General features: G+C 41.5%; 1 long non-coding RNA gene across 2 annotated transcripts; it reads right to left on the bottom strand.

Annotated features, from left to right (window-relative positions):
* Positions 1 to 30,006: 30,006 nt before the first annotated feature.
* LOC134296687 (uncharacterized) lies at positions 30,007 to 47,201 on the bottom strand. 2 transcript variants are annotated; one of them, XR_010003510.1, is made up of 4 exons: positions 46,920 to 47,201; positions 45,058 to 45,118; positions 33,597 to 33,947; positions 30,007 to 32,950 (listed from the first exon to the last, which is right to left on the bottom strand). It is a non-coding gene; the product is annotated as an uncharacterized LOC134296687 (long non-coding RNA). The 2 variants fall into 2 exon arrangements; XR_010003511.1 differs by lacking the exons at positions 45,058 to 45,118; positions 46,920 to 47,201 and adding an exon at positions 39,832 to 40,353.
* Between the last annotated feature and the right edge of the window lie 24,888 nt (positions 47,202 to 72,089).

Here is a 72,089-nt window from a genome sequence, read left to right as displayed (position 1 = left end):
GCTGCCGTGCAGTGAAGATCATATCCACTGTTCCTCTGGAGGGGCAGAAGCCATTCTGGGATTCCAGGAGGATGTCTTGTGAGATAGGTAGAAGGCAGTTTGTGAGGATTCTTGCAAGGATTTTCCCAGTGGAGGTTAGAAGGAAGATACTGAGATAGTTTCCACAGTCTGTTCTTTTCCACCTTTTGAAAAGAGTGATGATGTTGTCTGCTGGGATTTTCTTGGTCGGCCACAATTTTTCAATGAGCTGGTGGAGTTGTTGTGTCAGCTCAGGTCCACCCTCTTTAAAAATTCAGCAGGAATCCCATCAGGTTCACGGGTTTTGTTATTTTTAGTTGGCTGATAGTTTTACTGACTTCCTCCAAACTAATCACTGCTGCAAACTCATCCCTGGTTTGTTGTTGCAGGATGTGAAAGAGAACCTCATCAGCCACATTGGAGCTGTGGTTAAGGAGGTTATGGGAGTGTGCTTTCCAATGTAGTGCAATTGAGTTTTTATCCCTCAGAAGTTTGGTTCCATCTGATGAACGTAGAGGGTATATGTCATGTTTATGTCATGTTTTCTTGGGCCATAGATGACCTTTGTGGCCTTAAAGAATCCCCATGTATTATGGACATCTGCAAAGTGTTGAATTTCTTGTGCCTTTTTGTCCACCAGATGTTCTTGAATTCTCTGGTCCTTCTTTTGCACTAGCATATATCTTTTTCTTAGCAGCACAGTTAGTGTTTTTCTGCCATATTTGGAAGCCTTTCCTTTTTATCAATTAACTGTTGTATCTCATTATCGTTTTCATCAAACCAGTCTTCATGTTTCTTAGTTTGGTATCCAATCATTTCTTTACAGGCTGTGATGATTGAGGTCTTCAGTTTATTCTGATGTTCCTCAACATTTTTGGGGTGTTTGATGGGATTCTTGAGTGTTGTTTGGAGAAGGGCTTGTTTGAAGGACTCTTGAAGGGCTTGGGTGTTCATTTTAGGCCTTTCTTCCTTGGAGTCTGCATTTGGGGGGATCTTGATGGCCATCATGGATAGGATTAGCCTGTGGTCTGATCAGCAGTCATCAGCATCTATCATGGCTTTTGTTAGGAGCACATCATAGTAGTCTAAGATGTGCCAATGCTTTGACTGGGGGTGCTTCTATTGTTTCTTAGGCTTGTTTTTCTGGCAAAATAGTGTGTTTGTTATGACAAAGTTGTGTTCTGCACCTTTGGTGAGAAGCAGGATGCCATTCGGATTGCTATTTCCAACCCCATCTTTCCCTATGGTCCCTGGCCATAGGTCGAAGTCTTTCCAACACTCACATTAAAGTCACCTAGGAGGATGATTTTGTCAGTAAAAAAATTACCTTAATGTCTTCATCAGTATCTAGTGTTGGTGCATAGACACTTATGATAGTTGCCTGCCAGGTTTTGGCAAGATTAATTTGGAGGGTTGAGAGTCATTTGTTAATGTAATTAGTGTTTCAGACAGATGTTTCACCAGGTCATTCCTGATAGCAAAGTTGACTGTGTATTCTTCATTCTTATTCAGGCAGTCCCTCCCAGAAGAATGTGTAGCCTCCTTTTTCTTCCTTCAGCTGTCCCTCTCCTGCTCTCCGGGTCTCCTGAAGTGCTGCTATATCAATGTTAAAGCGGCCCAGCTCTCTTGCAATAATAGCAGCCCTGCATTCAGGCCATTCACTGTCTGTGTTGTCCAGCAGTGTCTGTACATCCCATGTTCCAAAGTTAATTTTTCTTTTTTGTCTGTAAGGTGGTGACCTCTCTAGACACGGCAGTCTGGTCAAGGATAAGAGAGGCAGACTATGTTTAGGGCACCTTTTCTAGCCCTCTCCCCATGTAGGGTGAGCAGAATTGATCTTAAAAAGGGCTGCTCAGTCATGGATACAGCTGCCGAACTACTCAACTGCCTTGGACCTTGAGGTAGGATGACTGAATCCATATCCAGCACCCATGTGCCTGTCTGTGACTAGGGGCTTCCAGATTTCAGTCTTGCCCACACTGCCACTTGCTGATTGCCATGGGACTTTTGCTGGTTTGGTTTTATTTTTCTTGGAAGAAACCTGTGCGTGAGTTTTTTTTTTATGTGTGGAGGTCAGTGCACAGCCGATCAACACACAGTTTTCACAGAGTAAGGGTCCCAACCAGTGGCATGGTTAACATGACGGTGGTGGCGTCTCATCTGTTGCAGCCTTTTTCTGCTTTCACAGCCATAGTAACATGTTGTCATCTTGGGGGAGGGTTGAAGCCACTTTGACCATAGGTCAAAGTAGACTGGTTAGCCTCTGGTTAGCCTTCCAGTTTATTAGCTGGACCTGGGATCAATCCTGACTTCCAGGGATTTCCTTCAGGGGCTATAGTGTTTTCATTCAAAGGGCTATTGACTGAGGAGACCAAATGCTCCAAATATCCCTGCACCAAATTGCTCCCCCCATTTAGATTTGTTTATTACTAAAAATCAGTTAAATAAGCAACAGTCCATCAAATTGTGCTTATTTTATCACATCTTTTGTGTCTGGCTCTTTTTGCTTGGGTTGGGCAGCAAAAATATTTTGACCGGAATAGAGATGAGTATAGATTTTTGTGCTTGTGTAGACAACCCCTCGGTCGTTGACATTAATTTTCTACAATAGCTAATAACAATTATAGAAAAATATACAGGAGTGATATGTTTTATAGCTTATATCTTATAACATAAAAATTATAAATGCACATAACATAAAATGTGTGAGAACATTTGTAAGAGGGAGACTAGCTTTTACTAGCATGTAGAATGGCCAGTCCCAAATATGTCTCAAGATCTTATGTTCACGTTCTGCTCTCTTCATTCTTTCTTCTCTTTAATTTCCCTAATTTGTACTAAAGGGTTGAATATTGGTCTTCTTGCGCCTCTCTACTTTCTTCTGCTGTTTTTCACTGCAGAAATAGAAATCATTGCAGTAGTCATAATCAGATGAGATGCTGAGAAGTGCAAATCAAGTAGTTGGATGATTGGATGCCTGCCCATCTTCTGCTTGCTGGTTGTGTTTGATGCTTTCAGAAATTAGCAAAGACCATTTTAAATAAGAGGAAAGATGTTTATTGAAGGAATATATCTGGAGACCGAGAGCAAAGATGGGAATGCTGCAGCCAGTTACTTGATTAAGAGAGACAGGGTTTTGGACTGCAGGGTCTCTTTCATACTAAACAATTACACCTTTTGGATACTACTTTAATTGCTATGGATACATCTTGCAGAATCCTGGGAGTTGTGGTATGCTCGGTCTAGAGTTGTCTGGCAGAGAATTCTCAAATGAGGGAGTGATGTCATTCTTAAGAGTATCAACTGGACAGTAACCCTAGTTAAATGTGTTTATAACACTGTCAGCTGCCCCCAGTCACTCACCATATAGGCACATAGCCTATAGGCCTATGAGCCTATAGGCCACTCATCCTATAGGCACATGCAGCCCCTTATGCAGTTGTATTCTTCTTTAATTACTTTCCTGGGAGATACCTATAACGTTTTCCAAATATCAACAAAAGGCTGAGAATGAGTCCAGGGATTTCCATTAGCTGTAACAGAAGATTTTCAACAATGTCCATTTTTATTTTAGGGGACAAAGACAGAGAAGGAGAGAGAAAGAAAGGAGGAGAACATGAAATGTACATATGACATGGAACAAACTCCCCCCATTTCAAGAGCTAGAATTATATCAGGTTTCAAAGTTGATGTCATAGACAGAACGCCAGTGAGTAAAGCAAAACTCAGTTTATTGAGGTTACAAAACTAAAAATGCCCGTAGGAGACAAAAAACAGGGCAAACACTTGACTTCAGTGTGATAGGTAACAAAAACAACTCAGATTGAGCTTAAACAACTCAAAGGGGAAAAACCGGGTTAAACAGAAGTATAATCCGGATTAAATCAAAAGTGCTTACTTTAGCCTGGCAAACAATGCAAACAAAGGAGGATCAACAGGAGTCAGAATGTAAACAACAGACTGGTAGCAGATTCCTCTCTGCTACTCAGAAACAGCAGGAGACTAAACCAGGCTTGTTTATTCCTCCCTGCAGCGAAGGAAAACGTGGTCGTAGTCAAGATTCAATTTAAGGTTCAACAGCCAACGATATCCAGGTCCAGGCTCAGCAGTCAGGGAAACGGCAGTCAGCAGGGTCCCATTCCGGTCCAGAGGTCAATAGCCAAACGTAGCCGTCTAGGAATCCAAAGGTCTCACCGATAAGCAGCAGAAGGGATAATCCAGAATCGAAGTCAGTCAGTCCAGCGTCAATCCAGTGTGAGTAGGTATTGCCCGTCAAAAAGACGACGGAGGTCCAAGCTATTGAGATTAAACACAAGTTGCACAGAGAAAAACCCTGCACAGTTCCTCCCGCCGTCGATGCCCAGTGTCCTTGGTAAACTTACGTATCATAGAATCATAGAATCATAGAATAGCAGAGTTGGAAGAGACCACATGGGCCATCTAGTCCAACCCCCTGCTAAGAAGCAGGAAATCGCATTCAAAGCACCCCCGACAGATGGCCATCCAGCCTCTGCTTAAAAGCCTCCAAGGAAGGAGCCTCCACCGCGGCCCCGGGGAGAGAGTTCCACTGTCGAACAGCTCTCACAGTGAGGAAGTTCTTCCTGATGTTCAAGTGGAATCTCCTTTCCTGTAGTTTGAAGCCATTGTTCCGTGTCCTAGTCTGCAGGGCAGCAGAAAACAAGCTTGCTCCCTCTTCCCTATGACTTCCCTTCACGTATTTGTACATGGCTATCATGTCTCCTCTCAGCCTTCTCTTCTGCAGGCTAAACATGCCCAGCTCTTTAAGCCGCTCCTCATAGGGCTTGTTCTCCAGACCCTTAATCATTTTAGTCGCCCTCCTCTGGACGCTTTCCAGCTTGTCAACATCTCCAGCAACGAATCACACCCGTCTTCAGGAAGTTCCCCAACAAAAGCCCAAGCGTCCGTCCAGATTACCTTGCCCAACGCAATTAGACATTGATCCCAAACCCCAATTTATCCCAGTTCAAGCTCATCATCGCTGTCAGCTGCCATCGCAATTCCAGGCGCCCCAAACTCATCATCCTCATCAGAGCTAAAGCACCTTTGACTACGCCCCACAGCATCCCCAGCTGTGGATCCCGCTCCATCCCTCCAGCCAGTCCATGGGTCTGATCCTGCAACCCGCCACTCACCTCCCATGCTTTCATTGCCTGTTTCCCCAACACCCAAATCCTCCCTCACACGAGTCCATTCCATGTCATCCTCCTCCGAGCTGGCCATCTCTTCCTCCAAACCCTCAGAAAAACCCTCAAATGAGTCCTCATCTGTCGGGTCTGTAAACAAATCCCGGAGCCGTTTTTGTTCACGCTCCTCGAAAGAGTCTGACTCTCGAGGAGTCTTATACCCCCTTCTTCTATTATCGGAGCCCGAAGGCTCAACCATAACAGTTGACAAAGTAATCTAGTCCCGAAAAATGAATACGAAAACAGACTCCTACAGTCAATGCTATTTTTACCCAAAATATATAGAAAAAGAATGTTTTTTGACAGTCTTCCTTTCTTGGTGGCCTAATTTCCTTTCCTCGTTGTTTTAATCTCTTTTCATACTGCTTGTATTATCACTATTTTAATTTAAATTTGGTTCTTACCCCTTTGATCTGTTAATTTGTGGCGGTTTTTTTGTCTGCTTTCTTCTGAGCTCCCTCTTCTATAGCTCGCCTATTCCTAGCTTTCACCCTGTCTGCTCTCTTTGTCACCACTCCTTTCATCTCGGTGTCTTCTTAGTCACCCTAGTTTCTCTTGTCTTCAGTTGACCTTGTTTCCCTGCTCCCAGTATTTCCCGTCACCATATAAAAATGCCCTCATGACCAGAAATGTCATTTCTAATTTATTTTTCATTTCTGTTCTTATTTTATTAACTCTTCCCTAATTCCCTTTTGCAACTAACACACTTATCTTGTTTCTCTTTCAGATGCTTAACTCAGTCAATTCTAAATGGTATGGGCTACCTAAGTTCAAATATAGTCAGGGTAAGAAGGATAGGAAATCAAGTGCATTTTCCGGATAAGGAACACCAGTAATTGAATTGTTCCATAGCTACTAGGTCACACCAAAGAATAGAGAGTACCAGTTTTTTTTAACTAAAAGTAGGTGTTGCTAAATAATCATATTATATACACAACACTGGCATGAGGCTTTATCACATAAGGCAGGTAAAACTGCATTGCATTGGGACCATAAGCTTTGGTGATGGCCCCTATATCACAAGATGCCATGTATGTCCCACTGTCAGTTTGTCTCCCCACCCTATTATTCCCCCGTCTCTAGGTTTTAATGGGTAAAAACTCCTAATAGCTTCTAATGGTCTCATCAGCTATCTTAGTGAAACAGGTCCCTTGGGCAAAATTCTCCTTTCTCCCTTTCCCCTCATCTTCACTATTTCCAAGGTGACTGTTTTACCTTTTTATGCGTCTTTGCCTGGTTTTTGTTTATAATACTAAAATTGTACAATTGTTCTAAAAGGAAAAAAGAAAAGAAAAGCAGAAACATAAGGTTATGAGTGTGTTTACTTACTCTGCTTGAAAGATGATGGGTGTGCTATCTTGTTGATATTCTTGAATCTTCTATGGCTGTGGTCATCCTGAACACATCAGGAAGCTGAGAGACAACTGTCTAACACCACAGTCTACAGAATCCTTTCCAAATATTCCATATTTCCTAAATGTTCTAAAGAGCACTGGGATTTACATACACTTGAAATATTTTGATATGCAGTAAAATGACACATTCACAGAGATAAACTAATACTATTAAGCTATTATTGATTCAACTCTTATTCAGACAGACATGATGTAAGCATCAAAGGCAGGCATGCTAAGGCAAAGGGCTATGCCATTAAAACCAATTGTAGACATTGCTTCTGTTGCAATTCTGTTTAATCACTGAGAAATATGACCTTCTTTTTTAGGTCAAGTGAGAGTTGAGGGAAATGACTTGGTGAAGCAGGAGACAACTCTTAAAATGGCATTGAAAGCCTTTTATTATATATTATTGTGAAGTGCCTCAAGACACTGCGTTACTTCAGACAGAAAGTGCCAATTGAAATTGCTCTCTCATCTCCTAATCATGGATTTTAACTTTTTCTTTAGTCCCACTAAAAGAAATGGGGCCAGACTCTCCTGTACACTGCAGATAAAAAACACAGAGAAGAAAAAAGAATCCTACCCCCAGGATATGAATACAACTAGTTGACTTACACAAGGATGTTTATCATGTAGGGACCACCAAAATATACTTCTCTGCCTTCATGTTCTGTTTGACATGGAATGTATGAAGCATCTTTTCACACTGCATAGTTCTAGTGCTATGTCCATGTCAACATTAAAACACAAACAAACCCATACTCACTCTGAATTTGGCACTGAATTTGGCAACCTTTCACCAGGTTAAGCCAGATCAGCCTCATATGGCATTTGGCTGCTACAGGGCTGATCCCAAGTGGAAGTTGGTATAAGCTTTCATAGACTATGGGCTTGACTATACAGGTCAAAAACTCCATACACACTGTTAATGCACTGCTGGTAATCTTTACAACATGGGACTTTATCACACACACACACACACACACACACACACACATGCCATTTTGCCAGCAAGCATGGTGAAATGGCAGTCATGTAGGGTAGCTCTGTCACCCCGTGTGCTGCTCTAACAAGGTACTGCTTTCCCCATCACATGGGGCAAGTGTCACCCAACTGGAGCAGAAGTGTGCTGGCTTCCACACCAGTAGGGGGCGGGGCCTCTTCTGGAACATTGTGTGATGGGCTGCATGCTCATTCATCTCTCAACTGACTGGCAAGCATCCTGGGATGCAGAAATTGGTAAGTGTGATAAGGTCATGTTGTTGTTGTTGTTGTTATTGTTGTTGTTGTTACTATTATTATTATTGTATTTTATATACCACTCTTCTCCCCCAGGGGGACCCAAAGAGGTCTTACACAATGGCAGAATTAGATGCCACATATAATACAAAATGTAGTAAAACTAAACAGTCATAAAGCACAATTAAAAGCCGATAACCATATCCAATTAAAATAATAAAAATTGTGTGACCGTTACAACAGGGGCAGTAGAATTGAGCCAAAAGTCAGAGCCAGTCTGTGTTCAACTTCATATTAATCCAAAAAATCCATCAGGTCATATCAACCCATATCCTAGGATGGACCAAAGGCTTGATCCCACATCCAGGTTTTCAGCTGCTTCCCAAAAGACATGAGTGAGGGGGCTTCCCTAATCTCCCTTGGCAATGAGTTCCACAGTCATAGAGCCACCACTGAAAAAGCCCTGTTTCTCGTCCCCACCAACCACACCTGTGACGGAGGTGGGACCAAGAGCAGGACCTCACTCAAAGATCTTAATCTATGGGATGGCTCGTAGGGGGAGATATGTTTGGAGAGGTAAATTGGACCAATGATTTACAGTGATTTCTGGTGAGTATTGTTTGGCACCCATTTGGTGTAGTGCAGGGTCTTGTGGGGTTTTGAGGTCCAAGGGAGGAAGGCTCGACAGCAGTACATGTTAAAAAGACCTTGGAGTCCTTGTGGACAACAAGTTAAACATCAGCCTACAATGTGATGCAGCAGCGATAAAAGCCAATGGGATTTTGGCCTGCATACATAGGGGTATAGCGTCTAGATCCAGGGAAGTCATGCTACCCCTCTATTCTGCCTTGGTCAGGCCACACCTGGAATACTGTGTCCAGTTCTGGGCACCACAGTTGAAGGGAGATGTTGACAAGCTGGAAAGCGTCCAGAGGAGGGCAACTAAAATGATCAAGGGTCTGGAGAACAAACCCTATGAGGAGAGGCTTAAATAGCTAGGTATGTTTAGCCTGCAGAAGAGAAGGCTGAGAGGAGACATGATAGCCATATACAAATATGTGAGGGGAAGTCATAGGGAGGAGGGAGCAAGCTTGTTTTCTTCTGCCCTGGAGACTAGGATGCGGAACGATGGCTTCAAACTACAGGAAAGGAGATTCCACCTGAACATCAGGAAGAACTTCCTTACTGTGAGAGCTGTTCGGCAGAGGAACTCTCTGCCCCGGAGTGTGGTGGAGGCTCCTCCTTTGGAAGCTTTTAAGCAGAGGCTGGATGGCCACCTGTTGGGGGTGCTTTGAATGAGATTTTCCTGCTTCTTGCAGGGGGTTGGACTGGATGGCCTATGAGGTGTCTTCCAACTCTACAATTCTATGATTCTAGGTGATTCAGGAAATGAGGCTTTCTTTGAGGTCAATCTGCGAGCCAGGCTCTAGTTTGTAGAGTTCTATAGTTTGGGCAGGAGTCTCTTGGGTTACCTTTCAGTTATGGCTAGCTAAGGAGCAATCTAAATATTTGGATTGTCCTTGGGACTAAGGTGTTTTGGCCACAGTAAAATTGAAGAGGTTGATACCTGGCCTCAGCTGGACCCACATGAGGTTGTTGCCTGCTTCATTGCGAGAAGAATGCATCTTAAGCAGGTTCAATCAAAAACGTGGCCTTTATTTAACCCAATTTTCTGCATCTGGTCTTGTTATTCCATGGTTGGTTATCAATAGTTGCAACTGCAAAAATAACTACCCGGATAATGTGGAAGTAATGCTGTGACATATCATTTTTATAAGGAATTTTTCAAAGTGTGGTAAGTTAACACAGAACTGCTTTTAATCTGAAGTATTTTTCATTGGTCTAATACAGAACTAAGCAGAAGCTGTAAAATCATCCTAAGACTTCTGTTTGATAAGTAATTCCCAAATATGACAAATACAGGAGTGCTTTGGTAGCTGTGACATCTCAATGAAGGGCAGTTGGCTATGAGTAGGGTTACAATTTATTTGCATATCTCAAAATTGCACAGAAAATCACAAAGCCAAATTTATAGTCAGGGAAATTATGATGTCAAAGGTGAAATGCCAAAACCTAATAAAGAATGTGCAAAATTAGAAATCTGTAACATACCTTTCAGAATATCTGATTACTATTTTTATTTGAATTATTTGTAAAATATATCCATTATGCAGGAACACTGACAAATTCTGCTGACAAACTTTCCACATATTTATACTTAAATATCTTTCCTTGCCTCCTTTTCTGATCCAAATGATTCCACCAATGTATGTCAGTTCTTATATGATCTATTGAGTATTGCAGAACAAAGCAAAGCTCTCAAACTGCATATTTAAAAATACTAGATGATCATCTAATTGTTAGTAACAGATTGTCCCAATATAACCGATAAAAGTTAATATGCAATACTACGTTATCATTCAAGGGAATTAATGGATTTCTGTGGATCATTGGCTGGAAAAAAATCAACAAATTGTGATGGATGGGTGTAATATTTTCTTTGGAATGACATAATTAAATCTTTTCTTGATTTTGTTGAGGAAAATAGCCAGGAGGTTTTAGTTTGTAATATCATGGTGGGATTATCTAAGATAAGGCCATCAATCCACATTGAGTGATGCTTTTCTATTATTCTTGGCTAATACTTCTCTGTTGTTGTTGTTTTAGCATACAGCAAAAATTCAGTTGCTGAATCTCAATTTTAAAACAGTCAAGTTTCATATGATAAAATTAAGATTAGTTAACACAACTACAAACAAACTTTGCAAGTGATTGATGGGCTCAGGCAGCATAGACTGAAAAGCCTCTGATGGCCTCAGAGTTAACTGTAACTTTTGTAGCATGTATTTCCTTGGATGACCTCAAGCACCCCACCCCCAAGGCCTAGATTGGGTTGTGACCAGCACATCTATCTTTTTATTATTTTAACAAAGAAGAGATAACATTACCTTGGAAAACTTCCAGTATTAATCACTCCTAACTCTCAGACAAAATAATGGTTGTTATTGTTGGAGTAAAACTGAATGAAGACCCTAGGAGAGAGCATCTGATTTTAGTGTGGGTATACTGAATTCTCCCTTGGCCTCTACCTTCTAAATAAAACATCTGCCTAATGAAAACACTACTCTGATAGCAAAAATGAAGCTACAGTAGAGTCTTACTTATCCAACATAAACGGGCCAGCAGAACGTTGGATAAGCAAATATGTTGGATAATGAGGGATTAAGGAAAAGCCTATTAAAATCAAATTAGATTATGATTTTACAAATTAAGTACCAAAACATCATGTTATGCAACAAATTTGACAGAAAAAGTAGTTCAATACGCAGTAATGCTATGTAGTAATTACTGTATTTACGAATTTAGCACCAAAATATCACAATGTATTGAAAACATTGACTACAAAAATGCGTTGGATAATCCAGAATGTTGGATAAGCAAGTGTTGGATAAGTGAGACTCTACTGTACCTATATCCACATTGTTGTTGTTGTTATTGTTGTTGTTGTTGTTGTTGTTGCTGTTGTTGTTGTTGTGTGCCTTCACCTTGCTTCCAACTCTAAGGCAAATTCACTACTCTCTCTCCAAACTTCAATGCACACAAAGAAAGCAAGAATAATAATAATAATAATAATAATAATAATAATAATAATAATAATAATAATAATAATAACTTTATTTTTATACCCCGCCCCATCTCCCCGAAGGGACTCGGGGCGGCTTACATGGGGCCAGGCCCGATAAAACAAACAAAACAGTAACAAGAAGAGATATTAAAACATTCACAAAGCCAATATATTATTTGAAAAACAGGAGCACCACCCCTCCAGAAAGTGCCAATTATAGCATACTTTTAAAATAACATAGAGGGTTTTGTCCTGCTGTGTTTTGTAGTTCATGTATGTTTTAACACAAACATTGGGACCCATTAAATCTGCAACCTTTTGCTCTACCAAGAGTAGTATGTTTCAAGAGGAAATCTCATAACCAGAGCCCATGTTCTGGGACTGCTTGAGGTCTGTAGGCTACATCACAAAGGCATTTGCTTGGTAGTCTGCAGCACTGCATTAGTGAAGACTATCAGAACTTTCACACATGGCATAAACTCTGAATAATAAATAGCCTTGGTAATTATTCCTAATAAACAGGAAAAAGTGAGGGAAAGGGTGTTACTGTATTTATTCCAAGTGATAAAATCCTTTAAATTGCTTGTTAGGATAGAGGGCTATATTATGAAAAGAAAAGAAAATCTTGCTATGTGCACTAAAGCATTGGCAGTAATAATCCATCAGCATTGCAATGAACCTTTGCATTTATCCTAGATCTTTTATAAGGCTTGGAGAAACTGGGGCTGGTGATGGTAACACAACAGAACAAATTGGGAAATGTATTCTGATGCCACAGATCGAATGATGTCGCCGATGCCATAGAGTAGAGATGAGGAAAGTATAGTACATCCGGCCTGGAAAACTGTTTTTGAGGTCCCTAGTGGAGCACCAAAATGACTGAAAAAACAGCAACCTTAAATGTCATCTAGTCTGGGGGTGGTTTCACTATTTTCCTCTCCTCTGGACTTCTTAAAGGGGCCGGGCTGTGGTGCAGCTGGTTAGTAGCCAGCTGCAATAAATCACTATGACCAAGAGGTCATGAGTTCGAAGCAGCCCATGTCGGAGTGAGCACCCAGCCATTAAAAAATAGCCCTGCTCATTGTTGACCTAAGCAACCCGAAAGATAGTTGCATCTATCAAGTAGGAAATTTAGGTACAACTTATGCGGGGAGGCTAATTTAACTAATTTACAACACCATAAAAATCGTCCAGCAGGCTTTGGAATGAGGAAGTATGTATTAAGAACTTGGTGTCACATTGGATGATGAAGCAGCTGCTCCCCCTGTGGCCAGAATCAAGCATATCCTCAGTAAGCTGGAAGCTGGAGAATGTTAAATTGCCTCTATGTCTCTGTCTCTATGTTCATATGGCATTGAATATTGCCATGTATGTGTATATTGTGATCCGCCCTGAGTCCCCTTTGGGGTGAGAAGGACAAAATATAAATACTGTAAATAAATAAATAAATAAATAAAATTCTGTAGAGTTCCCTTTCTTGTTGGGACATTTGAGAAACAGCTCTCTAGCAAAGCAATTAAGTTGGAAAGACAACTTGAAGCTTAACAATGACACACAATCATGCTCACTCACACAGGGTTTATCAGAGAAAAGGTACTCTGTAAAATAAACTAGGCAATTTGCCAGTCTCTAGCAATTGTACATTCTTGCCATAGAGTTTACAGTCTTGAATAACAAAGGATTGCTTTCTGTTATCCCATATGGCAACTAAAACTGAAAGGGCTTAAGATAAGGGAGAGAAGATTTCAGCCGAACACTAAGGCAATCGGTAAACTTTAATTGCTGTCACAAATGTAAATGTTACACATAAGATTACAGCACAAATTAGTTACAGAGCTGAAACACAAGAACCAGCCTCCTTGGTGAATTGGCGGGCAGCAGGGCAATCCCAGCGGTCCACGTCATGTTTTGTCCTCTGCGATGCTTCCCCATCACTCGTGGAGAAGAGTCATTGAGCGGTTTCTCCCCACACTGGTCCTTTTGGTTCTTATGGAACACAGGAAACCTCCCATGTTCTGGGTACTGCATCATAGGATGCTTGCACCACAGTTGCTGTATAGAGCCCTGCCGGAAGTGACAGTGTGTCGTGTGATGGGCAGTGCAGGGCTCTGTACAACATCTCTGCTGCAAACGTCCTACGATGCTGCACCCAGAACATGGGAAGTTTCCCACCATGTGATGACGTCATAGGAGAAATTGTAACAAAGAACCTGGTTTCCCAGAGCACTCTAGCAGCAACATGTGTGCAAGAATCTTGCCACTATGGAATGGGATACATGTTCTGTTTAGAGATCATGGATTGCCTTTTAAATATTCTATAAAGTGTTGGATTCACATTGGACAAAGAAATAGATAATTAATAGGCTTGCTCAAATAATTCGATTTCCCCGTTTGTCGTTAGTAATTCGTTAGTTTTGTAACTTGTGAAGCAATATTCGACCTAGATTGTCCACTCATGTGGATCCCGCGGTTTCGAACCGTGATAGGCCCTTTTTTTACTATCGTCTTTTTTTTTCGTTAGGAAAACAAGGTTTTGCAAATCACCCAAACTTGTTTAAGTGCACTGGGGCAACCTAGATATTGTTTCCACCTTGTGGCCAATCAGAGAGCACGTTTAATCCAGGGGAGGGGCTTGTACGTCCTGAATGAAAAGAGCGTGCAAGGGAGCCTCGTGGCTCATTTGGCTCAGGATCTGCAGAGAGAGGGTGGTTGGGACTGAGATTCCAGGCAGGCAGGCAAGATTGCTTCCTTCCTTGGCTGAGCTAAAGAAGACCGGGAGAAAGGGTGGGTGGGTGAGGAGGAAAACGGGTGGGTGGGTGTTTGGGTTAGGGTGTTTTTTCAATGGGCCTGTGGCCTTTTTTCCCCACCAGCTTGGCGTTTGCCATTTGCCCACCAGCCCTGCAATTTTTCTGCTGCGCCATATTGCCTGGTGTGGGGTGGGCTTTCGTTTGATTAGGAAACTTTTCTTTGCATAGGCATTAAAGTGACTTGCAAATAGAAGAAATCAAATATTCCAATTTTCAGTTTGCAAAGTCTGACAAAACTCCCCATAATCCACCAAAAAACAACTTGGGGAAAAGGGAGGGTTTTTCCCTCTTTCCTTTCAGTGTGCTGCAAATCTCTTTCTCCTATCAACGCTAGCAAAGTCTGGCAAAAGGTTGCAAGTCCCATAATCCTCGACCCAGTTCGACCCAGAACACATTGCCAAACAAGAAACAACACATCTTTCCCCCCAGTTACATAATACCTTCCTCCCTTCTGAAAGCTGAAAACACTCCCGTTATCATGAAGCGTTCAGCTGAATGCGGGTCTGGTGGAGCAAGTCCTGCTAGTGGTCAAGCTACAGCCCGGACACTGTGGGGGACCAAAAAAGTTAGGGTGGATCCCATCCGTCTGGAACACGCAACGATGGGAGTGGGTGGGCTTGATGATGAAGCTGGCTGTTCGACTGTTGAAAGTTCACAGCCCTCCACCCAGAGCCAGTTGTCGGTTGGAGCTGAGACAAGTGGACGAACAATGGAACATGGAGGTGTTGCCGTCCTGGAAGTACAGTTGGTGGATAGTGAGGATCTTGTTAACCCCACCCCTCCACCCGCTACTGACAGTGAGGAGGAGGTAGAGGAGGTAGTACCATCAAATCATAGACTTTCTCATGCCGCTGTTATGGTGCCCACGACTCCTACCTCCCTGGGCGTCGGCACAGTGGCTATGGGGAGGCCAAGGTCATATATTTGGGACCATTTTAATGTCCACACTCAGCGTGCCACTTTGGCAGTTTGTAGACACTGTGGGGCAAATATCAGCAGAGGCAGAGACCCGAGACATCTTGCGACCTCGGGGTTGAGCTCTCACATGAAGTGGCACCATCCCTCGATATCGGTAGGAGGGGGAGCTGCAAGCCCTTGCAGTGGCAGCATTAGCACACAAAGTTCTCCTGGTGTAGAAGGTGGAAGGCAGACACAGACACCTTGGAGGATTGGGGCCTGCCATTAGCCAGGAAGAGAACGGGGGAAACATTACCCACACCCCACCAGATAACCCAAAGTGTGGGAGAGATGATGGCCCTTGATCACCATCCCTTCCGCATGGTTGAACAAGATGGCTTCGTTCGCCTTATGAAACGCCTGTGCCCCCGCTACAAAATCCCCTCCCGTCACACCTTTTCCCGAAAAGTTATTTCCGGATTGTACGAGGGCTGCAAGGAACGCATTATCCAGATGTTGCGGAGCGCCATGGGAGGACACATCCATTTTACCTCTGATATTTGGTCAAGCTTGGGAGGAGGCCATTCCTACCTCTCTCTCACGGCACATTGGTGGGAGAAGGAAGGCAGTATGGATACATCCCATCGTTGGGCACTCCTCGCTTTGGAGGTAGTTGATCCTGATCACAAGGCAGAGACCATCTGCAGCTATCTGGGAAACATGATGGGGGAGTGGATGCGGTGCAGGCCAGAAGAAATGAGGAGGGGGTTCATGGTGACTGACGCTGGTAAAAATATGATCAAAGCGGTTGAAAGTGCAGGGTTTTTGAATGTCACCTGCATGGCCCACTTGCTTCACAATACCATCAAGGAAGGTTTAAAGAGCCCGGAAGAGCAGCCGGCCAGCACCGCAAACATCGCCCTGCTGATCGAGCGCTGTAGAAAGATTGCAGGCTACTTCCACAGGAGCATCAAGGCAGCCCGGCAGCTGAGAGAGAGAGACAGAGCCTTGAAGGGCTCCCGCAGCACAAGCTGCTCCAAGATGTCTCTACCCGGAGAAATTCAACCTATAAGATGCTGGCATGCATGGTCGAGCAGCAGAAGGCGGTACACGGCATCTCCCTTTTCTTAGTTGCACCTGTTAGCAAGCTTGTTCCAAGTAAGCAAGAGTGGGACACCATCTCTCAGCTGGTAGACGTCCTAAAGCCATTCAAAGATGCCACAGAGACCCTTTCGGAATCAAAAGCCCTTCTTAGCCAGGCGGTGCCCCTTGTCTTGGGGCTAAGGAGGCAGCTAGAAATGCTTGGGGCCGGTCGAACACTGGACTTCCTGGCTGGACCGCTGACACCGCCGGTCCAGGAGGTGGTGAGGAGGTTGTCCTTTGCTGTACGGAAACGCCTAGAGCCACTTCTTTCCAGCAAGGTCCATATGCTGGCGGCCTTGTGTGATCCACGGCTAAAGTACACTGTCTGCCGAAAAGACTTTACTGTATGGAAGGCCCAACTAGTTAACCTTGTGAGGGAGGTCTTTGCTGCCAGGGTGGGGGAAACGGGCACAGTGGCCCCTCTACCGGAAATGCCTGCCACCCCCAGCACTAGCGCAAGTGGCGAGAGTGATAGTCCCGGGGAGCCGGCAGGGGGTTGCCGTAGGGTTACGGATCTCCAGCCACGACAAGGAAACGCTTTCTTTGCAGAGACGGTGGCCATACTAGCCCGCTCGGAAGATTCCTCTTTGCTAGCTTCTGTGCAAAAGGTAGACTCGGCCGAATGCTCGGTCAACAGGTACTTTGAGGAGCCTCCTGAGATAATTTCTTGTGATCCATTGGCCTATTGGGCTTCACGTGATCACATGTGGCCGGATCTGTCGCACGTAGCCCGCCAGTTTCTCAGCTGTCCGCCCACCAGCGTGCAGAGCGAAAGGGTCTTCAACCTAGCGGGAGATGTAGTCACACCCCACCGCAGCTTGCTGGACCCTCAAACAGTTGAGAAACTGGTCTTCCTGAAGGCCAACCTTCCCGTGTTGAATTTCCCCGATTTGGATTTTGACACTGATGCCTCCTAGAACAACAGTACTCCTCCTTTAAGCTGTTCTGCTTCTGATTAACTTTGGCCAATTTTTTTTTTGGGGGGGGTTGCCCCTTTGGCCTATGTCCAACAACTCCTCTATCCTCCTATGCTTTCCTTCCTCTCATCCCTTCTGTTCTCGTCTTAATCATCACACACCATTGCCCACTTTCGTTTTTGGGTAAATCAATCTCTAGGGGCCGTCCCCTGCAGTTGCTCTAGGTTTTGTCTCCCTTAATAATGATTCTGGCTGGGAAGAAGGATATTCAGGGGGAACTTAGTCTATTAAAGCCAAGGTAGGAAATGCATCCGCTTTGAGTTCAGAACGGATTAAATCCAAATCTCTACCCTTTTTAAAAAAAAAAAAATTCGGGAAAGAGTCATATTGTAAGGTCTTATCCAGATCCTCACTGTTACTGTACAGAAAGAACATTGTTATAATCGATGTGGATCCTTCGGTAAGAAATTCAGTAAAGGAATACGGTACAGTCTCACTTTACAGAGATAACGGTCCATCAGAATCTTTGTCGAGGTGAGATTGATGAGAAGCTAGCATCCAATTTGAAAATCATGATTTTACGAATGATAAACTAAAATATGATGTATTGCTACTTCTTGGTAGAAAAAAGGAGTTCAATAACACGCACCGATGTAAAGTTGTTTTTAAACAGTAGCACCGCAATATCACTACATATTGAAAACATTAGCAACAGGTAACGGCTTTGATATAGTATCACTGAGTCTTGGATGATGGAGACTACAGTACTGTTGGGTTGCATCTCTACCTCAAAGTCAACAATGGACTACCTCAAAATCAACAACGGACTACCTCACCTTGATAACTCGGAAGTGTCTGAGATTGTGACATGCAAATCAACCTTTTCTTTGGGTCAATTGAGCAGCATTATCCTATCCAATCGACTTGGGGATGGTGAAGATTTAGCATAGAGTGAAGCAGTAGGAGATGTCGCGAAAACATAAAACTTTGTGGAAGCGACGCAAAGGGGAGGAAAGGGAAAGCAAACAAGAGAAATTGTGAGGTCAGGGGGCCCAATTTTTTCTGCATTCCTGGTCGCAATGGGCAATAAACTGTCTGCTAAGGCCTTGGAGTGCTGGAGTGGTTTAACTGCCTTTTTGTCTGGCAGTAAAGCCTCTTCAGTTTAATCGAGTGGCGGTATAATTATTTTTCTTTCCCACGTAGGGGTGGGATGACACTCGGGCTGTTATGTCAGCCATTACGGAGACCTTCCGGTAGTGCGGGGCTTCTCTGAGAGAAGTAACATGACAGAATTCTGCCGCAGGGCAGAGGCTAAGATCGCAAAAGCAGAAAACTTTGTGGGTGGGCCGGGCCAGTCTCTCAGGGATGCGTGCCGGCCAACTGTGGCCGGCGCAGGGTGGGGTCTTTGCTGCTGAGATAGACATAGAGGTTCGGATCCCCACGGGGATTTTTTCTTTCTGCTTTTTGCTGCCTCTTGGCCAACGTGGTCGAGTTTCCCGGGAAGCATCTTGCTTCTCTCCCAGCTGTCCTTCCGTACATATTTGGGCTATTTTTCCCAGATCCTTCCTTTTGAGCGGGGTCCTCTAGTTTTCTCTCTCTTTCTCTCTCCGGAATGCGTGCCGGCTAACTGTGGCCGGCGCAGGGTGAGGTCTTTGCTGCTGGTTCGTATCTCCCCGCGGATTTTTCTTTTCTTTTTGCTGCCTCTTGGCCAATTGTGTCGAGTTTCCCACAATGCATCTCTCTTCTCTCCCAGTTGTCCTTCCATACATATTTGGGCAATTTTTCCCAGATGCTTCCTTTTGCGCGGGGTCCTCTTGTTTTTTTTCTCTCTCTCTATGGAATGCGTGCCGGCCAACTGTGGTCGGCGCAGGGTGAGGTCTTTGCTGCTGGTTTGTATCTCCCCGCGGATTTTTCTTTTCTTTTTGCTGCCTCTTGGCCAATTGTGTCGAGTTTCCCACAATGCACCTCTCTTCTCTCCCAGCTGTCCTTCCGTACATATTTGAGGAATTTTTCCCAGATGCTTCCTTTTGCGCGGGGTCCTCTTGTTTTTTTCTCTCTCTCTCTACGGAATGCGTGCCGGCCAACTGTGGCCGGCGCAGGGTGGGGTCTTTGCTGCTGAGATAGACATAGAGGTTCGTATCACCCCGCGGATTTTTCTTTTCTTTTTGCTGCCTCTTGGCCAATAGTGTCAAGTTTCCCACAATGCATCTCTCTTTTCTCCCAGCTGTCCTTCCGTACATATTTGGGCTATTTTTCCCAGATCCTTCCTTTTCAGCAGGGTCCTCTTGTTTTCTCTCTCTCTCTCTCTGGGATGCGTGCCGGCCGGCTATGGCCGGCGCAGGGTGGGGTCTTTGCTGCTGAGATAGACATAGAGGTTCGGATCCCCACGGTGATTTCTTCTTTGTGCTTTTTGCTGCCTCTTGGCCAATTGTGTCGAGTTTCCCGTGATGCATCTCTCTTCTCTCCCAGCTGTCCTTCCCTACATATTTGAGCAATTTTTCCCAGATCCTTCCTTTTGCGCGGGGTCCTCTTGTTTTTTTTTCTCTCTCTCTACGGAATGTGTGCCGGCCAACTGTGCCCGGCGCAGGGTGAGGTCTTTGCTGCTGGTTCGTATCTCCCCGTGGATTTTTCTTTTCTTTTTGCTGCCTCTTGGCCAATTGTGTCAAGTTTCCCACAATGCATCTCTCTTCTCTCCCAGCTGTCCTTCCGTACATATTTGGGCTATTTTTCCCAGATTCCTTCCTTTTGAGCGGGGTCCTCTTGTTTTCTCTCTCTCTCTCTCTCCGGGATGCATGCCGGCCCGCTATGGCCAGCGCAAGGTGGGGTCTTTGCTGCTGAGATAGACATAGAGGTTCGGATCCCCACGGGGATTTTTTCTTTCTGCTTTTTGCTGCCTCTTGGCCAATTGTGTCGAGTTTCCCACGGTGCATCTCGCTTCTCTCCCAGCTGTCCTTCCGTCCAAGGCTGCAAAACGGCTGCAGTCCTACCTTCCACTCCCCCTGCCAGTGCTTTTAATGGATCCAAACCCCCATGTCTATCTCTGCAGCTAAGCCCCCGCCCTGCTGCTTTGGGGAAAGGGGCAGGGGTGGGAGCCGCCCCACGGTGGCCGGCTCCCCAGGGGAGTGGGATCCATGCCCCCATATGTCTATTTCCGCAGTTAAGCCACTGCCCTGCTGCTTTGGTGAAAGGGGCTGGGGTGGGAGCCACCCCACGGTGGCCGGCTCCCCAGGGGAGTGGGATCCAAGCCCCCATGTCTATCTCTGCAGTTAAGCCCCTGCTCTGCTGATTTGGGGAAAGGGGCGGGGGTGGGAACCGCCCCACGGTGGCTGGCTCCCCAGGGGACCAAGCCCCCATGTCTATCTCCGCAGTTAAGCCCCCGCCCTGCTGCTTTGGGGAAAGGGGCGGGGGTGGGAGCCGCCCCACGGTGGCCGGCTCCCCAGGGGAGTGGGATCCAAGCCCCCATGTCTATCTCCACAGTTAAGCCCCCACCCTGCTGCTTTGGGGAAAGGGGCGGGGGTGGGAGCCGCCCCACGGTGGCTGGCTCCCCAGGGGAGTGGGATCCAAGCCCCCATGTCTATCTCCGCAGTTAAGCCCCCGCCCTGCTGCTTTGGGGAAAGGGGTGGGGGTGGGAGCCAGCCCACGGTTGCCGGCTCCCCAGGGGAGTGGGATCCAAGCCCCCATTTTGCCATCAGGCGATAAATCAAACCAACGTCGCACAAATCTTACATTTATTGGGAGGGGGAGGGGCTTGACCACTGTGGTATAATGGCCTCCAATCTGGATGCCTGGGGAAAGTCATTGCGCATTGTGGCAGCACAATGTGTCTCTTGGCCAATGGCCACCAATGTCCTAACATTTTGACAGATTTACGGGCACTGAAACAATGTTACACAAGTAGAAGAAGGACTTTCACAGTGAAGGAACCCCTATTGAACAGGAAATAACAATTCAAAAACAGGAACAGATTTTTGCAATTGTTAAATAAAGTTTTTTAATATGAACTATGAAATTGCGCAATAAATCTTAGGAAAGGGCAAACGCTCTGCAATTTAGCGAGCAAGCAGGGTGGATTGTGTTCTCCCACTGTACCAAATTTGATCAGTATAGCTGAAAAAATGAGTGCAGGAGAGCCCCATAAAAGCCCCCCCCTTGGGCTGTTTTGGGCCACTGCGCATGCGCGTCCGCCATTAACGAATTACTTTTGAAACTAACGAATTTTCGTTAATTTCGAATTTTTTGGGGGGCAAAATTCGGAAATGACATCAGAAACGAAACGCTACCCCCCCTACTTTTGAAACGAGTTTAGAATCAATTTTTTCGTGGATTGCTCAAGCCTAATAATTAACTAATAGGGGTCTCCTCTTGCCTTGCTCCTCATTTGGGTTTTTTCCTTATTCATTCCAAGACATGATAAAATCATGCTGTTCTTGTTCTTGACAGCTTCAGAGATGTTCATCTTGCTTGACTGTTTCATGCTGAGCACTTCATTTACACTGGCTACATTACACCTTTCTTTTTTAAGCTTTCCAGATCTGAATGCACCTTTCTGAGACAGTTCTTGTTCTTACCTCATATAAAAGGGAAACGACAACATATTTTCCTCCATGAAGTTCTTTTTATTTACACACAGACACACTACTTCTTGTGTTCTAGCTCTGTAATTGATTTGTGCTCTACTCTCATGTGTAACCTTTACAGTTGTGACAGCGATTAAAGTTTACCAACTGCCTTTGGTGACTTGAACTGTCAGAAACTGACATGAGTGAGTGATGTATTTGTGGGCCTTACCTTTAGGGGGAAAGAAAAAACTTCCCCAAATCCCTCTCCAAACATAAGGATTTCAAAGTTGTTGAAGGCCTCCTTGGTAAACAAATCAAGGAGATGTTGAGTAAAGTACTCACAGACACAGAGTCCCATATACTTTCCAATGCAGAATGTGACATTTTTATGCATTTGGTAGCTGTATTGCTGTTTATCTTTTTCCATCCATTGCTCATTGTAAAAGTATTTGGGCAATTAAACAGAACCAATCTATTTTATTTGTCTGAGAAGAAGCTTGCAACATACAAAATTGAACTTATTAAGTTCCTAAATAATATTAGAACTAGGATTGTCATGGAAATGATAGACTTCTTTATGAATTCTTCCTGATTCAATTAACAATGTAATTTACTGGTTTAATAGAACGTTGCATTATATCTGCATACTTTTGCATTCAACACATTTTTTATTTTATAAAACAAAACATTTGAGGTTGGAAAATTTAAAATACTGTATTTTTTGGCATATAAAACTAACTTTTGAACCCAGGAAAATCTTCTCAAAAGTCAGGGGTCATCTTATACACTGGGTATTGTCTTATAGGGCAGATGCTGAAACTAACGAGCCGGAATGGAGAATCTGCAGTCACACATTTGGTGGGGGGAGCTCAGAAATGGCCATGGCCATATCCTTGCCATATACGGCGACTGTATGAAAGCAGCAAGGGCAGCACTGTATAAATATGGTAGAAGAAAATCCACTCACCAGGATTTGTGGAAAGAAATGACTTAATGCTGTCCTGATGATGAGGTGAAGAGGTGCCTCACCAGGAAGGTGTAAGTGAAGGGTGGAGCAAGCTGCAGGTGTCTCGGATGCCCGAGGTATGGAAAAAAGAGATAGATAGCTGCTGTGCCCAGAAAAACACGCCTCTTTCACCGATCTGGCCCACGCTTTTATCCTATTACCATACCTCCTTCTCTGCCTCTCAGATCTCACTCCTGAGGCCTGCAGTGAAGCAGCGCATGCACATTATCTGAGAGGCAGAGAAGGAGGTATGATAATAGGATACAAGTGTGGGCCAGAAGGGTGAAAGAGGTGTGTTTGCACTACCGCTCTGATAGCCTTTTTATTTGGTGTGTGTTGGAAGAGGGGTAGTCTTATACGACAAGTATATCCCAAACTCTATATTTTAATTGAAAAAATTGGGGGTTGTCCTATATGCCCAGTCATCTTATACACTGGAAAATATGGTAAGCTTGGAGGGTTTATGAGATATATCTTGACTAGTTTTCAAAATCAATTTATCTAAGCTATATATTTGTTTTATAATGTGTACCCCACCTTAACTTTTTTAAAGGAGTTACCCAGAATTACCTTATAAACAACCAGTTCCAATATAATGGATACATTTAGAATCACAAACAGGTTAAATACAACTGATATATCATGAGATCCCAACTAGGAGATACACGTAGAACCTCAGCTGGGTTAAATAAGCTGGATATATTTTGACATCCTAACTAGAAGATACATTGGTGGCAGGTGCAGATACTAAATTAACTGATGAGACAAAACTTTGTTCCCTTACTTTTCAATGAGATTAATTTGAATTAGTATAAGGACTTCCTTCTTCAGACCAGATGCTATACCCAATCCTCCTGAATAGAGACAAAGTTTTAATAGCCTTCAACTGAACTGTCTCTGTGTTTCCAGAGCAACTCTGTCCCGAATAGGGTTTGCATTCCAGTGTTCCAATTAATCAGCTGCCCCTTGAATATCAACAACAAAAAAGCATAATTTTCTGCTGAGCATTTAAAAGCCAGCCAGTGTGATATTCTATCTGAGTTTCCACCATGTGGTACCTGGGTTTTATTTTAGCCCTTATTCATTTCCCTTTACCACTCAGCATCATTATACTTCATACCTATATAAAGAATTCTTCCCACTAGAATGCCATGGATAGACTGAGTGCAGCCTGAATCTTGCATAAAAGCTCCACAGGGAAATCAGTTAAAGCCCGTAAAACTAATTTTTTAAAGCCTTAAGACTGTTCTAAAGAACAGTTTCAGCAGAAAGCTCCTAAATCATGAAAGAATTCAGGCCTTGCTTTAGAACAATAATTCATGCTACAGGGGAAAAGGTGACTATTTCCTCCCCTGCCCCTCTGTATTTCTCAGAAAAGAAATGAAAACTGTGAAAAAAAGACTTTTGGGAAATGGATTTCCAAGTTAATTATATTTACAGTATCCAGTGTAGAGAGCTGACCATACCATTTAAGTTGCACAGTTGGCTCAGTGAGCAGATTCTGGGAGCAATGGTGGCTGGTAACTTCCATGTCTGGTGTGTGGTGAATCCACTTTGTTGTTTATTCCAGTTTCTAAAGATGTGTTATCAAGTTTGGTATACTTATTTGACACAAAGCAACCTCAGGTTATGGTCCTCTTATGAATGGGATCTGAGGCCCTGTCATCAACTGCTCTGCTGAGAACTCAAGGTGAAGGCTTCCTTTGATTGTGAAAGCTGGACCTGAAAAATTCTGTCAGGAAGCAAATCAACTCATTCTGGGAGCTCAGATGGATATGTGAACCATCTGGGCTCATATATTTTCTCCTAATATTCAATATTACTGTCATGAGTAATGTGACGCCTTGTGCATATCTTTAATTGTTGATTTTCCATTGACTAATTATGATCTTGCATTTCGTATGGAATGTTCTGCATATAAATTGGATAGGGTGATCAAACGTTTGTCCTTCTTGCAAATGGGAAACAATGTACTTTCTCCATGTTATGTTGTAACAGTGGCCTCTTGTCCAAAGTATAGGTGTCAGATGTTATGGCCCTCCAATGGTATTAAAAATGGTACAGAGAGGAGAAGAACAGTAATGGGTCTAAAGGATCAGTAGTAAACAATTATTAAAGTATCTTAAAATTTGGGAAAGCTCATATTGGGGAAATCTCATCTTTCAGTTAGGGCTTTATGGGTCATAACTAATAAATTATTCCTGAAAATTTTATTGTTAATTAATGAATGGATTTTATAAAAATATTGTTAATATAATATATAATACTTAGTTGAAATTACCAAGAGGAGTTTGGCCAATATCTGGTATGAAAAATAAAAGATAGATAAATATTGAGCATTGGACTATGATGCTGGAGACCAGGGTTTGAATCCCAGCTCATCTATGAAACCCACTGGTTAAGCTTGGGTACATCACATTCTTCTCAGAGTATCAGAAGAAAGCAATGGCAAGCCTCATCTGAACAAATCTTGCTGAGAAAACCCTGTGATATGTTTGCCTTAGGGTCAACATCGGTTGGAAACAGCACAACAACAATATGGGCGGGTGGGGGAGGGGGAGAGAGAGATGGTTCCCCACACTTCAAGTCCCAACTAAACATTATACTATATCATAATATTATATAAACAATCATCATCATCATCACCATCATTACAATATAAGTCTATTATATACTTGGAATTTTCCTCTGTGTTGATTAACCAGTGAATAATCAATTATGTGAATCTATTCTAGTTGGGAATAACTGATAAGATTTACGCTTATATTTTGATTTTCCAAAATTTGGGTGCTGAAAGCCAAAAGCACAATGTTAACAGTACCAAACAATCTCAGCTAAATAACCAATTGTGTCCCCCTGATGTTTTTCAATTGGTCTCCTGTGATCCTACACCATTGTCTGTGCTGACATGGGTTGATAGGACTTGCAAGTTTAACAACATCTACAGAACTAGAGTTGGTCATCTCTGTTATGACGAATTAAAAGGTTTTCAAAATGATAAATGTAAAGTTCATCAAATGCAGAAAAAAGTCATATACAAACCTGATTTGGTTTTTTGTTTTTAATTATATAAACCACACTTCACTTATATCATTTTGTAAAGCCAAAGAACAGAAAGGAATATCACTGTTATTACTTAGCAAGTCAACACTAGCTATAATCTTTTTTTTTTCTCCCAACAGATTTTCATCTCTCACTCTGGGTGTTATTTTTGCAAAGATCTTTTGAAATTAGGTTTTGTTGCAGGCTGTAATTAGTATGATGTAAGAAAGAAGACAAGCTGTGAATTCTTAGCCCAAGCAGTGTTATAATTTCGTCATAACCCTAAGATTTGCTAAAAACTTATGTTCACTCATGGAATGTCCTATTATTCCTGCTGAAGTCTGTTCATTCCCTGACATTCATTTTAACGGGATTAAAATTAACACCATCTCTGTTTCTTTGAGTATTGTCATTCTCTCTGTTGGTTGGGGGGGGGGGGGCTGCATTTTTTATATTTAAAAATAATAATACTCAGACTCCAGAATGGCTGCCATCTGAAATGTTTGGATTTGTGGATCTGTCGAGTTATTGCTAGGTGTCACTAATATACAGTGGAGATCATTAGTGGTCATTTTCAGTCAGCATTTTCAACCTAAAATGAATGCAAGCTGTGTGTGCTCAGCTGTGTATTCTGGGAAAAATCAGGTGGTAAATCTCTAGGCATACAAGAGCACGTGGCTTGGACAAATGCATCAAACAGATCCTTCATTCAGACTGGAATCCCATCTCACTGGTGGTGACCAATGCCAGATGCTGCACAGGAAAATGTAAATCTTCTATAATTGACAGTGATATAATAACAAACCAACGAGGGAAATTCCATCTGAACTCCATTTATCGTTGGTCTAAGTCTGTAGTGTGAAGGTGGATAATCCTTTATATATTTGGGTCATCATATTTCCATATCATTAATTTGGAAGCTTAAGCTCTTCATCAGTTAGTGGACAGTGAAATGAACTGACTACTCTCAAAGGGAACATTCTTGTTTCCTGAAAAATAGTTCCCTGCTTCATAGATCATGCATAACTCTACCCCCTTTTTTGCCAGTAAGCAAATTAAAGATTAGACCATTTTTATCTTCCGATTATAGGAAATGTGGCAAACTATACAGTATTTTATGTGTGGGTCTTGCACTACATCAGAGAAACTTCAACCTTCAGAATGCAATTGCATGCTCAGAGGGTTGTTTTGAAGCCATGATTTTTATTTGCATCATTTCTCCAGCAAATGAAGTGAACAAGTAAAGCAAGCAAAGAATTGTCTATATCTATTCAAACAATATTGTTACCTTAATTTTTCAAGCATGAGTCATTATAGACCTCCCAAGAGATGCAGTTTATATGCAGTAGTGTCCTCAACTGCTACATGGCTCTTGAAATAGCATCTTGTTGTTTCAAAAAGATTTTTGAAAATGATCATGGTCATATACAGCTATAAGTCAGAAGGCCTGGTATGCCAGCTTCTGCCTTGGTGAGGGGCAAATGCCAAGGTTCACTGACCCCTCAGAGCCCACCAGGACCTACTGTATCCCATGGAAATAGATGGCTTGAATCTCAAGGAACTATAAATTTACTCTTAAAACAGTCATTCAAGCTGTTGAACTCTAGCCCCAAAATGGTTCAGTTTTTACAATTTTATTTTTTTTAAAAAAAGAGGTATTCCCTTGAATTTCTGCACCATGAGACAACATATGCAGGGCATCAATCCTGCAAAGGTAGGGAGAGATTTGTTTGTATATTGATTTTTAGGAATTTTGAAAAAGGTTTTTCAATTAAAAATATATATTTTTTAATTACAAGAGGTATCCCCTTAAATTGTGGCACAGCACGAACAATTTAATCACATGTACACTGGGGCTTTAACTTGGGCAGTCCCATTCCTCTGGCACGAGCAGAATTCTGGGAAATGTAGTTTAGGGTGGGGCCGTTGAAATAGTCTGCTACAGAGGTTCTCAACTTCCCAGACTACATTTCACAGAATTCTGCTCACGCCAGAAGAATGGGGTCGCCTTTGTTACAGCCCCATTGTAATCACTTTTATATCAACGAGACTTATGAGCAATAAGAACACACAGTAAGCTGATAAAAAGAGGATTTGAGGGGAAGTTAAGAGCTCAGGAGGGAGCATAGCTAGCTAGTTATGGGAATTTGGTAAATATAAGTTTGGGGTTGGATAATTTCAACAGAGGAAGGTTATAGACTGGGTATGAAGGGACAGAAAGAAATAGAAATATCAAAAAGCTATTATAAGTTTAAGTTTTAAGAAACACACAGAAACAGAACAGACCTCCTGTGATGACTCATGGGCCTTGTAGTCCTGTTCCTAGTACTATTGTGGCAGACGAAGAGGAAAACATGGGGTTTTCGCCGGTTCAGCAAGAGCCGGAGTCCCTTCACCTGCAGGATGTTGATGTTTGCCCTCAAGAATTCAGCCAAACAGGCCTTGGGCAGAACTCCCCTCCGTTTCCCAGGAAGGAATCTTATTCTAGAGAAAGGGGAGTCAGAGAAGCCCAACGGAGGAGTTTACGCATCGCTGCCAAACATCAAGCTGATTAGGCCTGCTTCCCTTGGGAAATTCTAAGGAGTCACACATCTGGACAGAGTTGGGTTTCGCTTCTCGTTCTCTAGGGAAAGAGTTCTGTTGGCGGGAAAACGAGACCCAATATAGGTGTTTGGCACGAGGGATTCTTTGCGGAGTCAATTGATCACCTTCAGGAGAGAGATCGTGTGTGGACTTCGTACCCCAGTTCCTTGCTTCCCGGATCAAGCTTCAAGCCTTGCCCTGCCTCGCGGTTTTACCACGGACCCTGCTTCATGCTTCATGTTTTGCCTTGTCTCCAGTCACGGACCTAGTCAAGAATCAAGTTTATTTCCAGCCTTGTTGTCAAGCTTCATTGGACTCTAAGACTCTGTTATTTCCCCACACTATTGCTTGGCAAAGTGTGTGTTTCGGTCAAGTGGATTAAAACTTTGAACTCTAATATCATTTATTGGACAATGCATTTTTGGACTATATTTGACCTCATTTGAAAGGTCTGCTTCTGAACTATATTCTTCACTTGTTTTTATTGATTTTATATATTTCTTTAATAAAGATATTAGATAGAGACTGGCCTCTGTGTAAGGTTATTGGTGCCCAGCAGCCAGGGACCTGACACCTCCAAACACACATCTTTCTCTCTCTCCAGCAAACACCACAAAGACACAGAGATGCTGAGGGGAGGAGACCAGCTTTGCAGAAAATTGTGTGATTGCCTTTCTTCTTCTGATTGGCTGACAAGGAAAAAAACAGCATGCAGCTGCCCTTTTCAATTATATCAGCCCCTGCCCCCTACCACCCCAGACAATGATAGACAATGGAGTATGTTATATTTTTAAAAAGTTCTGAAACAATAACTCTAATAATCTTTCCAAAAGTTTATTAGCCCAAAAGTTTCTTAGTCCAAGCTTGTGTTTCGATTTGTAATGCTTTGGAGGGGTTCCTTTCCTATTAGTAATTTGGAGATCCGTATTAATTACAAAAAAGAACTCTAAAGCTTTGCACACTCCTAATATCAAAGAAAAGGGGGGGGGGCAGAACTGAGCCAGAGATCAAACAGGGAGGGATCACACTGGATCTTCAAGGGCTGCATGTGGCTCATAGGAAGCATTATTTCTTCATCTGTTTATATTATAAAAGCCCTGGTCAACATTCTGAAGAAAAATGTAGCAAAGTGTCATTTTTTGGGGGGAAATGCTGCCTTCATTCCTAGTGTCTGTCTTCACCTTACCCAAGCCCAGACATAGGCAATCTTTGGCTGTTAGGAATTGTGGAAGTTGAAGTCCAAAACACCAGGAAGGCCAAAGTTTGCCCATGCCTAGCCTAACCTTATAAACTTTAAGTGGGGATCAGATAGCAGGGAACAGGTTGAATTGTTCAGCATGGAAGTATACCAAGCAGCAATATCTATGGAATTGTGTGCTATGTGCTTGTTGTAGTGTGCATAGATTCCATGTGTCTATTCCAGCCTGGCAATCTGGGATTTTCTCAATCACAAATTGCAATGCAGTAGGAATGGGAAGAATATTCTATAATATTGAAAACTATAATATTCAAAAAATTGCCATGAAATGAATAACAACAAACATCTTTCTAAACCTAGTATGAGGACTGGTATTAGAGGCCCACAACATTTTATAGCCTCTATAAATCAAGACAAACCCCCAGCAATGACATGGCAGCAGATGCTGCAAGAGATTTTGTAGCACACTATATAGTCTGAGTTACTGAAGCTAAGAATGAAGCATCAAGTTACTGACTAATGTTCAAAGATCTACAACTGGTGGTCCTCTGCAAGTGATTGTTGACAGTTCTTACAAGTTCCGCTTCTTGACAGCCCCGCTCACCTTGTTATTATATATAAGTTCCTGATATCAACAACCTCTTTAACTCAAGCACAATTTGAAGTGCTATTGTTCCTGTATCAAAAGGGCATTTATTCTAACATAATTGCAAATGTTGCAATGATTTCCTTCACTACACTCCTTAAGTGGACAACATTATAATATTGTTTCTTGCTATACCCTATGCATAGTATTTATCTAAGGTCAAGATTACACACTTACCCTTCGCCAATATTGCTTTTAATTTTGGGTCTTGCACTACATCAGAGAAACTTCAACCTCTGATGTAGTGCAACTCACATTTCTAATTGTTTGATCTCTCTCTACAATACTCTGTGACAGGGATGGGCAGTTATCTATCATGCACAGACTGCACGTGACTCTTTCTGAACTTCAATTCACATACCCTCAAACTACCCCTGCACCCTCTACTTGGCAAAAGAGGCAATGTTATCATGGTTTTCCTAGAGCTGTTTTAGGCTCTCCTCCAAAGCAGGAAATGTCCAGGATCCATATTAGTGAAAAAACTCAGCACAATTTGATCTGTACTTATATCCAACATAAGGCTCGTTGAAATGGCAGAGTTGCAAAAGGCAACAGATGTTTATTCTATTGACTTTGTTAAGGACTCAGACAATTCTGTCCAATATTATCAGCGTGAACATCAGGAAAGGCCTGCAAGAGGGAATATGCTACAGTTGCCTTGTGGTCCTTCAGTTAATTTAGCTGGAGCATTTCATTGGAAAGGAGATAAAGAGATAGGCAGAGAAAAACTACAGATTTAGAAATAGAATCTTTATTCCAAAGAGTGAACATGGCTTGCTCATGTCTCCTTTTGCACTCAACCCTATAAGGTAGACAGAACCTGGGTCTTCTCATTTTTAGAGATGCTGGTTGGAATTTTAATGGAATTCAAGTAATTATGGAGAGTTAACATAATATTTGTTTTTTGTGCTTTAGTCCTGAGGTAAACATGTCTTCTAAAATTACTGGCAATGAGAAGCAGAAGAGGCATTTTTTGAGGTTCCAGCATGGGTGGTGGGGTAAGTTCTGATCCATACATGCTCTGATCCAATTCATTTTCAGCAGTCACTTCTATTCTTATATTTCCATTTCAGATGTGAAGAAATGTTACATTCTTGAGAAGTTAAGTAACACAAAATACTCACCCACAAGCAATTCTCTCTCAGCCAAATTTATAGAGACAATTTTTAACAACAGAGAGTAGTAGAGGAACAACTAGTATCAGCCTGTTGTGTAGGTTTTAAAGATGAGAAGTTTCTGATGATGAAAAAAAGATCTGAGAAACGGAATCAATGCTAAGATGATCAAATCACAGGGAGTTTGACCCAGTTTTTCAAGAAAGCAATACTCATGCCTTATGTCTGGATTAATAAATCTGTCTATTTTCATTTGTTTCTCCAGTCCCGTTTTTTAACAACTTGTATATAAAGAAATTTGCAAATTTTTGAAATTCTTATCAAACTCACATTGAAATAAAATCCTCATCCATCCCTTCTTTGTCCTTTATGCAACAGGTTCACTTATCCTATACTCTCATTACATTATTAATCACAGTTCCACAAGCTGACATAATTTTGGACTGCTATTGGCTCTTTGGCTTAGAAATGGAGATGAGCACCAACCCCCAGAGTCAGACACGACTGGACTTAACGTCAGGGGAAACCTTTGCCTTTACCTTTACCTATTGGTTTGGAACTTGTCCAAGAATATTGCTGCTGCTGCTATTTAATACTGATTAAAGGACAAATCGCAGATATTCTTTTTTATTTGACAAAATGGAATAGGATCTAGACTACCGGTGAGCTGGCTTGAAAGCCTTCATAGCTACTGGTATTTTAAGCAATGTTTTTGCAGGTGGAAAAGCTGGTCAGGAATGGCACCTTTTCTTGCACATTCCTTTCCAGGGTGAGCAGTGTGATCCAGTATACAGTCATTCCTTTAGAAAATCCCAGTAGATCCATTACCTGTTAACCAAAGGAAAAACTATAAAGTTCCTCTGCATGTGGAATTAGGTTGAGTCATTAACCTTCTCCATTTAAAGGACAACAAAGAAAAGTGAGCTAGCTATAAAGGGAGAACCATTTAGTTTACAGCTCCACTGCCAAATTCATATCCCTTGTTCATGGAAAAAACATATCCTTTTGCTCATGGTTATTTGCTTCTGGCTGTTTCCATTGTATGTTTCTAGAAACTGTGAGTTCCATGTCACTTTTCTAAACTTCACTTAGCTGTGTGACTCATTTTCAAAAAACATTCAGGGCACAGCTCATACTGAAATACTACACTCTCTCTGCCCTGAACATGACTTGGAAATTTAGGGCTATTAGCACTTACACAGAAGGTGAATATGTTTTCAGTAAAAAAAATCCCCAAGGCAAACTGGCTTCAAAAACCTAAATCACAAGTTTGCTTTGTAAATGTTCTACAGCATATGTAATTGGAAGCTTTTTGGAAAAACTAGCAAAATATCTTGGGGGATAGTGGGGGCAGAAAGGGTTGATCTGGCAAGTGGAAATGAAATATAAGGGCCTCATAACTAGCTATGAAGTGATAACTAAAAAGGGATATAATTCAACTTACGCAGGTTTCCAGTTTTCCACTCTGGCTTTTATTCATCTTTTGGATGAGGTCTCATAATGGACCCTTTTTCCTCTGAGATTTTGGTAACTCTAAAGTGAGGTGGGATTTCTCTGTGGAAAAATATAGTCCAGATTGTTTCTGGTATATGCAGTTTATATGTAGCTAATTTATAGCTTGACAGAAAAAATTCATCGCAAACCCCATTAGCCGAAGAAAGCAATTGCCTTAAGTTTCAGATTCTGGTGGACAGATCCCACCTGGCATCTTAAGAACATTTACAGCGCCAGTTCTCATTTTACCTCTGAATCTTATTTGGAACGTTACTTGGGAGAGGCTTATGAAAGGTATTTCTTTTTTTTCCTTTTTTTTTTTAAACAAACCCTTGCACATGTTAAATGCACATTTATATCAGAAGCTATCTAAAAAAGGAGGAATAAAATAAGCAGGAGTCTAAAAGACTACAGCTCCGTGACTAAACAGGATAACATAAATATCAACCAGATGGTAGACGAAGAGGAGATTGAGATGGAAAATAAAATGGAATAGTCTCCATAAACGTTACTCTTGATTAGCAGCTGGGGAGAAAAAGAGGATAAGGGAGCTCTCTGGTGAAACAGATGGCCATTTATTCTTGTACCGGTGGTGACCATGGAACATGCCTGCTTTTTCGCTTTTAAAGATTTAGCAGCATCTCAACAAATCTCAGTCTATAGGCTTTATCACACTGAAAAAGAAAGAGTTTTTGGGATCACTTACATAGCATTAGTATCAGTATGATGCTTGTCATTTTCATCACAGAATTTGGACAAGCCCTGGGGTATATGAGTTCATCACTCTTCCAGTGACAACGGAGTTTGTCACTTTTTCAGAATGCGCAGGGAAAATGTTTGTTTCATGTCATAATGCCTCATCACATGGTTTTCAAGGTAAAGCTCCAGGAGTATCTTTTTCTCTGCAGTGTGACCTTCTTTAGAGTTGGCCAACTGTTTTCAAGCCAACTGTTTTCTCTGAGAAATCCTCTGCCATTGTCACTCCCCTGGCCCCACTGCTGCTGATGCTCAGTATGGTCTGCCCTCCACATTCACTGCTGTTAAGGACATAGGAGTTCTGCGAAAGTGAAAAATCACAATAAGGAAATTGCTACTCTTTTTTACCTAAGAGAACACCTCTCTAGGAACTTCCAGCACAACTCTCTAGTTAACATCTGCTAGAAGCTGAACACAGAATTGCATTGAAAAACTGAGATATTCCTAGAGAGGTGTTCTCTCTTGAAATCTCTAGGTCTCACCACATGATGGGAGGACGTTGACTATGAAGTTGCACTGGAGGACCTAGAGATTCCTGGAGGGAACATTTTAATCAAATCTGCTAATAATAAAATCCGTAAATGTCAAAACTGCAAATGTAAAGGGACAACTGTAGCTGTTTGTTACATTAGGTCTGGTCCTTCACAAAAGCCTATTGATTTGGGAGACCTTACCAGCGGCAGTGGTATCATCCAGATAACCTCTTGCCTCACAAGAGCACTGTACCGAAGTATGAATTTTTATTTACAGATGTTATGTTTAATTATAGGTATATGTTTGGAATGGGTAAGTATTAGAGTTACCAGTGTGTGGGGGATGGTAGCCAGCTCAGCATTCTGAGGCAGTTTGCCATAGAAACGTAGATGCTTCTGTAGAAATGTAACTATTTCGAAGCTAGCAAGAAAGGGGCAGAGCTAGCTGGATGAAAAAGGAGGGAATGTTTTAAAAAGAGTTCAGTCTGTGATCAGAGGAATCATAGGGAAAGGCTGGTTCTGAAGTAATGAGAACCAGGGAAGTTCAAATTTAAGTCTGTGATCAGGGGAATCACAGGGAAGTTCAAATCTGAGTCTGTGATCAGGAGAGTCACAGGGAAGTTCAAGTCGCAGTCTGTGATCAGGAGAGTCACAGGGAAGTTCAAGTTGCAGTCTGTGATCTGAGAGTCACAGGGAATAGGAAAGGAGGAAAGTATTTGGAAAGTGGATTCATCATATGTTATAATTGCAACTGTTGAAGAAAGTGTAACTCTGAGAAACTACATTGACACCACTAAGCTCTGTGCCAATGAGCAGTGTTCCCTCCTCATCACCATAAATTGTGGTGCTATTACTTTATCCTTAGCACATATAATTTCCATGTGAGAAAAACATACTTGATAAAACAGATCTTATTGGAGTAGAATGGATCATAACCTGTTAGGATCGCAACCCATCAGGGGTAGCAAAGTTTGAGTGGCGTGTTGCTTGAGTTTATTTAATATTTTAGGCAGGCAAAGATTCAAGCAGACTTCTTTTGAAATAACAGTGTTTGTTTGCTTATAATTTCATGTATTTAATGTTACAGGCACATTTCTTTTGGCAGGATAAACTTCATAAACTATATTGCCTTATGCAGCTATCGTTAGTATGAGTCTACTTTAAACGAAAACACAAGCCTCAACAGTTCCTAGCTTCTAACATTAGCTTCAGCACTCTAACAGATTTCTACACTCAAGCTGGCTCAAGGCTCAATTGACATATAGCAGTCATCCTTTTAAAATAGAACATTCTAAACTGTCACTGAGTCAGTCACATGGTTCGCAGCCCCTCCCACTGCTTTAATACAAAGAGACAAGGTATGGGTAATTTCTTTAAATAGCCTCAGGGTTCAACTCGCATTTGGGTTCTCCCCAATGTTCTTATAGCACCTTTAACTTCCTCTGTGTTTACAAGTCTCACTTAGTGCACTTTGATCAGCCCATCCTTATGTTTTTATTGATGTATTTTAACTTTGTCTTATTCATTGTTTGATTTTAATTGTTTGATGTTTTTGTATGTATACTCTTTTGCATTTGTAAGCCGCCCTGAGTCCCTGCGGGGAGATAGAGGCGGGATACAAAAATAAAATTATTATTATTATTATTGTTCTTTCAACATCCAAGCCTCTGTCGCATATATTCTAAACCAAGTTACACTACTATCTAAAATGAAGAAGAAGAAGAAGAAGAAAAGTAAAAGGTCTCCTCCCTGAGTCTTTGGTGGTTGCATCTTTCCAAATTGGTGGCAGTCGTTATTAGTTCTTTACAAAATGTTTGGGGCAGCGGGTGGGATAAAAAGATTCCCCTCTGCCTGAAGGAGCCTTAGTCATTATTAGTCCTTCACAAATTAATGGCAGTGGTGGGATAAAAAGATTCCCCCCTGCCTGAAGGAGCCTTAGACGTTCATAGTCCCTTACAAGCACATAATTCTACTATCATGGAAGGGTGGTGCTGAGGTGCTGGAGTAGAGTATTATAGATTCCATGGATTGCTTAAAAGACAAATAAATGAGTCTTAGGATCTCTTCACACACCCTCCTCTCCCAGTGCTATTTCACCATCAGTTGCAGGTGAAATGGCAGATGTGTGGGGTGCCTCTTGGCACCCGGCATGCCCTCCCCCCTTCCCCCATCAGAGAAGGACAACAGGACATCACCCATTGGTGCTCTGTCCACATCACATTGGAGAAAGGGCAGCAACATGTATTGCTATGTTGCCCTTTCCCCATCACATGGGAGAAAGGGCCCAAAACCCACTTATCTGTCATTGCCAAGGAAGTGCCTTGCAATGCTTCCTCGGAACTTGGAGGGTAAATGGGGTGGGGGATGCTGAGTGTCATGTGATGGCATTTGGCAGGCCATGTCCCCAAAGTGCTTCAAAGGGGAAATTTGCCCCAATGTGATGAGGCTGCAAGAGCAAATCAAGTCTAAACTTTTGTGAGAGGGTGAGGTTCTCATACTTTGGACATGTTATGAGACGATACAGCTCATTAGAAAGACTTGGTTACATTAGAAGGGAGTAGGAAAATAGGAAGACTGCATTACAAGTGGATCGATTCAGTCAAGGACTCCAGATCCCTGAGTTTGCAAGGCCCGAGAAGGCAGTTGATGGCTGGGGCTCTTGAAGGTTTCTTATTCATAGGGTTTGCATCAGTTAACATCAACTTTATGGCAAATAACAACAAAATGTGAGAAAACTGATAAAAATGTAGAGGGGAACTCAATTTTATTCTTGACATGTTCTCAATACAGGCAGACCCCAAGCTGCTAACAAGATAGGTTCTGTGTTGTTGTTTATTCGTTCAGTCGCTTCCAACTCTTCATGACCTCATGGACCAGCCCACGCCAGAGCTCCCAATTGGCCATCGCCACCCCCAGCTTCTTCAAGGTCAACCCAGTCACTTTAAGGATGCTGTCCATCAATCTTGTCCTTGGTCGGCCCCTCTTCCTTTTTCCTTCCATTTTCCCCAGCATCATTGTCTTATCCAAGCTTTCCTGTCTTCTCATTATGTGGCCAAGGTACTTCATTTTTGTCTTTAATATCCTTTCCCCCAGTGAGCAGTTGGGCATTATTTCCTGGGCATTATTTCCTAGGTTCTTTAGGTTTGCTCTTGTTAAATTTGTTTGTAAGTTGGAACAGGTACATTTTAAGTGCAACCCAAGCCATATGTGTGTGTGTGTGTGTGTGTGTGTGTGTGTGTGTGTGTGTGTGTGTGTGTAAGCTTTGAATAGCATAGGGAAGGGTTAACACCCTGTGGTGTTTGTTTTGCTGTCTGTGCCCTTGTTCAGAAGATTTCACCTCACTTTCGCTCCCTGTGATAATTGGATTTTGAAAAAATGGACTTGTTGTAGAAACAAGAATTGGTGAGAAAGATTCAGTGGAGACACCTTTTCCCCATGATGACTCTTCCAGAAGTGAATTTCCCTTCCTTGGGATAATTTTTTCTCACTTCCTGTTGTCTCATCCCATTCTTTACTATGAGTTGTTTGTAATTCAGGGATTGCCTGTACTTTGATCTTCAAGACAATGAAAAATGGTGAAAAATTCTGAGGTTTATGGGGTACCAAAGAAGGTGTATGTTTTGGAGAATTATAAGGCATATCCTATTAGTTTTTACTTATTTAGTTCATATGCTTTACAATTTGAAAGGTTCAAGATATCAGTATCCATTTGGCTTTATGTTATGCTTCCATACTTTGGAAAACAAACTATCCTATAAAAACAAAATTAGAATCACAATACAAGTAAGAAAGACCCAACTTGTACAATAGGTTTTACACAACTTTTATGTATGGAATTCATTTAAATACTTCATAGCATAAATTCCCGGTTTTGGGATTTTACAATTCCTCACATTGTAATCACACTGCCGCCCGCGTGCTTTCCCCTTGTAGAGGCCCTGTAGCTCCGAGGGAAAAGCATGTGATCAGATGAAGGCACAAGAGCTGGGAGGCTTCTCTCAGCTGCCACCAACTGATGGATGCTTCCCAGGCCTCTTCTACACTGCCATATAAAATCTACATTTTATGTTTTGAACTGAATTATATGGCAGTATAGACTAAAATAATTCAGTTCAAATCAGATCATGTGGATTTTCTGCTTTGATAACCAAGATTATCTGGCAGTGTAGAAGGAGCCCCAGTTCTCCCCAGCAGGCATGCGGACGAGTGAGCCTTCACCTGACCATGTGCCTGCCAGCTAGAACTACTGGCCTCCAATTTTTTCACCTGATGACATTCTCACACCTCCTTTTTTTGGAGGGGAAACAAGGGGGAAAATTGTGACTATTGTGCCGTGCAGTGTAATGTGCAGTGTAATCAATCACGATCATGAAAATAAATAAAAGTAACTCCTTCCTGGCCAAATTCACTAGATCAAACAATTTCTGGGGAACTCCATGTTGTACTTGCATGCCATATAGCATTAATAATGAGGAGTCAGTGAAAAAAGTCAATGGCAACTCTAATTCAGCACCATGACATAGTTGAAAATTCAAACCAAGAGGGCATCTACACTGTAGAATGAATACAATTTGACACTGTTTTAACTGCAGGGGTTCAATACTATGAAATAATGAGAGTTATAGTTTCAAAAGGTGTTTAACCTTCTCTACCAAAGAGTGTTGATGCTTTTCCAAAGTACAACTACCATTATTCCATCACATTAAGTCCTGACAGTTAAAGCGGTGTTGAACTACTTTCAAGCTAGAGTACAGATGTAACCCTAGACATTAAGTAGTTTAAAAATTGTGTTGATTGTTGAATTCAGTGATGAAGATAAGAGTGCAACTTGGAAGTTGGATCTCATTTAGTTATATATTTGTGCTCATGTAACATGTTTGAATGTAACAATCTATACATACCCTGTTTTGTATTATTATTCAGGACTGTTGTAATAGTAAAAATTTGGAGATATATACAGTAGCAGTTGGAATAATATGCTGATTGACATCCTCTTCCAGTGTAGCCAATTGACAACGATAGGCTACAGACAGAAAAGCTATATAATGCAAATTGTTCTGGAGAAGAATGCACAACTGTTAAACAAATTGCAACAAGAACAGTGTGTGTGTGTGTGTGTGTGTGTGTGATATCAAAGGAGAATGACAGATTTATTGAGTCGTGCAAGTGTAGCATCAGATTTGATTCATCAACATGATAGAGGCATTTTGTCCTGGAAAATGTACTAGCAAATATACTGAATGAGTGAAACAACTTCAAAATACATTGCCTCAAGTAAACAACAAACAAAGTCATGTCTTGGAGGAATAGCATGCTGGAGCTGAAACTAAATACCTCTTATACCTACAGCATTCTGTCTTCCAATTAATGTTTTCTATGTGTGGAAAATACAAAAAAGTGGAGGGACCTTTAGGTATCATTTTAATACAGCATGATGGTTTTCTTGTTAATGAAATGAAAAGCTGTGTGCACAAACAAGCTTATCTATGAGAATAATTATGGTAGTTTTCTCTCCACTATGGGGAAAATGAATATTCTTCTGCAATATTCTCCCTGTATTTGAATGTCCCAAGGTTATCATGTGGAGGAAGCCAATGCTTTATGTATGCGTGCAAAAAAATGTAATTGTGCAAACAATCCTTGTGTTTTTCTCTGCAGAACAACTGCTCTGCAAAGCTTTGAAAATACCAAAAAAATATGCAAAATTCTCACCAATATTCTTCTCAATGGAGTTGCCAGACTTCCAGGCAACCCATGTTTTGGCCTGGGAACTAATATTTACAATTTTTCCTTTCATATGTAGTGTATTCTTGCTAGATGACCAACCTTGGGCATATTAGCAGATTGTATGGAATCTCCATGTGAGACCAGGGTATGGGCCTTTATGATATCATAAGGATGTGTCTTTATGATGTCACAGTAAAGAGGTCCAGAATCTGGGTAAAAGGCTGCTAATCCAGAAACATGATTTTTTTTTAGTGATAAAGCAGGTGGCAAAATATATCTAGTAATAGTATACGTTTTCTCTTCCTGCAAGTGTTTATGTGTCATTACTTACTGTATACATAGATGCATAGTAAAATTTTAAAGACTCAGTACTCTTATTAGTGTCCATGGCTCTGGACCAATACTGCCAGGGATTTGTACATCAAGAAGTCTCAACAGATGTGACTCTGCCACTTCACTAACTCCCTTACTCAAGTGGCATAAAGGGCCCAAATGCATGATCCCATAGTCCCTCATAGAATCATAGAGTTGGAAGAGACCTCGTGGGTCATCCTGTCCAACCCCCTGCCAAGAAGCAGGAAAATTGCATTCAAATATCCCCTCTCCCCAGTCCCCTCCCCTTGCCCCAAGCTTTTGGTCCTCTAACTTTGTAAAAGGGCAAAAATACAGATAAACACTTCAACATGGAACCAGAAGACCTTGGGACCAGCTGGAAATGGGTTGGAGTTGGTTACCCAGGTCTTAAAACCATTTGAAATGAAAACAAACAAGTGCCACAGGGCATGAGATTTTTCTTCATGTCAGAAAAGATTCTGGATGATCTGGAGGAGAACAGCCATTCCCAGAGATGAAGCAAAGTCAATTTTTCCGAGTACTGACCTGCTAAATAAGCCACTTCAGGGGACAAGAAGCTGAGTGAGTGTCTGATGCTAGAACTCATTGAAGGGGAATTTATTATAGTTTTAGGTAGAACAGATATTTCTTCCACATTCTTGCAGGACTATTTTCACATAAACATACTGATGATTATTAATGATGATGATAATGATGGTGATGAATATTCTAACAGCATCTCTACTTCACCCTTTTGCTGGGTAGGCTCTCAAACCAACTCACATATCACATTTTTTAAAAAGGCGCCATAAACCCTGCTTTCATGCTTACAATTTAAAACAGGGCTTAGTGCTGCTTCCGACCATCATAGTTCCAAAACGTCTTGTAAATTCACCATGAAAACTATATATTGGCCAGTTATTAAGGAGCCTTATGCTCGCATTAGTGTTTCTGGTGATTTTCAAATAAGGAAGGGCAATTGGTTCAGGCAGGGCTTTCCAAATCTTCAGCAGGATTTCTAACAATAAAATCAATTGTTTCGGTGTTTCATTTGGGTTCTATTCTAACCTGTTATATGACTTTTGAGAACCATGTGATCATGTGAAAGGCTTTAGGGATTAACGAATGGGATGATCTCAGTTGTTGAAAATGGCCCAACTCTTTTAAGGCTACTCCTTATAAGAGTCAGGGCATCTCATCAAGATTTATTTAGAGGACATAGTTTTCTTCAAAGTATATCTTTTCATAAGCACATAAAACACATACCTACATACATAGCAAGTCACAATTTCCTTTATTCAGAAACTTATATCATTCAAATTAGAGTTAGGATTTCTAACATGGAACACTGGATATAAAATTCTGCATAGGCAACAGATGTATCTTTCAGTTATGGTCTATGGCATTCCAGTTCTTTGTTAGACTTTCCTTTTGAATTAATGACTTATTTGAATCTTCAAGGTCTACAGCTGAACCTTATGAATATAAAAGAATTCAGAATAGAATTTTCAGGAGGAATGTATTGTCTCAGAAGGGATAGCAGCTTTAGATTTCCAGAAGCAAGTGCCTCAATAGGAAAAAAATATTCCTCTTCAACCATCTCTGACTTAAGAGATGAAAGGGAGCTCAGCTCATTCCTCCACACTTCCTGGGACTTTATTGGTCCTGTACCTCTTTTTTCTGATGCCCATATTATAATGAATGAAGTGAGATAGCCCAAGATAATATCTCTGTCACTTCTACTTTGCTATGTTCTAAAGCAGAAGATACAATTCACAGTTGAATAGATAAACTATAAAGTTTGTGTCAACAAATTCCATGGTCAGCATGGAATGGCAGCAGTGGAGTTGCCTTCTGAAGCCACCTTACCCAAAATTCAAGCTCGCCTTTCCGTCATTTTTAGAGCATCCCCTTTCTGGGATCCTTTCTCCTTATATCCTTCAATAAGACTTAGATTAAAGCACCAGGTTTAAGTAATCCCCCTTTCTGAGGTCCTTTCTCTTTATATCCTTCAATAAAACCTGCATTAAAGGTATCAGACTTAAGAAACCACCCTTTCTGGGATTGTTTGCCTTCAACACCCTTTCAATGAAGTTGAGTTAAACACTTATTTCAACAGGAGCCACACTACCTGAAGGAGCATTAGCAATTCTTAAAAAATATATAATTTGCCTCCTCATTTTATGGCAGCTTTAGAAATGGTAAGATATGTTCTCTAACCCACATGTGAAGGGCACTATCAGTGGCAGTTTTAAGTGTGTACAAAGCAAACTGTTTACTTATTGCCATTTGAGTCAAAAAAACAAGCCAAGCCATGCAGAGCTGCAAGTGGCACTGAGAATTTAGATCACCAATCTGGACTGCTTGCAACAGAAAAATGGAAGCCCAGCTTGGCTAAAAGACACAACATGACTTTATTCTGTCCTGATTGGCTCAATAGACAGGGGTCACAGTGAACCTTGTGTGAGTGCACAGTTGCCTCTCCACACTCCATGTGTAGCCAAAAGAAACAAAAAGTCATTTTCAGCAGCCATGTAGTCTGTTGCAGCTGGAAAAAATGATGGCAGAACCTGTGCAGTGATGGCTGGCTGGACCAGCTGGCGCTTGTTTTTCAAAATGGATCTGTGCACAGCTCTAGTGCCATTCTCCTATTACTGTTATTATTTGTTTAAGTGATATAAATTAATGAAAAGGTAGTAAACGCAACCAGCAGTGCAACATAATTAATTACTTGCCAATATACAACAGTGTGTAACAAATAACAAGAAGCTGAAAAGCAACTTTCCAAGTTCTAATGGGATTCATTTTTTGTACATACCCCATTTTGTACAGGGACTATTTAATTATTTCTTTAGTAATGGAACTGGTCATTTGAATTTCTTGAATAAAAATAAAACTATAAGAATCCGAAAGAAATCTTCTATCTGGGCAGCTAATTCTCTCTGTCACTGTTAGAATCTGACTATTAAGAAAACTTAAGTATGAAATAAGGGGAAATGATAATAAATCCTGTACAAATTTATTTGTCTCAATTCAAGATATGGCTAAAAAACTAATATGAAGCAATTCAAGAAGGTATGACTAAAAAAAACTAGGGTGTAATCTGTCTGCTAGCAGTTTCACAGTCACCAGTATAAGAATAAACACATTACACAGAGAAATCCATTATGTTGTGGAAGTCTGTTTTGGAAACTGTGCAGAACAACGAGATAGTCATCGTAAGCATATTACTACCAGCTCACAGTGTAAAAGAGATTATATTCCTATGAGATGAAGCCTGCTTATTATCAAAGCACAATATTTACATGAAAGTAAATGTATTTTAAGAGAAAGATCTTCTGGTATATATTAGCAAATCGCAGGCTCATACTAATGTATGCATAAGACTATCTAGAATTTATCTTTAAATAATATACATGATATATTATCCATCATTTCAGGTTGTTTCTCTTGGACTATAAACCGGTGGACAAAGACTTTCTTATTTGTTATTTAACTTAGGAAAGCTGATCTAGAAAAATTTTAGGTTTATTAGTATTTGTGCATGAATCTATCTTTGATAAACAAACAGACATCTCAGACATACTCATTGGTATGGAGTGGTAGAATGCAGTGGTCTGATACAGGTTCATCTGCCAAAAGCAATAATGATTGTCACCAGGGATGACAAAATTAGCTGTGTTTTCTCACGTACTAAACTGTATTTAGATCTCATGCTCTCTCCATTCCATTGGCAAAGGTTGGAAATTATTATTGATTTTTTTTTCATAGAAACTTATTTGGGTTTCCAGTTGCCATATTTGTGTGGTGGTAGTATGCTGGCATGGGTGAAGGTTGCTACATATACACACGGAAGGATGTGTTTGTCCTCTGATGTCCATTAAAGTCTATTTTAACTGTGCTTGTTCAGCTTAGTTTTCACTTGATTTGCAGTTTGGGGCGGGGGGCAGACTATCTACACTGTAGAATTAATGTAGTGGAATGCCATTTTAGATCTTGTAAAATTAAAACACCCATGATTCCATAGTGTTGAGCAATGGCAGTTTAAGTGGTGTCAAGCTGCATTAATTCTACAGTGTAGGTGAACCCAGGATTAGATATGTTCCTCATGCCATAGAGCTTTTAGACAAAGGAAGTAACTAGATTTTTCAAAGCACAGGGAATAATTTAAGACCACAGAAACCTTATATCAAGTTAGACTATTGATCTAAATACCTAGAAACTATCTAGGTATTTAAGCTAGCATCTCTGGAAATGTCTCTGAACCTGAGACCATTTGCATGCAATGCTATATGAGTGTGTCTCTCCTCACCTTTTCTTTAAAAAGAACTGAAAAGTATCTTGGAAAGTTCTAGTGGAAGACAGAGGTAACCTTTTAAGCTCTCGATTATCTTTACATTTGCCAGCTCCCCATAAGATAAACTAGGGACTCAAATTTGTGGGAAGCTAACGAATTCTGTCAGGGCCTCTTTGTTTCTGCATAGTATCATAATAGCCCTTTTTTCATACGTTGAAAAATGAGGAGGCGAAGCATTTATACAAAATTATACAAATGGTTATAAAATGGGCAGAAAACAGAATAAATCTGAGAACAAAACAGATTAAATATTAAACTAATATCCACATGAATCATCCCTAACAGCTGCAGTTTTGGGGCACACATTTCCCTCCGCAAGTCATTGCCATTTGAATTTAAGTGCTCCAAGGTGCAAGTAAAATAACTTTAAAGAGTAATAGGAGAAAGAAGAAAAAGACAAGTTGAAGATAAGTGATTATTACAGCCATGTCTAAGGCAATCATAAAAATAGAGAGGAAAGTCATCTTACTGGATATTGGTCATGCACCAAATGACTTCTGACAGGAGAATAAAATACTCACTTTTAGAACGGCAGTATATTGATTAAGAAATATTCACTCTTGGAAATGATGGAAAATTCTTCTGTAAAAATGAGTTACACAAAATGAAGGGTTCCTCAGAGTGGAATCTTTTTCAAATTCATATTTTGGCCTTTAGACAGCTGATAGGAAATAATTATGAACTGATAGCAGTAAAATTCTATAAGAATATCAAACTGGCGAGGCATATTGCACTTTTGAGAAGCCCATTATTTGTTAGATTAAGTTTATGTTTAATCCATCATGTAAATAGCAGGAAGATTTCCAACCTTCTGTTCTACAAAGAGTTTTACTTTACTTCCACAATTTGTATGAATTGGTTAGAAAGTGGGTGAGATGAGATCATTCTGCCATTTGTCTCTACTTGTCATTTCAAAGCAAATTGGGAAAAATGACTTTGAGAACATGGCTCCAATCTAGGGAGCTTTACATGGAAGCATAACAAGAAACATACACAAATTTAAATCCAAGGTCAAGCAAATTATTGTTTGTCCATATTAAATCTTCCTTAGATTATTTATTTTACGTAGATATGATTGACAGTGAGAACTCCCCTAAAACAGTATTTGGTGTTGTTTGGATATAGGTATTCATACTGTCCTTTTTTGCTTGTAGAGACTGAGGGTATATCCACACTGTAGAATTAATATAGCTTGGCCCCACTTTAACTGCCATGACTCGATGCTATGGAATCCTGGAAGCTGTAGTTTTACAGATCTTTAGCCTTCTCTGACAAAGAATGATGGGGCCTAAGCTACAGCTCCCAGGATTCCATGGCAATTGGGGTAGTTTCAAACTGTATTATTTCTACACTATAGGTGCACTTTTAGCTACTTGTTTGGAGGCTCAACTACTTTACCTGGGTTTAGAAAAAGGAGAAAAACAGAAAGTGATGATTAACTACACGGTTTTCTATGGATGTTCAATCAATCAATCAATCAATCAATCAATCAATCAATCAATCAATCAAATTTTATTTATATCCTGCCCCATCTCCCCATGGGGAATCAGGGCATATGTGAAAGGATATCATAAGGAAGTGGGAGAAGGCCTGTTTTTTGCTGCCCTGAAACTAGGACTTGGAGCAATGGGTTCAAATTACAGGAAAGGAGATTCCACCTGAATATTAGGAAGAACTTCCTGACTGTAAGAGCTATTCAGCAGTGGAACTCTCTGCCTTGGAGTGTGGTGGTTGCTCCTGTCTTGGAAGCTATTAAACAGAGGCTGGATGGCCATCTGTCAGGGGTACTTTGATTTTGCTTTTCCTGCATGGCAGGGGGTTGGACTGGATGGACCATGTGGTCTCTTACAACTCTATGATTCTATAATTCTATGAGAAGTATGCCGTCACATCCAGGCACCTTTTTAAGCTTTAAGATGTGCTTCTTCCTTTGCCCAGATGAACTGCGGGGGCCTTACTTAGAAGCTCTGGAAATCCCAGTAACCAAAGGCACTTCAAGCAGAACAATCCAACAAAATTTTATATTACAAAGTCCTTGGCAGACTTGGCACACATAATTCAGGTTGCAAATAAAAACAGTCAACTTATAAACCTTGTAGATGTTCCTTGCTTGCTTTCTCCCTTTCAGTTGCTAGGTTAACTTCCACCAAAGGCAAAGAGGTCCTAAGATCCTCTTCACCCTAGCTCTGAGCTGCTATCAAAAGATCTATAACTATCTTAGCTCAAAGCTAGTTTTTGAGGCGAAGTTGGTAGGGCTTCCTCCAGTGGCAAAGAAATCCGAAGATGTTCTCTGCCCCAGTGCCAAAGCTATTAGAAAGAACTGGTCTTTCTCCTATCTATGCTTGGCACTGGTTTTAAAGGCAGGTCAATTGTTAGTACTTACGATGGCCTTTTCAGAGTTGGCCTGGCTTGGCCACACAAGCACATCTATGCTCTTTCTCCTTCAGTCTAGAAGGCAGAATAGGCTTCTCAAAATGGAGCCTTCCTTCCCCAGGAAAAGGGGCGGTCTCCAGAACAAAATGATACATTTGCAGGCTGCAAGCAGCAAAGACTTGCAAACAGGCTAAACTATCAGACTACTGCAGAATCTGCAGCAACCCTGGAGCAAATGCAAACAGATGCTATACCTACAACTATAAAAAATGCAAACCAAACCTCTGGGGGACGGAACAAGAAGAGATAGTTATTACCCATATTGTGCCCACTGGTTGCTGCTATGACAAGAACAGGAGGGGGCATTAAAAGTGACTCCTTTTTGCCTCTGCAGCAGTGTGGAGACAGGCAGTCAAAATCATCCCAGGGCTGATTCAAAATTCGATACTCTGGATCAGCCCTAAGATATCAGTGTACAGCTGCCCCATCTTAAGCTGAGTTTAAGAATTTTGCATTTTAGCAAAAAACATAATGCATGTGCAAGTGATCCTCTTGGGGTGAAGTTTATTCTGAGAAAGGTACATCAAATATAACATTTCCAATTTCAAACCTTATGACACATCTAAGCAAATAAATGTTTTGTTGCCATTTTATTTTCAGTTTTAGTGGTTTATGGTTGTTTTGGTGAATATGCACATTAAATATCAGTTATTGAAGCAGACTATGCTTAATAATGATTGAACTTTATTTATATCTCATTTGCATGCAAATGTATATTACTAGACATTTTAAGTGGTCTAGATATTAGTTGAAGTGCTCTTTAAACTAAAATTGCAGTACTAGGAAATTCTATGATTTAAACTTGGCAAAAAGGACAAGTATATAATACAGTAATAATGGTGATCTGGAAAGTTTTAAAATCTCTGAAGCACTTCAGAAAAAAATCTTTGTGTTAATATAATGTCACAGTATTTTAGAATGAAAATGTGCATTTTATTGAAAATGCAACATTATGAAAACATATCTGCTATTTGTACAGTGAATTTCTGGATTGAGACATTAATATCTAGAGCGGTATATTAATTGACTGATTGTATACTGCTGATATGCTCCCTGCTGTGTGCCAGCTTCTATCAAAACTCAGTTGAAGATTCTCTGAATTGAATAATTGTCTCCATTAAGTTGAATGACTAATAAGAAAGGTTTGATGACCCAGAGAAAGACAAGTAATCCCCTGGGTCAAAAAAAGTGAAAGGCAATGATTGTACTATGTCTTTTCTGACTTCTTCCACATTGTTCGGAGCCAGATGATTCAGACATAGAAAAGTCAGTGTCCAGAAATCCACATCTCTGGATGACTAGGGTATCTCCAAGTCCAGGGAGCCAGAAGCTGAGGCTGTGGTGGGCCCTAATCCCCAGCATAAGGTGGTATAAATTGAAGATGCTGAAGACATGCAATCGCTCTTTTCTGAAAAAGTTATAGAGAGAGGTAATGCCAATCCCAGCAGCTATTAAATAAGTCACTGATCTAGTTAGGCACCTGTGTTTTTAGAAACACCTCTGCTGCTCACAATGATAATACTCTTTTTTTAAAAAAATATTTTTATTAAAGAATTTTTCATCAAGTACATAAAAAGAAACATACAATTAATACAGAGTTTTCTTAAAGAGATTTACACTTGGAATTAAAAAGAGTACGAAAAAGAAGGGGAAAAAGGGAACGAAAGAGACAAAAAGAAAAAGAAAAAAGAAGGAAACTTTTTTAAAAAGGGGAAAATGAAATGTTAGTCTTCCATTTTGAACGATACAAGTTAGTTATTTCATAGATCCTCTAATATTTCTTTATTTACTGGATGGATTTGTTCAGTTGTTTATTATTTTTGACAAAGATCTTATTACTCCTTTTGTAAGTTCTTTATCTTATATTCCTCATAATATGTCCAGTCCATATGTTTTATAGGTTTTCCTCTATGTTGCCTAAGCATAAATTGTAATGTGTCCTTATCATATATATCTTCCATTTTCTCAAGCCATTGTTCTATGCTTGGAATATTTTATGTTTTCCAATGCTTTGCAAATATGATTCTCGCCACTGTATTCATGTAAGTGAATAAAATGTCCTCATTTCAGTTGAAATCGGTGTCTTTGTCGGTTATTCCTAGGAGATAGTATTCCGGCTTTAAAGGGAAGGTCTTCTTCTGCACTGGTTTTTTTTTTAAAATCCTGGACTGTCTCTGCTTTGATCTACCCTTTTTACTGCTGGACCAGCTGACAACTATCTGATTTTTTCACCTTTCAGCTTTTTGGATAACCTATCACTGATCTGGACTGAATGAACTACACACTTCTAGTACTCCAGCAATCTGATTTCTAGTATACTTGCTGTTTGGATCATAGGGCAATGACATATTTCAAAATGCACATTTTTGTAAAGCTATTGACTCTATTCCCAACTTCTATCCCTGCTCCATAATTATCCAGTGATTAAACTGGAGCATATGTAATAGAAGCAACTGACCTATTTATCCCTGGTTCTCCTGCCTTTGCTATCCTTTATTATTTCTTCTGTGGTAAATATTGTGCATTGAAGATAGATTTATAATGCAGAGTAAACAATGGTTGGACTTAGACTAAGGAGAAACCAGAATGACCAATCCTATAACAGATCATTGATTTATGTCTAAAACAATATATATCAATTTCTCCCTTATGGAGTTTCTGACTTTAAGGATTTGTTTTCATTGTTGCAATAGGAGGCTAATCCTAAACTGAAAATATAATAAGTTAAAAGTCTTTGAGTCTAACAATACACACTTTGTAAAAATGTAATAATTAATATTCTGAATATGACTTTCAGATTCTAGGACTGATCATCATAAGGTGGAATGCGATTGTGAGATTTTATTCCCAGCTGGCTGATTGGTTTCAGATTTCAGAGTCCCCATGTCCTTGTGTGTTTGATTAAGGTGTCCATTTCTGCTGATCAGAAGTAAGTTATGTATACACACTCATGTCCCAAGGGAAGGAGGGAAGTGACAGCTGCAGGTAAGAAGGATGGCTTAAAATGCAAAGATAGGAGAAGCTGTAGTGTAAATTTGCTTCTATCTGCATGTATGGGCAAGGTTGACTGCGAGGTTGGAGAAGGTGCTGAATATTACAAAAAATGCACTGTGCTTTAATAATTGCTTTGTGTGTTTCCTGATGGGCTATAGTTAGGACATGGAAGAAAATCAACAGTTTTTATCAGTCTCATATTTGGTTTTTAAAATTGCCTTTATCTTTCTCTTTATCTTGCTTCATCTCTTTCCTTCATTTCTTGTTTTTTGAAATTATGGCTTATATTCCTCCCTCCCCATTTATTCACACGAACAGCATTTAGAAGAATTTTCAAAAATGATAATGCTATCTTGGTACTCATTGTTCTGACATAAAAGGTATGGTAATAAACCTATCTGATAGTATTAACATTTGTACATCATTCTAATGGTACCAATTAATTTTTATGTGCTTTGAAATATATGAGCAGATTGTTTACGAACCACTTTATAAACATGAGAAGTGGAAATGATTCACTTATATGGTATCATCAATCTTTACCAAAACCTGAAGACTCACAGTATTCTCCTAATAACTTTCAGAGCAATGAAAAATACTTTCCTGTTATTAATTGTTCCATTATGTTATTGTTTTAACTATTAACCTTTTTGCAACTCAATTAATAACTTAATTAGGCTACCTTTTGTGTGTAGGTGTGTATGGAGACACACAGGGAGATCAATGATGCCTAAAATTTCCAAATGCTATCTTAGACAAAACAGATTGTACCTGAGCAGAAACCTCTGCCAGAGAAGCAAGTCATGCCTAAATCACATTAGCATGTGATAGCCCTCATGGTGAAAGTGCGCCAAAGCCCTTCAGAGTGGTAATTTTCTATACTGTAGTGGGTATAAAATATGAAAGAGCTTTACAACTACTGTCCATACCTGGTGAAAGTTAATGCTTATATGGAGACACATCTATATAACATAATAGTGGCAAGAATTGTGTTGTACATGTACATAGGCCAACTATAGTTTAAATGTTGCAGTAATATGAAAAGGAGTAATGTTTCATCCAATACTTCAATTACTAAAAACTAATCAACTTTGGAATTCATATTATTTAAAATAAGAGCTATCAAATTCATGTCAATACTTCTTTTTGCGTCATTCCCTTTATTACCAGTGCTTTGAGTAAATTATAATCCTTATGTAGCCAAAACGATACCCTCCACTGTGGAAGGGCTGGCTAATCTATTTCAATTATATGGCAGTTTTACATGTCTTCAGACATAGGTTGAGTTTCTGTTAATTTTTACTGTAGGAAATGATTTGCATTTAAATATATCTTTTGCATAAAATGAGTGGCCAGAATAATGTATGGGAGATGTGCATGCATAAGCATAATATTTATGGTGCTATGCAATGATTTGTGGATCAACCAATACATACCGATCGGGGCATAGGGTGGCTACCTGTGCTTGACGGGGTCGCACTCCCCCTGAAGGCGCAGGTCCGCAGTTTGGGGGTCCTCCTGGATTCATCGCTGTCACTTGATGCCCAGGTGTCGGCGGTGGCCGGGAGGGCCTTTGCACAATTAAAACTTGTGCACCAACTGCGACCGTACCTCGAGAAGTCTGGCTTGACCACGGTGGTCCACGCTCTAGTTATCTCAAGGATGGATTACTGTAACGCACTCTACGTAGGGCTGCCCTTGAAGACGGTCCGGAAATTACAGTTGGTACAACGGTCAGCAGCCAGGTTACTAACTGGAGCTGCTTACAGGGAGCGGTCAACCCCCCTGTTCAAGCAGCTTCACTGGCTGCCAATAATATTCCGGGCCCAATTCAAGGTGCAGGTTATTACCTATAAAGATCTAAACGGTTCAGGACCTGCCTATCTTCATGACCGCATCGTCCCCTATGAACCTACGTGCTCTCTGAGATCTTCTTGGGAGGCCCTCCTCTCACTTCCGCCTTCCTCACAGATACGTCTGGTGGGGACGAGAGAGAGGGCCTTCTCGGCTGTGGCCCCTAGGCTCTGGAACTCCCTCCCCAGGGAGATTAGGTTGGCGCCCTCCTTACCATCCTTTAAGAAACAATTGAAAACCTGGATGTTTGGGCTGGCCTTTGGAGAAACAGCCATCAGATGACCAGCCTCATAATTCTATCCTGAATGTTATTAGGCTCCTTTCATCGGGGTATTTTAATCTAATGAATTTATCTTATATTGCTGCTATAGTCCCCCCCCCCCACCTTTGAAGTTGACGGACTTGCATTGGTGGTTGTTTGATATTATTACTGTTATATAAACCTTTGTTTTAACTTCTGTTTTATCATCTTCTTGTGTTTTAAACTGTGTATATTGTTTAATGTATTTATGCTGTTACTTTTGTAACGTTGTGAACCGCCCCGAGTCCCCACGGGGAGATGGTGGCGGGATATAAATAAATTATTATTATTATTATTATTATTATTATTATTATTATTATTATTATAACTAGTTAGCTCCTATCAATGGGAATTGCTCAGGAAGGATCTTCCTGAGTGATCTCCAGTGTGACAAGTGGACTCAGGATCCTGTTGCAATTCTCCCTTTTGTCAAAGATTGCTTGTTTCCCAATTGAGAGGAGAACAGAGCCCGGTTGACCACAGTAGCTGCTGCCAGGTAATCAGGGACTGGGGAACTTTCTACAATGGGATCATAAAAAAATACCAGCCATGAGTACATATTTCTATCACTCATTTGTAACCAATATGAAAAATGATTTTTGTATGCATTTTTGTGCCTAGATAACATAATATTTTGAGACCTACCCACTTGGAAAAAGAATTGGGTGTTCTAATTATTATGTGAAATGTTAATTACACTACAATGGAGAATGCGTGCACTTTCATGATGTGGAGACATAAAACATACTTAAGGAATTAAAACACTGTTTTCTGTCTTCTCCATTAGTGACAGGGTATAAACAGAGATGACCTGAGTTATTTATGGGTGCATTTGATCTGATTTATTTAAATCATAGCACATAATAGGGTATCACATCTCTAAAATAAAGGCTAACAAACACTTTAAAAATCCATTGTAATAAACAGAAATGACAAAACTTGGAGTAAAGTAGTGGAAGTTGGTTCTTGCATACCAGATTAAAAATATGGAAATGTATCCTGCATTACTCCTTCATAAAGTACTACATTTGTCTCTAATCTTCCACCAGCCATCCAGTTAAGACTTATTACGTTCCCATGTGTATAGCAGTTTGGCTGAAAGAGTGAAAAATAAAGACTTATTGCTACCTATACTAAGGTGGGTGCTCAGGTGAAGATGGAGGAAGAATGATCCAGGAAAATTCAGGTAGAATAATTAGTCCAGGGAGATTTAGAGGTTGAAAAGACTTAAAATAAAGAATTGAAGTCTAAACCTCATCTGGACATAAAAAATAAATGTAATTAAATACAGGGGTAGGGTAGGCTAGGAACTCAAGATTCACTGAGAGCAGTCTCCAAGTAAAAATCTAGCTAAGGGAAAAACAATCTGTGTAAAAATGAATATGAAGAGCAAAAACTTCCCCCCTCCCCTTAGAGATTTTTTTCCATCCCAAGATGGGACTCACAATATGCTTAAAGATATATCAGAACTGTGCAAAGAGTTAGTGAAAGAACCAACACTGGAAAAATTAACCCTCTGTAAAAATGGAAGCATAGCCCCCAGAGGCAAAGTAAGGAGCTCATTCCATGAGGAAAATTCCACGTCATTCCACACTTTGTCAACACAGCCAACACGGAGCCCACCAAATCTCAACACATGATGCACATCTATTTCTGTTGGGGCTCTGTGCTACCTGTGTCCACAAAGTGTTATGGTGGGGGGAATCTGAACATGGGAGGTTATCCATGTTCAAAAAGGAAATCATGGGGACAGTACGGGTGTGTGCCGGAAAGGTATGCTTTCCCGCGTATGATGGGTAAGCGGACAATGCGGTGTGCTGGGAGACAAATTTTCCCCACTGCTCTTTGCACCACACAATTCAACAATAAAAATGAGTTTATTAAGAAAAGAGTTGATAAAAAGTAACAGTTTCAAAATAGTGGAAGCAATTTAACGTCATTTAAAATAAGCAAAATAATCATGCAAGAAAGTAAACTCAAAGGTCAGATTGTAAGAGTAGTATCCAAGTTGCATATATGAGCTAGATATCAAAAGCTTGACAAAAGTCAAAGATCAACTTGAATCCAAAAATCACAGAAGGTAAAATAAGAAACTGTAATCCCAAAGTGGTGGCACTCAAAACATGACTATAATTCCATAGGCTTGAAAACTTGAACTTGACTATAATCCTAATGATTTGAAAACTTGAAACAAGATTTGTAATCCAAACAGGAGGCATACAACTTACACAACAATAAACATTGGGTTATTGATAACCCTCTGGTCTCCTCCACATTCCTTTCACAGTGGATCCCTGGGAGATTCTCATGAGAAACATGGTCTGTTTCCTTGACAACCTATCTATCCAAAACATCTCAAAAACACATTTGCTTTCCCCCACAGAAATAACAGGCTCAAACAAAAAATTCTTGGCCTGATCCTCAGAGGCAGAGGCTTCACAGGCCTCAACACCCTTCACCTTTTCATTATTGAAAGGTTGCCTCCCATTTTGGTGTAGGAAAATCCACAGTTGGCCACATTGACATTGAGGTCTCAGGGGTGAGAGCGCGCTACTCTAAGGACTACCAATTGGAATGCCCCTCTTCACCATGCCAAGAGCCAAAATGGGACAGAGACTGTCATGGACCACACCACATGTCATTTTGTAACAAAATAATGGGTCCTTCATGCTATTTTTGTGTATGCTAATTTCACAATTTTTCTCCATGATCACAATCAGCCAAAATTAATGATAGATCTATAATACTGTGACTAGGGGCAGGAGCCATGGGAGCATGACTCCCCATTATTTTATGGTGGTTTTCAGTGAAGGGGGGAATTGTCGGTCTCTTGAGGTTATTAGGCATTCACGTGAGATATTGTGTAGTGTTTCTGATCAGTCTTCAAAGGCAGCCCCATGTAGAGTGGCATCCCCATATACCACTGTGACCAGATCTGGTATCTCAAGGAATGGGGGTAGTTGGTTTTAAATGTGGAAAGCAATTCTGGCCACTGTAGAAACCCAGGACCTCTCTAGGTTCATAGCTGGGTCCAGGATTATACTCAAATTGGGAACCTGTTTTCATGGGAAGTAACCTCATTTAACACAGGCTGGACCCATGTTCCCTGACCTGCTTTATGACTAATCAGGAGCATCTCAGCTTGTTTGTATTTAATTCAAATTTATTTGGCTTCACTCAGTCAATTACTGATGCCAAGTAGTGGTTTAAAACCAGGACAGCTTCCTTAGCTGAAAAAAAGTTGTAGATTTGGGTGTCATCTGCATATTGATGGCACCACATCTCCAAATCTGGACAAAATCTACCAGAAGTTTCACGTATACATTAAATTGTATGGGGACAAATAGAGGGGATTGAACTGAGGTCTGTTGACCAAGAAATTAATTCCAAAAGGAAATGATAATGTTCTGACAATTCTTTCCCACTCCACAGTTTCATAGACCTTGTCCACTGTACCCCAGATATCTCAAACAGATATCTCAAACAGTAGGTGTGAGGGGGGCTTAAAAGTGCAAAACTGTTCCAGATAACCTAATGAGCACTTGGCATCTTCAGTGACCACACAATGCTTATTAACAGGAGTGAAAACATGGGAACGGGAAGCGAATAGCATGTACAGGATAAGAGATTCAATCTAAACATTAGGAAGACCACCTGAGGGTAAAACTTGTTTCACAGTAGAATATGCTACTGTTACAGAGTGTGGTGGAATCTCTTTTTCTGGAGGTTTTCAAACTGAGGTTGGATGGCCATCTGTTGAGAGTGATTTAATTTTGCATTCCTGCATGGCAGAATGGCATTAGACTGGATGGCTTAGATATATGATTCTGTGTTCTAGGGGAAGGCAAGATATACTACAAAATAATGTTTCAGTTCCCACTGATGTTGGCAACTGGAATATTTTAAGTTTTCTTAGCCACTACTTGCATTGTAATAGTCATCTTATTAGCAAGATCCCCTTCCTTCATCTTCCTTATCCCCTTCCTTATCTTTGTATTCATGCGGCCGGCCCTGTTTTTACTGTTTCTTTGATTTGCGTTGTAGTGTATATTGTATATTATTACTTATTGTATTGTTTAATTGCTCTATGTTATGTTGTATTTATACTTGTTATATTGTTTTGCTCTGGGCATGGCCCCATGTAAGCCGCCCCGAGTCCCCGTTGGGGAGATGGTGGCGGGGTATAAATAAAGTTTTATTATTATTATTATTATTATTATTATTATTATTATTATTATTATTATTATTATTCATGCCATTATACATTTAAAGAGTGTAAGAAGAGAGCAGAACAAATGTTTTTTATAGTCAATTTCCTTTATGTTTTATCTACTAAGCTTTAAAAGAAACACAAAAATTACAATCTTGTGCGATTTTTTTCCCTAATGCACTTGTAAGTCATTAAAAAGCTACTGAAGCTGGGCTTGAAGGACAAATCAGAAGGTAAGAGAGCTGATTTTTCCCCACTGGATACCTGTATTCTTTCTTTCAAAACTCTTTTTTCTATTAAATTATAATGCTAAGATACATGTGTGTGCAAGTATACATGCATGCATTTTAGGATCTCTTCACACTTATAAATCTAAGGGTCCTAGGAAGCTTGCCAGCCAGTTGAGGGACAAATGGGCATGTAGCCCATTGCATCCCTCAACTTCTGTTGGAGGCTTCACCCCCAACTGACATGGAAGTGTCCTAGAATGCTTCCCTCATCAACATGGGAAGGCTTCCATGTAGAGCTGGCTCCAATGGAGCAGGCACACTTCTGTCCTGGTTGGGCTACACTTCCCCTGTATGATGGGGAAGCACTGCCATGCTCAAGTGGCATGCAGTGGACTCTGCCGCCCTATGCCCCTGCCATTTCACGCTACTTGCTGGCAAAACGGCACAGAGGAATCATGTGGTCCGTAGTCTATTTTGATAATGAAAAACAAAGCCCAAATTGTACAGATTTCAGCAGGTGTTATATCACAAGGTTGTAACAGTAAATGTCATTGTGTGTACTCTTAGGATTTGCTGGGGTTTCATTGCAGGTCCCCTCCTCCATGGATACCAAAAGCGATGGATGCTCCAGTCCTATTATATGCAGTAGGATAGTAAAATAGAGTCCCTTATATTAAATGGCAAAATCAAGCTTTTCTTTTTGGATACTTTTGGATATTTTCTATTTGTGAATGGCTGACTCTGTGGATGCATAATCCATTGATACAGAATCTATGAATTTCAGGTATTTTTTCAAGTGCAGTTGGTAAACTAAAACCATTTAGTTATGGGTAGGAACAGAAAGCCAGCAAAAATAATATAATAAAAAATACATTACAGGGCTTGGTGGAAAAATTATGGCAATGGAAGCTGCAGAATTCTGGGAAATATAATTTTATACCTTTCAACATTTTGTCGATGTCAAGCAACATTCAAGTGTGGTCAAGATGGCTTACATTATTAACAACACATGATGGGAAAGCTTACAGGAGCTTGTCTTTGTAAACTGGAAAAGCTATACACTCTGCTCTTTCCCCTACTGAGCCAACTGCGTGCAAATAATGTTTGCACTTTGGACTCAGTTTGCAGCATCTGAAGTAATCTGAGGACAAAAGGGGAAATTTAGAGGAGGAGAAAGAAACTGGGTGATTTTAAAAGCAGCCAAAAAGTGGAAAAGCAATGGATTCATTGACACTATTTCCACTAAACTGAGACAATATGAAGGTAACTTTTTCAACTTCTGGTAAATAAGAAATATAGCCAAGAACGTACTTTATATAACCACTGTGCTTGAATACAGAATAGCATACCATTCTGGAACTCTTTTGCATCAGAAATCATTCAGCAGGTGAACATTGTGTCTTCTTTACAGCTGAATGGCAGCTGCCTATTCTAAAGACAACTAAAGATAAATGAAATATCATCATCATTATCATCATCATCATCATCATCATTCATGCTGACTAGGCATGGGCGAATCTTTGGAATAAATAGTTTATCGTAATAAATTCATTATTCAAAATAGATCCAAAGGGGTTTCCGAGGTGGCTTGACGCTTCAGAATTAACCTTCCAATTCGAAGCGTTGATGCCCATGCCTCTAAATACCTTCGGATAACCTTTGGATATATGGGAAAGTGTTTTAATTCAAGCAACCTTTGCTATTCAAATGGGCATGTAGCCCATCGCATCCCTCAACTTCTGTTGGAGGCTCCACCCCCAACTGACATGGAAGATCCCCTTCCCGTTTTGGAGTGGTTGGTTTCTATGGGTCTCTTAAACCAGCTTCAGAAATGGAGGGAGCCTGGATCTTGTCTTCCCGCGCTTAAACCCGGGCTTGCAAAAGTGGAGGGAGGATCTCCCTTGTGAACCACTTTGTCTTCCCACGCTTAAACCGGGGCTTGCAAAAGGGAGGGAGCCTGATAATTGCAGGGCTTTAATTCTGCAGGATCTCCCTTGCAAAACTCCTCCTGCCTTAGCCAGAAACTTTAAGTGAGGAAAAGGGGAAAAGCAGGGGGATCAATCCCAATGTGCTGGCAAAACCCCAAACTAGAACTCTCCACCCAATGGACAGGGAAAACTATCACCCGGCTAAGGATTTTCCACAATTCCCCCCCCCCCTATTATTTTGAATTACCCTGATCATCATCATCATCATCATCTTCTTCTTCTTCTTCCTTTTCTTCTCTTCTTCTTCTTCACACCCCACTTTTCTCTCTAGATTTGAGACAGAAAGGGACTCACGATATATATATATTAGGCTTGAGCGATCCATGAAAAAATTGATTCTAAACTCGTTTCAAAAGTAGAGGGGGGTAGCGTTTCGTTTCTGAAGTCATTTCCGAATTTTGCCCCCCAAAAAATTCGAAATTAATAAAAATTCATTATTTTCTAAATTAATTCCTTAATGGCGGACGCGCATGCGCAGTGCCCCAAAAACAGCCCAAGAGGGGGGGGAGTTAGGGGGCTCTCCTGCACTCATTTTTTCAGCTATACTGATCAAATTTGGTACAGTGGGAGAACACAATCCACCCTGCTTGTTCGCAAAATTGCAGAGCGTTTGCCCTTTCCTAAGATTTATTGCGCAATTTTATAGTTCATATAAAAAAACTTTATTTACCAATTGCAAAAAATCTGTTCCTGCTTTTGAATTGTTATTTCCTGTTCAATAGGGGTTCCTTCACTGTGAAAGTCCTTCTTCTACTTGTGTAACATTGTTTCAGTGCCCGTAAATCTGTCAAAATGTTAGGGCATTGGGGGCCATTGGCCAAGAGACACATTGTGCTGCCTGCCACAATGCGCAATGACTTTCCCCAGGCATCCATATTGGAGGCCATTATACCACAGTGGTCAAACCCCTCCCCCTCCCAAGAAATGTAAGATTTGTGCGATGTTGGTTTGATTTATCGCCTGATGGCAAAATGGGGGCTTGGATCCCACTCCCCTGGGGAGCCGGCCACCGTGGGCCGGCTCCCACCCCCGCCCCTTTCCCCAAAGTAGCAGGGCATGGGCTTAAACTGCGGAAATAGACATGGGGGCATGGATCCCACACCCCTGCCCCTTTCCCTAAAGCAGTAGGGCGGGGGCTCAGCTGCAGAGATACACATGAGGGTTTGGATCCATTAAAAGCACTGGCAGGGGGAGTGGGAAGAATTGCAGCCAAAAGAAAGAAAAAATCAACGTGGTGATCCGAACCGCAATGGCCAAGATGGAGAAAAAAGCAGAAAGAAAAAATCCCCGTGGGGATCCGAACCCCAATGTCTATCTCAGCAGCAAAGACCCCACCCTGCGCCGGCCACAGTTGGCCGGCATGCATCCCCTAGAGAGAGAGAAAAAAAAAACAGAGGACCCCACCCCAAAGGAAGGATCTGGGAAAAATTGCCCAAATATGAATGGAAGGACAGCTGCGAGAGAAGAGAGATGCGATGCATCGTGGGAAACTCGACCACGTAGGCCGAGAGGCAGCTAAAAGAAAAGAAAGAAAAAAGCCGCAGGCAGCAAAGACCCCAGCCTGAGCCGGCCACAGTTGGCCGGCATGCATCCCCTAGAGAGAGAGAGAGAGAGAGAAAAAACCAGAGGACCCTGCCCCAAAGGAAGGATCTGGGAAAAATTGCCCAAATATGTGCGGAGGGACAGCAGCGAGAGAAGAGAGATGCGATGCATCGTGGGAAACTCGACCACGTAGGCCGAGAGGCAGCAAAAAGAAAAGAAAGAAAAAAGCCGCAGGCAGCAAAGGCCACACGCTGAGCCGGCCACACTTGGCCGGCATGCATCCCCTAGAGAGAGAGAGAGAGAAAAAAAAACCAGAGGACCCCGCCCCAAAGGAAGGATCTGGGCAAAATTGCCCAAACGTGTGCGGAGGGACAGCTGCGAGAGAAGAGAGATGCGATGCATCGTGGGAAACTCGACCACGTAGGCCTAGAGGCAGCAAAAAGAAAAGAAAGAAAAAAGCCGCAGGCAGCAAAGACCCCACCCTGAGCCGGCCACAGTTGACCGGCATGCATCCCCTATAGAGAGAGAGAGAGAAAAAAACAGAGGGTGAAATGTGGGCCCAAGCCCCACTGCCCAGGGGGGCCGGCCACCGTTGGCCGGCCCCACACCACCTCCCCACCACCCAAGGGGAAGGGCTTGTTTTCTTCACGTCTGCTAGTGAAATGTGGGCCCAAGCCCCACTGCCCAGGGCGGCCGGCCACCGTTGGCCGGCCCCACACCACCTCCCCACCACCCAAGGTGAAGGGCTTGTTTTCTTCACGTCTGCTAGTGAAATGTGGGCCCAAGCCCCCCTGCCCAGGGGGGCCGGCCACCGTTGGCCGGCCCCACGCCACCTCCCCACCACCCAAGGGGAAGGGCTTGTTTTCTTCACGTCTGCTAGTGAAATGTGGGCCCAAGCCCCACTGCCCAGGGCGGCCGGCCACCGTTGGCCGGCCCCACACCACCTCCCCACCACCCAAGGGGAAGGGCTTGTTTTCTTCACGTCTGCTAGTGAAATGTGGGCCCAAGCCCCACTGCCCAGGGCGGCCGGCCACCGTTGGCCGGCCCCACACCACCTCCCCACCACCCAAGGTGAAGGGCGTGTTTTCTTCACGTCTGCTAGTGAAATGTGGGCCCAAGCTCCACTGACTTCTGTGTCAACCAGACCAGAGCCCCAAAGTCTCTAGCTGCCACAAAGGCACACTCCCTGACAGCAAACCGTCAGCGGCCCTGGCCGCACCCCTACCGGGTGGACACAAGCAAGCTGGCCGCAGGGTAGTCGTGGCCACCATCACATCAATAATGATTATAATAATAATAACAACAGTAAGATCTTTATTTTTATTCCCCGCCCCATCTTCCCGGAGGGACTCTGAGCGGCTTCCATGGGGCGTGCCTGTCAACAATACAATGGGAACAATTAAACCCAAAAATTTTATATATATTAAAGAAAATGTTGCATCAATAACACATAAAATAAAAAAGCTGTCACAGTCAGCATACAGCATTACCTGCTTAAAAAACAGTGGTGTAAAAACACGGCTCTGGGCCGAGGGCTGAATACTTCCACAGAGATGAGGTAGTTTGAGAGTTAAAAATCAATAAAGTGTGAAATACTCTTGGCCTGGCAACCAATTCTTCCACTGGCAGCGATCCACCCCACAGTCCTCGAAGGCTTTTTGGAAGTGGAAGGTTTTAAGACTCTGATGTAAGGTTAATGTTTCTATGGAGTTGAACTAGAGGGAAGACTTGTGTGTGTCTGGTGTTATTAAAGATCTCTAGCAGCTGGAACTTCCGGTAATGGCAAAGATGGCGGACGCAGCCGAACGCTGAGGATCTCTCTGCAAAATCTTGCGTTCGGCCCTCACCAGGCACTCAGGTCGAGCCGCTTGCGGCTCCCCCTCATTCATGGTTGGAGACCAGTGAGGCGCGAAACCGTGGGACTTCTGAAACCCAGAGGCACCTCATAAGAGGGCTTCAGGTGAGGAGGTGCTAAGGAAGGCGGAGTGCGGTGAGGCACCCAGGTACGGCTGGGATAGAACGCCTGCCATTATTTTAAACTCAAGAAGAAAAAGGGTAGAATTGGTATTGAAGAAAAAAGAACTTTGCGTGAAAAAAGAAACGGACAACGGCAAAGCGGAGGCTATTCATGCTTGGAAGGAACTGAGAACTGGACTCTAATTTGCATTGTCCGCAAGGATAGTATACAACATACAAAGACTTAAAGGGAAGGTGAGGACTGTTTGTTTTGAATTCATTTCACCTTATTTCACCTTATTTTGCTGTTACATGGACTAAGTATGGGGGAACAACAAGCGGGAAGGTGGAAACTAAATATAAATATAAATAATTGAACAACTAACCGGTGGCAGAAGGCCGACAGCAGGGAAGAAGGGAAGATCCGGTGAGGAGAGGTGAGGAGAGGGGAGGAGAGGAGACGACGGATCGGGGCCGGACAGAGAGGCACAGGACGCCGGAAACGGGACGTCGGACACCAGGATGTCAGGATGACGGAAACGTCAGACGTAAGACGCAAGACGCAGCAACGCAGCAACGCAGCAACGTAAAGATTGGCGTGACGCGACGCGAGGACGCGAGGGCGCTGCGGGAAGGAAAGAGTGGAGGGAGCGTAAGGAGGAAGGAGGAAACGGCGGCGTGGAGCTCCGAAAGCCAAGGGCAAATAAAAGGAAGCCTTCAGGATCCTCAGGACCAACAGAGTGGCCGAGGCATAGAGGACAGTAAAGGTCAAGATACATCATACCTGTTAAATGAGCAATATTCGATCGAGGTGAACCGTAAACTGGGAGGGTAAATGGGGTATTGCAATACTGATAAAGGTGCATGAGTGGACTGGAGGGATTAAGGAGGCGTGCAGAGGGTGGTGTAGTGTAGTAGTACCAACACTATCAAAATAACATATCACTCCTCTGCTCTCTCAGGGGAGAATTGGGGCTTACTTTTTTTTTTTGTCTTTTTCTCCCTTGGGGGAGGGAACGGGGAGGAGTGGGGGAGTAGAGAGGGGAGTATCTGAAAGGATTTTTAGAAGCCATGAATATACCAAAAACAAAGATAGACAAGGATAAGGAAAGGAGAGGAAGTATAAGTGTAAGAAAGGAAACGCTGACAGATGAGTATAGCATCAAAGATGTGATGATGGAGATTTTAAAATTACAAACAGAGGTAACTAAAATTCAGGAAAAACAAGATAGACAATATCTCAAGATGAGAGAAGAGATGACAGAGATGAAAAGGGATATAAAGGAAGAAATACAAACTCTAGTAAAGGAGGAAATAAATAGAATAAGAGAAGATTTAGAGCTAACGAAAGAAGGCTGTAAAGAAAGGGAAAAGGAAGTGGAAATAATTAAAAAACAACAAGGAGTCCTGAGAAAAGAGATGGGGGCAATTGAGAAAACAATAAATATAGTGAAGACACAGCAGGAAATTTTAGAATCAAAAGAAAAAGAATTCCAATTGAGATTTCGAAATCTAAGAGAGGAAAAAAACGAAAATATAAGGGACAAGATTGTGGAAATTGTATCAAATATTACACAAAAAACAAGAGAAGGGGTGGATATCAATATAGATAGAGTGTACAGAATACAATCAAATTATGCCAAAAAATATAACACCCCAAGAGATGTATTAGTTCATTTTTGTAAAAAGAATCTGAGAGATGAGGTTTTGAAGGGAAACGCCAACAACCCAACAATTGATAGAGGAAACAAAATAGCAATACTCAAAGAACACCCCGTATCAGTATTGGAAAAAAGACGCAAGTATTTTTTCTTGACAGATGAATTAAGAAAAAGGAATATAAGATTTAAGTGGGAGAAAAAGGAAGGCCTGATGCTGACATGGGAAGGGAACAGGCATTGGATAATAAGTGAACATAAAGCAAGAGCTTTTTACGACAAACATCTGAGGAAGGGAGCAGGGGGAGAAGAGCAGGAGGGGAGGAGGGAGGGGGGAGAGAGGGGGGAGGAGGGAGGGGATAAGGACGAAGAGATAGGTAGACAAAAGAAAAGAATAAGAGAAAAATCACCAGAAGATTTTATAAATTTAATGGATTTCGAGAGAGGGATAGTAGATAAGGTTAGTGCAGTAAAAGAAGACGATGGCGCAAGGAATTAAAATATATTCAAACAACATTAATGGTTTTAATTCTCCTAATAAAAGAAGTAAAATATGGCATCAATTGAAAAAAGGGAAATATGATGTGATTTGTATGCAAGAAACACATATTTCAAGCAGACATGTTGCACATTTAACACAAAAGAATCTAGGAACAACATACTATGCATCGTGCGCGGAAAAAAAAGGGGGGTAGTAACATATGTGAATGACAAGATTCCTTCTAGAAAAATATTCAACGACCATGAAGGGAGGATGTTAGGGGTCATGATAGAAAGGGAAGGGAAGAAAATCTTAATTTGTAATATATACGTCCCCAATGGGAGTAAAACAAAGTTTGTAGAAATGTTATTTGAAAAAATATTGGAACAGGAATATGATGACCTTCTACTAATGGGAGATTTTAACGGGGTATTGAACGCAAAATTGGATAAATCTAAACAGGGGAAAATTAGGGAAGGGAAAGCTATAGGAGAATTGCCCAAAAAATTTAAAAAATGAAAGAAGATCTCAGACTACAAGATATATGGAGGTTTAAACATGCAGACGAAAGAGATTATACATTTCTCTCTCACAGACACTCAACTTGGACTCGGATAGATATGATATGGGGTACAAAGTCAATAACGAGTCAAGTAAGCAAAATTAAAATACTGCCCAGACTAAATTCAGACCACTCTCCTTTAGAAATGACAATAGAGAATAAAGGGGAGAGAAATAAAGAATTTAATTGGAGAATAAATGATTTACTATTAAAAAAGGCATCGGACCAAAATAGATATAGAGAATTACTACACGAATACTTCGAAAACAACAAGGAGGAGGATACACCAATTGAAGTGATATGGGACGCCAGCAAGGCGTACATAAGAGGACTGATGATACAGCATAATGTCATAATGAACAAAGCAAGATCTTTAAGATACAGGAATTTACTAGAGGACATGGAGAAATTAGAAACTAAACTAAAAGGAAAACCCCAAGATAAAGAAATTAAATTAAAAATTGAAGTGGCCAGGAAAGAAATAGAGGCATTGCATGTGGAGGAAATAGGAAAAAAATTAAAATATACTAGACAATACCATTTCGAAAACGCGAATAAAGTAGGTAGATGGTTGGCAAGGAGGATAAATAAAAAAAAGCAGGCAAATATAATTAATAAGATACATGAAGGGGAGAAAACGTATTACAATAATGAGGATATAGAGAAGCAATTCCTACAGTATTATGAAAGATTATATTCAGAAGATAAGATTCCAAAAGAAAGGATTACAGAATATCTAGGAAAGCAAGAAATTCCAAGGATCACTGAAAGCCAGAGAGAGACTCTAAACAGGAAGGTAACACAAGAGGAAATAAATAGAGTCATCAAAAAACTTCCATCTAATAAAGCACCGGGACCCGATGGATTCACAATGCTATACTATAAAACATTTAAGGAGATTTTAACCACCCCACTCCAAAAGGTTATGAATAAAATATTAGAAGAAGGAATAATCCCAGCAACCTGGAAAAGTGCAAATATTACATTATTACCAAAGGAAAAGGCAGATAATACCAAGGTAAAGAATTACAGACCAATATCGCTTCTGAACACCGATTACAAAATATTTACAAGTATCTTAGCAGCAAGACTTAAAGAGATACTAAAGGAAAGAATTAAGAACGATCAAACAGGCTTTTTACCAGGTAGACATATGAAGGAAAACATCAGAAACATTTTGAATGCCATAGAATATTACGATAAAAATCCTCAAAAGGAAATAGCATTTTTATTTCTAGACGCTGAAAAGGCATTTGATAACGTCAACTGGTATTGCATGTTAGAAATTCTTAGAGAAATGGATGCAGGTTTTTTCTTTATAAAGGCAGTAAAGGCAATTTACACTCAACAAACGGCAAGAATAATAACAAATGGGAAACTGTCAAGTAGTATTAAGATAAACAAAGGAACAAGGCAGGGGTGCCCACTCTCCCCGCTATTGTTTGTGATGACTCTGGAAGTTCTATTGGAAGCAATCAGGAAAAACAAAGATCTTCAAGGCTTAAGAGTAAGAAACCATAACTATAAAATCCGCGCCTTTGCCGACGACGTAGTTTGCTTGATAGAGAATCCACTAGAGCAGTTTGAAGGTTGGTGGGAGGTAATTGGGAACTTCGGGGAAGTAGCAGGATTGAAGATCAACCGCGAAAAAACAAAAATTTTAACAAAAAATATGTCACAGAAGAACAAGGAAAATCTTGAAGTGAAAACGGGGATAGAGATTGTGAAAAAGATAAAATATTTAGGGATAGAGCTGATGGCAAGTAATGCTCAGCTACAAAAAAACAATTATGAAAAGAAATGGAGGGAGATAAGGGAAAAAATGAAAAAATGGGGGTTTCTTAAACTCTCATTATTGGGTAAAATAGCTGTAGTTAAGATGAAAATTTTGCCGGAGGTTTTATTTCTTTTTCAAAATATACCGGTCCTAAAAAATAAAAAAATGATCCAAAACTGGCATAAAGAAATAAGTAGATTTTTGTGGGAAGGTAAAAAGGCCAGAATTGCTTTAAAACATTTGAAAGATGACGTGAAAAGAGGAGGGCTGGGGTTACCAGATCTACAATTATACTACGATGCAGCAGCATTGAACTGGATCAGAGATTGGGCCAATCTAAAAGATAAGAGAACACTAGATCTGGAAGGATATGATTTAAACAAGGGATGGCATAGCTATTTATGGAAAGAAAAAGACAAAAAGGAAAAAAACTTTAGAAACCACTACCTAAGATCAGCCCTGATAGGAACTTGGTATAGGTATAAAAGAAGATTTTATGCAAAGACCCCGATGTGGTACTCACCTTTAGAAGCAGAGCACAGAAGGGAAACACCAAGAGAGAATTGGCTAACGTATGGACAGATGTTAAAGGTAGAGAATCAAGAAATTAAATTGAAAAGATATGAAGAAATAAGACAGCTGGAACCAAAAATGACATGGTTGAATTACTGGCAAATAAATGAAAGTTTTAAAGAGGATTGCAAGATAGGATTTGAAAAGAATGAAACCTGTTGGGATAAAATGTTAAAATCAGAAAAGAAAATAATTAAAATATTATACAATCAGTTGTTAATATGGGAAACGGAAGATGTGCAGGTTAAAGAGGTAATGACGAAGTGGGCGAGAGAGATAGGGCGATCGATAAGCATGTCAGAATGGGAAAAAATATGGAAAACAAAAATCAAATACACATATGCGGCAGAAATAAAAGAAAACTGGTACAAGGTATTCTATAGGTGGTACCTAACCCCAGAAAAGCTTGTAAAAATGAGTAAAGGGAAAAGGGATGACAAATGTTGGAAATGCGGAAAGCATATAGGTGATTTCATGCATATGTGGTGGAGGTGTAAAAAGGTCAAAAAATATTGGCAAACTATACATAAAGAAATGGAGAAAATAATCAAAATGAAATTCGATATCAAGCCGGAGTATTTCCTGTTAGGAATAACGGACTTTCAGATGGACTATAATACAGAAAAGCTATTTACATATATGGTGACGGCAGCTAGGATAAGCCTGGCAAAAATGTGGAAGTCACAAGAAATCCCACCTAAAGAAAACTAGTTTCTGAAACTTTTGGACATCAGAAACATGGACTTACTAACTCAATTTTTAAAACAGGACAGTGCAACCAGGCGAGAGACAAAATGGAATCTACTGAGTGAATACATAGAAAAAGAAAGAATGAACTGAAGACGATTTATGGTATGAAATTACCTTGGGATTATCCCCATGGACGCCGTTAAGATAGAGTTAAAAATGTTGTCATGTAAAAGTTCTGGAAGGTCAAGAGGGGTGGGGCTTTTTTTCTTCTTCTTCTTTTTTTCTCTTCCTTCCCTTTTGTTTTATGTATCACAAAACACTCATAAATAAAAATTTAAAAAAAAAAGATCTCTAGCAGCTGAGCTGGAAAGAGGGAAATGACTTCTGTTGGTATACAGTTTCAGTAAAGTTGTGGATGTAAAATAATGAAAGATATTGTCTTTATGGAGTAGAAATGAATCCAAAGAACTAAAACATAGCACAAATGTTGAGACAAAAGAAACCATGAAGACATAACTCATTGTTTTTAATAGCAATACAGAGTTTCTGAGTGGTTTGTTTCTCTACTTATGGGTCTGCAGAAGATTAGCATCACATACTTACCTTCTGTGTCTTATCCTCTCAGACACACACATAGAGATAAAACTTGTAGCAGGCAATGGCTGGGATCCATTAAAAAAAGGTTTATCCCTGTCATTGTGGGATTTCAGTTATCCCATATTGTAAAAGCATTGTAAAGGGGTGGGAGATAAATAAAATGTTTTCTTTATCCTAAATGACAAGAGGCTTTGGGCAGGGTGTCCCACATTTAACGATGGCTGCGTTAACAAATTTGGCTTGTAAACCACCTTTCGTCTCATCCGTCAAAACACAGTCCTCATTTTCAAATACAAAACGCTAAGAATTGTCCTGGACTGTTTCAGCAAAAGTGTTGGAAAAGTGTACCTGATACTTTTGCACAGCAGACATTTCTGCAAGTATCGTAATATTTTATGATGTCAAGACATAAAATTATTTTATTACTTTCATTAAAAAAAATTAATTCTAAATTATTTTATTTTATTTTGTCCTTATGTTGCTTGGGCCGCTGCCCCAAGTAGTCCGCACCGAGTCCACGCAGGGAGATGTTGGTGGGAAATAGAATTTTTTTTAATCATTTAACATTGATCGTTTTATAAACTCTCTGAGAGTCCTCCTCGCTTCGAAGGGATTTCTTGATATTCCAGGACCGGGAGTTTGGCCTCGAGGAAGAGTATTCTCAGATCGGTCACTCGGCAAGCTGCTGCAAGGGGTCACACCATCGTCGGCCATGTTGAATACTCTCTTCAAAGCCTTGAACTGCTTGGAGGATAATTAATGGAATGTGCTGGGTTATTTGGGAATTCCAAGTCACCTAGTCTGTCCCACGAAAAGTGTTAGTTGACATGCTGGGAACAGAAAACGGATCAACCGCTGTTTTCATGATTCGGAACGGGTTGCGGCAGGGCCGCATAAGTTCAGCCTCTGGAATCATCTAGCTGTTTGTGTGGAACATTAAATGCGACATGCGTGGCTAGAGGACCTGTAGGCAGGATTTAAAATTTATGAAAGGCACATTTACAACCTATGGTATGAGATAACAGTCTGCTGGCTGAAAGAGAGTAGGGGCAGAGGAGCCTTCTCTCAAAGGTGAAAGAAGAAAGGACCAAAGCTGGGTTGTAAGAGAAGGAAGCCAAAGGGAACCACACAGATTTATAACTGTCAACAACATGGATTGGATGGGGAGGGTTTGACAGACGTTTTATTTATTCTTGCGACATATCACTGTAGGTGCGGACTGTGGCCTGCAAGTTAGTAGAGGTTTTGCAGAGCTATGTCTACACTTGACAAAATAAGAGCAGAGACTTCACGCAAACATTGGAGGACCGCATACTCGCATTGTCATCGCAATGCCATACCCCAGCAACCTGTGGATGTGAGAGCTTGACCGTAAGGAAGGCAGAGCGTGGGAAGAATGGCACTTTTGAAAATAATTGCTTTTTGAAAAACAGGACAGTGCCTGGGAGTGTAAGAAGATCCAACTGGTCCATCCTCCATGTTTTAATGCCCGTCCACTTCAAGGAGGTAGTGAAATTACAGGCATAGCATGAGGATGGCATGGACTTGAAGGAAATGTCACCGTTGATGTCCGACAGGGAATTCTTTTGTGAATCCATCCAAGAGTTCTCCATAGATCGGAGAAGACTACAAGTCTTAGCTCAGAGTGAAAGACTTTCTGCGGTGTGATTCCATCCTCTTCTATCGTCCTACCAACAATCCAGCAAAAAACAGTTCCCACGCTACAGAACCTGCGCCCACAGGTCACTAGCAGCCGCAAAGGCACACGCCCTGACGGGCAAACGGCACCGTCCGCATGCGCGGCCAGAGGGCGAGGGGACCCTAAGGCGGCCGTCCCGCGGCCACAGCGTCGACCACACCCGCTCAAGGGGATGGGACAGTGAAAGAGAAAAATTTTGAGAAATGGTGGCCAGGCCCAGGTGTCCCGCTTTCTGCGGTGTGATTCCACCCTCTTCTATCGTCCTGCCAACAAGCCAGCAAACTGAAGTTCCCATGCCACAGAACCTGCGCCCACAGGTCACTAGCAGCCGCAAAGGCACACGCCCTGACGGGCAAACGGCACAGTCCGCGTGCGCGGCCAGAGGGCGAGGGGACCATAAGGCGGCCGTCCCGCGGCCACAGTGTCGACCACAGCCTCTCAAGGCGATGGGACAGTGGAAGAAGAAAAATTTGAGAAGTGGTGGACAAGGCCGAGGTGTCCTGCTTTCTGCGGTGTGATTCCACCCTCTTCTATTGTCCTACCAACAAGCCAGCAAACTGAAGTTCCCACGCCACAGAACCTGCGCCCACAGGTCACTAGCAGCCGCAAAGGCACACGCCCTGACGGGCAAACAGCACCGTCCGTGTGCGTGGCCAGAGGGCGAGGGGACCCTAGGGCGGCCGTCCCGCGGCCACTGCGTTGACCACACCCACTCAAGGCGATGGGACAGTGAAAGAGAAAAATTTTGAGAAGTGGTGGCCAAGGCCGAGGTGTACTACTTAATGCGGCAAGACACAGCCACAAAGGTTCTGATGGACCGTTATCTCTGTAAAGTGAGACTCTGCCGTATTCCTTCACCAAATATGTCTTACCGAAGGATCCACATCGATTATAACAATGTTCTTTCTGTACAGAAGCTGCGAGAATCTGGAGAAGACCTAACAGTCATGGCTCATTCCCGAAATATTTTTTGATAAAAAAAGGGTAGAGAATTGAATTTAATCCATTCTGAACCCAAAGCGGTTGCATTTCCTACCTTGGCTTTTATGGACTAAGTTCCCCCAGAATATCCTTCTTCCCATCCAGAATCAGTATTACAGGAGACAAAACCTAAAGAACCTCAGGGAACGGCCCCTAGAGATTGAATTACCCAAAAACGAAAGTGGGCAACGGTGTGTGATGATAAAGACGAGAACAGAAGGGATGAGAGGAAGGAAAGCATAGTAGGATAGAGGAGAGAGTTGTTGGACATAGGCCAAAGGGGCACCCCCCCCAACAGAAATAGCCAAAGTTAATCAGAAGCAGAGCTGCTTAAAGGAGGACAGCTGTTGTTCTAGGAGGCGTCGGTGTCAAAATCCAAATCGGGGTAATTCAACACGGGAAGGTTGGCCTTCAGGAAGACCAGTTTCTCAACTGTTTGAGGGTCCAGCAAGCTGCGGTGGGGCGTGACTACATCTCCCGCTAGGCTGAAGACCCTTTCGCTCTGCACGCTGGTGGGCGGACAGCTGAGAAACTGGCGGGCTACGTGCGACAGATCCGGCCACATGTGATCACGTGAAGCGCAATAGGCCAATGGATCACAAGAAATTATCTCAGGAGGCTCCTCAAAGTACCTGTTGACCGAGCACTCGGCCGAGTCTACCTTTTGCGCAGAAGCCAGCAAAGAGGAATCTTCCGAGCAGGCTAGTATGGCCACCGTCTCTGCAAAGAAAGCGTTTCCTGGTCGCGGCTGGAGATCCGTAACCCTACGGCAACCCCCTGCCGGCTCCCCGGGACTATCACTCTTGCCACTAGCGCTAGTGCTGGGGGTGGCAGGCATTTCCGGTAGAGGGGCCACTGTGCCCGTTTCCCCCACCCTGGCAGCAAAGACCTCCCTCACAAGGTTAACTAGTTGGGCCTTCCATACAGTAAAGTCTTTTGGGCAGACGTACTTTAGCTGTGGATCACACAAGGCCGCCAGCATATGGACCTTGCTGGAAAGAAGTGGCTCAAGGCGTTTCCGTACAGC

The sequence above is a fragment of the Anolis carolinensis genome, chromosome 2, assembly GCF_035594765.1.
Source record: "Anolis carolinensis isolate JA03-04 chromosome 2, rAnoCar3.1.pri, whole genome shotgun sequence".
Lineage (NCBI taxonomy): Eukaryota > Metazoa > Chordata > Lepidosauria > Squamata > Dactyloidae > Anolis > Anolis carolinensis.
Note: the sequence above shows the minus strand (reverse complement) of the source record. Positions and strands in the feature narration are given on the sequence as shown.